The following is a 70,202-nucleotide window of genomic DNA, read 5'->3' as shown; positions in this document are numbered from 1 at the left end:
GGCTCAAGGTCGTTAATGTTGATCTGTAAGGGGCTAGCCTGCTGTCTGGGGTGTCTGAGGTGGCAAGAGACAGGAAGGAGAATTATTGTCACACACTGACAGTGGAATGTAAGAAAGCTCATCCCAGCTTTGTTTATAGTCCATTTAATTCGTATTTGTTCGGCATCCACTCTGCAATAAAATCTGGCACTTGACAATTCAAAAATCATGATATCCAGCATTTCGAGAACTGTGAGAAATACAAAGGAATAGTTCCTGCAGTCAGGAAACTTATGTTCTGATTAAGAAACCAAGATCAACAGCTGGGTGATATTAATAACCATGCAAACTCAGTGACTAAGGACGCACATGTGTCTCCTCAGAAGCATGTGCCTACGTATGTCCTTTCATTGTAAATCGCTACATAAACATGGCCCCAAAGAGTCATTTATTGCATAGGATTATTTATCATAGAAAATTGGCAGTAACCAGATCAAAAGAACCCTGCATTTCTGAACCACTTGCCAAAATTTGGAAGTAGTGTTCTTCAAATCTCATCTTCAAAGTTCAGTATCTATACTGTCATGTCTGTCCCACCCCAATGCTGAATTACATGGAGTTGGGTCTGAGGTTTGAACTGCCTCACCATCCCCTTCCCAACAGCAAGCATTACATATTTTTCACACACAGCCTTTGAAGGGGAAATGTGGCACAGAATGGGGGGCTGGGAACCCTGATGAGCTGAAAAGAGTCATGAACTAGGAAACAGGAGATCCGAGTTCTGGTTGGACCGCTGACCCCGACTTACTGCCCTACTTGGAGCAAGTCACTTAACCTCTCTGTGACCTACTTCTGGGGCATCTATAAACCAAGACGGGTAGGAAAAGATTTAAATTCAACAACATTAATTATGAGCCCCCAAGGAAATGCCCTTAAATGCCTCTATTAACTGTCTGTGAACAAAACTGAAATCCTACCTTGGAATCACAGCCCTCCAGATGGTCTAATAACAGACAGTTCATGGTGAAATGACTGCTCCCCTTTTCCAAGCCCTGGCCATGTATCTGACTAGACAGACCAGGTGCCCCTCTCGGATGCAGTGAAATTCTTTGAAAATAAGCAAAAGGAGATCATTTAGGGGGCTTGATCATGGGTCTGACTGCACTTCAGCTCATCAAAACCCATCCCTTGAAAAGGCATTATGAGGATGTAGTGTGACTGTATGCAAAAGCTCACAGTCCAGTCTGGCCTATGAAGTGTTCCCGCTGCAAGTTGATTGTTGAAAGCTGTGGATGCAGCTTGCCCAGGACAATCTCTCTGCTCTGAAATCCTCCTTCTCCTCTGCCTGTTTATGCTCCAGTTCTGGCGCCTGGGTCTGAGACAAAGAACGGTCAGCTCTGACTCAAAACAGTGCTGTGAATATCTTGACCCTGGTGGGCTGCAGGGCCTGAGATGTTTATTTCATTTCCTTTTCATTCCATACTCAGCTGGACTCTCAGAGAAGGGAAGGGGGGGAAGTAGCCCACACTGACTAATCAGTGCAGAAATATTTACTGAGCACTGCCCATGCATGTGCACTAGAGGAAACAAGGAGCGACTTCTCAACCCCAGGGCTTCAGAGCTGCGCTGGACTTTGTGAGAACCCTACATCCCCGCTGCCTTGGACAAGCCCACCAGCCCTGGGAAAGAACACTTCAGTCTTTGGAGTATGTGGGTTGCGGAGGGGCCTGGGATAGAAGGTTGCTGGAAAGTGCTCCGCCAAGGGACGCATTCACCGTGTCCCTGGGAGGGCTGACCTCTCCGTAAATGTGAATGCTCCGAAGGGTGTGGTGAGCGTCCTGGGGCAGGGCAGCAGAAGTACATGTGCAGGCAGCTGTGTACCCTTTCTGCTCTCCTCCAGGGCGACCCCAAGAGCAAGCCAAAAAGCCCTTACCTTGAAGGGAGGGCGAGAGTCACTGTTTTGCAAGTTTTGGGGAGGACTGGCTGCTTGTGCCCTATTAGAACTCTCAGGGGAGCCAGTTCATAAAGCAAGGGAAGGAAGAATTTGTAAGTCCAGCCTCCTGGGCACAGCACCCAGGGTGCCTTCACGTGGCATTGTGCTGGGGAGCTTTTGGGCCAGTCCAAACCCAAAAACTTAACAGCCGCCACCCATTTCTTTCAAGGGACCAGACACTATGCTAAATGCCTGAGTTGCATTATCTCAGCCCAGCCGCACACCCACCCACCCCCATCTCAGGCAGTGTACTCATGTCTACTCAACAGTGAGGAAAAGAGAGACTCCGAGGGGTAACCCAGCTTCGCTTAGTTCACACAGACAGCAAGGGAGGATGGAAGACGTTCACACAGGTTTACGTGGCTTCAGATTCTGTGCTTCTCTGTACTGGACATTGCTTGCCAGGGAAGAAGTTGGAACATCTCAGAAGAGGGTGGAGATAGGGAGAGGGGGGGTGATAGAAGCGGGGGGAAGATGTGCAGGAGCTGGTGCGCCAGCTCAGCATGGAGGCCGCAGGTCTGGTTTCCCGGAGGCAGCATTCGGGTCATGCTAGCACAGAGTGATAGGGGAACGTCTGTGGACAGAAGTCTCGGGCAGAGATTAACCATTAACCAGGCATGGAGGCCGAACAGGCCCTGAGAGAGCTTGTGCTTTGGAAGGGTCTCCAATTCTAGGCAGAATTGTACACTGGGGCACTGCCACAGGTACCCCTCACCATGGCGAGTGAAGAGGGTACTAAGAGGGACAGCCTTGAGCTGTGGTGCAAGTCAACTATGATGGACTGTTTAACAGCCACAGGCATAGAGGCATGAGGCTGACTTTCCAGTGCCTGCTGCTCTTGGTGTTTCTGGACCCAGCCTTCTCCAAGTTTCTTAGTAAAATTGCAAAGAAGGGGATGAGCATTGGGAGGGGAGCTCTGCCTCCACCCAGTGCCATCTTCAGACATGCCATTAAGAAATGGGACCTTTTATTGTTTTCAGTGTTATCAAGCCTTATTAGGTGGGAGCTCAGCCAAGGCAAAAATCAGTGAAGCCACCACGTTAGTCACCCGCACTGCACTGAGAAGTATGAGACATGGTCTGTGCCTTCTACACATTTGTTTGCTGTTTTCCTTTAACAGCCCCCCCACCTCCAGCCCAAGGTAACCACGAACCTTCTCTCTGTCTCTATAGACTTGCCTACTCAGTACTTCATTCCTTTTTATAGTGAATAACAGCCCATGGCATGGATACTCATGTGCCAGCCATGCCTTGGTACTCATGTGGAAAATCAATTGACCAGTTGTCTTGCCAATGGGTTTCAGCCCCAGGCAAGTTTCACTATGGATTCAGTGGAACCGAGGAATGACAATGGAATGTTCTTGGGGTGAAAGGGTTTAATACCCAGCTTGTTCTCCCAGTGATAGGTCAGGCACTAGAATTACATTTGCATCCAACAGTCTGCAGGCCTGTAATCCTCCTTCCTCTCTGCCTCCACCAAGAGCACTGGGCAGAGCTCTTTATACAGTGACTTAGTCAGTAATAGCTTATTGCCTGCGGGTGTGGAAGCAGTAGCCCAGCAGCAGGCCGGTTACATCATCAAGGAGTTCAGGTTCAGGTGAGGGTCCTGGCCACAGGAACCCCAATTTTCCCCACACCAGTTTACCATCTTGTTTGCAAAGCAGGTTACATAACTGGGAAGGACAAGGTATAAGACATGAGGTAGCCACAGGTATTGCTGATGTTAGATTTAAGGAAAAACACTGGGATGATTAAGTATGTTAGAGACAAATGACCCAGTGGCAAGAATGGCAGAAGGTTTAGAAGCACGTGAACTATATAGCTTACAAAATGCAAGCATAACAATGTAAAGGGTTTTATTGGTCTGTTTTTTAATATAGCTCTAGAACAAAAACTAAGGAAAAGAAGAAAGAGGCTCCCTGTTTAGGAATAATGTTGCATGTGTAGACTTATGGAACACCCCTCTTACGCTCCTATATAATGCAGCTGCTCCCACATGGATGGGGGTGGGCACCTCCTTCTCACTCTGGAGATTCCTCCATAGGGAGAAGTGACAATCCCGGTCTCTCACTCCTTCTCAGTTCCCCAGGGAAAGGCACAATTTAATTAAATTAGTGAATTTAAAGAGAATAAACAGCTTGGCTCATTTCTTTCATTGTTTTCCTCCTGGGAGTGAACTGCCTACAGGGGATTTGCAGTTCTCTTCTGCTCCTAGCTGTGTCCTATGTCATGGAGAGCAAGAAGGGAATGGTGGAGATCTTCATGCAGACTGGCACTCTCTGTGACTGATGGGCTGTGTGCATCTAATTCAGGGAATTAGGACGTCCACTTGCCCACAGATGCAAGCCATGTCTTGTGACTTCACCTTCATCTGCCTCAGAGCTGAGGTGGGAAAAAAGATGCCAGTGATTGGGCCCACTCAGAATTCCCATCATTTTATATGTAGGCCAGAAAATTGAGTTTTCAGACCTAAATAACATATAGGAAGGCTTTTGGTGGGGTAGGGGTTGTGGGCCTTGGGCCTTGGGTATTTATAGAGGTTTTTATTAAACCAATTGGATTTTTACCATGGTATAGTTAGTTGGCTTTTAACCACTGCACCCTGAGCAGGAGCTAATGATGGCTTTGTCCATAGGAGAGTGGCTATATCCACAGTCAAGACTGAATTATGGGCAGCTTCATGCAGAGGTTGCTCAGCCATACCTGCCTTAAGCAAAGGTGTCTGGGCCGTATGGTTGGCAGGGCCACACCCCAGTCTAGCCAGCCAAATGTGGCCATGCCGGCCTCAGCAGAGAAGCAGCAGTTTCCTGTGCAGAAGCAGCTTGGGCTGAGATGGGGTTAGCTCTTTTCCAGCCTGTGGGCAAAACAATATTGATTCCTTTTAAACTGCAAGGCAGCCCTTGTTCTACAGAGGGTCAACAATGCTCTGTCTTTTCATTGCCAGTGCCAGGCCCTGGTTAGTAAGCCACATTTGCCCCAAATTCCTTCTGCATTCAAGGTCAAGGAGGTGCCTTCTGAAGGACTGATTTTGCATTCATGAGGCTTGTCTCCAGGTAAAAGGGGAGAAAATAGTGGAAGCATTAGCAGGTGAGTTTCAAGGTAATACAGTTGTTGTAGGTGGACATTGGGCACTGCCTGGGCCCTGAGGGAATATGCTCAAGATATTTATGGAATTCAGAAGTCAAGAAAATAGTGTCTTGAGAAGTCAAGGTGAAGAATTGGTCCTTTATAGGCTGTTGGGGAAAAAAGTTTAGAAGGCCATGGCAGCTCCTGGCTAGAATTAGCAAAAGGTGATTTTCCAACTGAAACAAATGTAGGCATGAGGTGAAAACTTTCTCTGGAACGTTCTTGGTCCTAAAGCAATTCCAAAACAAGAGGCAGTGGTGGCCTCCTATGTGGTACAGAAGTGAAAATATGAAGAGAGCAGAGGCCATGATAATTCACACAGGGCCAACTCTCAGTGAAACACTGAAATTCCAGGAATTCTGGACTAGAGGGACAATGCTAATGCAAATTTGCAGGCTCTGCGAGAAAGCAACAGTTTCTCTCTGCCCCTTTCAGAGAATGCAGGCAGTATGTGCAGGTGGATTCCCACTCCAGTTTAGGTAAATGCTTAGGGCCACAATTAACCTCCTACTAGGAGTTCTCCTTCAATTGAGATGAAGTTCATAAGCTGAGGGTTCCAAACAACTGATGTCAACTGAGAGGCCTAATGATGAAGCAGAAGCCAAGATTTCCTTGAAACCACATTTCCTGGTAGTTTGAAAACATTATTTTGTTTAGGATAAATTGCAGGAGGTTGGGTGATTTTCTTAACAGGAGATGTTAAAAAAAAGTCATTTATTCTGGTGCTTATTAAAGAATGGAAAGGCAGACTTTATTCAGAAGGCCTAGCAATGTAGAGATTGCTAGTGGGGTTTTGCTGTGTAGGTGAGAGATTGGGCTCTGCTCTGGATACAGCAAGGGAAAGTGAGGATTTGTAGCCAAGACCAGGGTTGAGGTCAGTGGATGGAAAATTGCTAAGTTACTAAGAGGAAACATCAGTAATAAGGAGAGGTTTGGGTTAAATCATCCTAACAGGGTTCTTGCTGAAGGCAGGCCAAGGTGATCAGACATCCCCTGGGCAGTGAAGGAGGATGAAGAACCTGATTAGATATGAGGGTGATCAGATATCAGGGATGGGAGATTCTGGCTAAACTGATTTAGCAGGATTCTTTCTAAAACTGGGCTCTTGAGAAGATGCCCAAGGACCTGGTCTAGTAGAAAAAGAGCTCAGAGAAGCCTGGTGAGATTTTGGTCAAGGAAAGAATCTTTGTCAAAGACATGGGGATATATGATACCTGCACTATGATAATCTAAATGTGCTTTTAACCAACCAAGTTCTTCAAAAGTAAGGTATTTGAGGCTTGGCTTTGGATTAATAAAACTCCTGAGGCCCTGAAGGTGTCACACCATCCAGTGAGAGTCCAGGGTACAGCTGCTGAAGGGTCCTAGTTCAACCAACCATCCGGAAGTTCTTTGTCTGAGTCTAAGCAGAGTAAAAAATTAAAGAGGATGAATTTCAGACTTTAATTTCCTTGAATTTTAACTCATAAAAGCAAGCAAATTTGATTATAGAGATTAGTTTCTTTGAACTTTGGCTTGGTAAAGAAATTTAGTCTTTGAACTTTAAATTCCTCCTAGGAATTCAATCATGAGGGGCCATTTATATTCAAATTTGGGGCATTTCTAAATTGTTGACATTTTATTACTGAATTGTCTTTATATGGTTTATAATCCCAGTGGGTCATTTAATTTCAGTGAAGAACCTCTGATATACTTTGCTGGAAAATGTGCTTAGACATAATTTGGGATGAGACATGGAGTCAGTTTTCAGCCATGGGTATAAAGTCATCTTGGATTTATTTAATGAGTGAACTGTTCTGACCCATTAAAGACTTCAGGGATAAACTCTAAACTAACCTGCAGAGGTTCCCAGGAAGGCACTCAGACAAGCCATTAGGTGGTCCCTGTAAGTGGGGATGGAGTGGGGTGGCACCGCTGTCCTGACTCAAGGCTCATCTCCAGCCCTGAGGGGAGGGCCATATTCTTGGTTGGCTTGTGGCTTAATGGTTAGACCCTGTGGGTTAAACATCTAAGGTTGCTGGGGAGAAATACTTCATTCCCATCCTTGATATTTCCTTCAGTACACCCACAGGAAGTTTTCTTGGTTTATTAAGAAGGATATTTGCCCCCTGAGTCAATCTACGTTTTCCAATCTGGTCTTTGGTAGTAATAAAGGTGGTGTGTTGATTTTTCAACCACATCTATTTTTTCTTTGTCTTTTTCACAATTGGTTGTGAATGCAAAGTAGAAAAGAACGGTGCTATTCAAACCCCCACAAAGAACATCATCTTCAAACTGCATAGTAGTTCACAAGGCTTATGTCGCATATGTACACACACATGTAAGATATGAAATATAGTTTTTATGAATATTATAAGTAAAAATATTTTATGTTGTATAATATACTTCCACATATTATGAAAAATAATTTCAAAAACAATGAAAATACATATCAGTGTATGTATGAAATATATATAAATATATAGTATATGAAAAAATATATACACAGAAAATACATAACATTATATATACACAGTTTTGTTATTAGCCTTATAAATATTTTGACCTTTACCTTGGTTAGTAATATTTGCAAAAATAAAACTGGCCTTGATTCTCAGACTGAAAGTAGTGATTCCCAAATTTGGGTGAGCATCAAAACTACCTGTCGAAACACAGACCAGGGGCCCTGACCCCCGGAGTTTCTGATTCAGTAGGTTGGGTGGGTGCCTCAGAATTTTCATTTGTACCCCATACTTTGAAAATGACTGGACAAATAATAAGAATATATTGATTCCACAGACAACATTTTTCCCTGGATAACACTTTAATTTGCACTTAAAGGATCTCTCTTGCCCTATGGATCTTCATATGTGTTGTAATGTCTGCAACCAAGCTCACTCTAACCAAGCAGTCACTGAAGACCGCTGCTAGTTGACCTCACCTGCACTCTTTGAGAGCACCTGCGGGAGTAACTGTAGCCCATGCCTGAAGCAGACAGTAGCCAGTGAGCCCTTGGGCAGGTACACTTTGAATGGCAGCTTTCATGTACTGCAAAAAACTGCAAAGCTTTCCCAAATAAAAAGGGTTGGGAAGGCTGAGCACAGGGACCACCCATATGTCTCCACCCCTTCAGAGAACCAGCCTGAGTCTCCCCTCCAGGTGTCCTTCAAAGGCTGGATGTAGCGACAAGGAGAAATGACTGCCAATTCCACCACAAGTTTGGACAATATCTTTGTTGATGCATAAGGCATTCTTGTTGTAACAGGCATCATTTAGATTAAAAGCAATCAGTCTTCTCTGGTTCAAGTGACAGGTGGCTGGGGTCATGACTTACTTTCAGCACACACACCAAGGGAGAAATGGAGCTGTCATTTGTACAGGAGGCACCAGGTCTGAAACTGAGATGCAAATGGATAAAACCCAGAAAACAGAAAACCAATATTTAAGAGAATTAAACCCCTATATAGGTAAGGAGATAATTACAGAGTACTCAGACATGCGTAGTGTTTTTAAGAGTGTGTGCCCTTCGGAGAGATTCCTCATGTGTAGGTAAGACTGCTTGTTCCCACATGAAGCCGCAGTCCTGCCGATGGCAGATCAGATTACAGACAGGGCCTGATCCAAATGGCCAGGGCTACACAGGCACCTGGTTCTTGAGAGGGGTGTCTAACGTGATCAGACCTCCTGGGCACTCAGAAGCAGCAAATGCAGCTGACGAAATAGTACAGAAGTGGAGAGACACAGAGAAAAGGCAGCAGGAAGAAACCAAGAAATAAAAAGAAACCGGGGGCAGAAGTGAGAAGACAAAGAATGGAGAGGTGAGAAGGAGGTGGAGTAACAAGAATCCTCAAGTGGCAGTGGGTCCCCAGGGCTGTTCTCCTGCAGCTGTGGGGGTCCCCTCCTTCCCCTCCTCTGCGAGCTTTCACTAGGGGGCTGCTGAAGCTCTTCTTGTCCTTACAATGAGCTGAGATCGCCCAAGCACATTTCTAGTTCTTGCAAACGTATCTTTGTGAATACTAACAGAGACAAGAAGAGATGGTTACAGACTAGAATCTTGAGCCCAAACCAAAACTATGAAAAATAATATGAGTAAATCATGAATTGCAGCATTTCAATTTTCAAAGTTAATCGGGTCTGACTAGGCTGTAGATCATACAGATTAGAGGGGACTTCAATCTATTAGAAGCCATCAATACGGTGCATCTGGTGCAAAAGTCTCAACCTGCCTTAATAGAAGTTCAGTATGGAGAGAGACGGGGAATGGCTGCACTCTGCACTGAGCAGATCCTTGGAGTAGTGGGGTCTCTTCAGTGCCCCACATCATAGAAACCCTAACTAGACAACATGTGGGCATGCAGCAACAAGGATGGTCCGTGGCAGCCCAGACTCAGTGGCCTCCCTGGTATAGTTCCTCCATGTGGCTGTACCTCCTATACAAGAGCCTCTCACAGCACTACATTCTCTATTACTGGTTTCATCTGTTCAGTGACCATATTCTCCACCAGACTGAATGCTTCATAATGACAAGCACATAGATGCCTTGTCCACTGCTGTGTTCCTAGTACAGTGAACAGAATGACTGGTGCTCTTGAAATATTTGTCAAATAAATGAGAAAATCACATTGCATGTGTAATGGCGAAGTAAAATGGGAACATTACATTTGGAAAGGAAGATGGTCACGTGGATGGGACTGTGGTTTTCAAATATCTGTAAGATTTTCAAATATCTGTAAGGTAGAAGAGGAAATAGGCTTATTAGCAGTGTGGTGAGTCTAAGAGAAGCAGACAGTTAGTCAGAGCCCCAGGCTTACTCCCAACTCATGGCAGACTTGTCACTTATACCTGAGCCATCATTTCATTATTTCCAAGCTCTGTTTGACTTCAACATTTAACCATTAAATGATGGGTAGACATTCCTGGGAGAAATTTTTATTTTAATTTCACCAAACTCCCAACATTAACAGATGTCAAAAATAGAGTGGTTTGTCTCATAAAGTAGTGAGCTCTGTGTTAATGTAGTTCGTCAAGCAGAATTAGATCACCACCTGCTATGTATGTGTAGTGAGGATTCCTGTGTTGGGTGAGATGTCGCACAAGATGGCTTTTAGCCCGTCAAATTCTCTGAAGCTCTAATTACAGGCTGAGTGTTTCAACTGAGATGTCAAGATGTGAACCCAAGAAAGAGGTGGCTCTGCCTTATTCTGTGGCCTGTTAAGTATGTGACTTAATTTTACAGAGTACCCATTTTCTCATGGGCTAAGTGGATTAAATAATGCCTGCCCTTCCTACACTAAAAGGTTAGCAAAGATCAAATGAGATAATGTTGGAACTTCAAAAGTACAAAGTGCTCTACAAATATTAAGTGTCTGCTACGGAGGGAGAAAAGAAAATCCTGATAGACCACATCTACTGATGCCCAGGTCAAGATTCCATCAGTCTAACACACCACTGTTTTTGCTCAAATCCCCCCAGACATCTTAGAGATAGTTTGTACCTCTGTCTCTCTCCCAGTCTGGTGATAATAGGGCTGTTAGCTTGTTTTTTCAGTTGCGGTGACTTCACTTGCTACATAAATGTCAAGTTCCACTTGACCAGAAGTTAATATGTAATGTCGTCCCTTTCCCCATGAGTACAATCCTGTCAAATTATCCCTTTATGCGCACATTGGCTTCTTTTTTTTCCGCTCTTCGGTTTTAAATCCTGAAATGGCATAGTCTACCCACCTGCTTTACCGCATGCAAAGCAATGAGAATGGTGCCTGGCATTGTGGGAGTTTAATGCAAATCATAGTGAAGCTGGCTGCATGTCAAGACTGTGATAACACTGCCAAACGGGCATGGATCAAGCACAGCCTGACAATCCCAGGGTCTAAACGACCTTTACTGAGGGGAAAACTAAGGTACAAAACAATTATGTGCCTTTATAAAGTCACTTGGCCCTACTGGTACTGGACCTAAGTTGACAAGTGTGACTTCCTAAAGACACATTATTCTTGCTACTCCATCTTCGGACACCATCAGATGACTCTGCCTTTCCCATGGATTGATTCTACTCCTAATTTGCTCTTCTGTCCCTGACACATAAATCTTCCAAGCACTGGCCAGTCTTGCCAGGAAACTCTGAACTTCACCATGGCACCTTCTCAGACAACCTGAAAGAGGCCCAAGCAAAGAAAGGGCTCTCAGAGCAAGTAACTAAGAGAGCAGGCTTGTCTCTGTTGTGAGATTTCAGTGTCTGGCCCTTAGGGCTTGTTAGAAAACTGGGAAACAAGTATAAACTATGGGCCTAAGGTCTCCATGAGAAGGGAGGAGACCCCCAGCCAAAGGGATGCATCTGGCATGTGTATGAAGTGACTTGTAGATTAAAAGAATTTTCACATTGTCCCCTGATTTGGTCTTGGTGACATCCCAGTTGGATATGACACACTGTGGGGTGGAGGGAGCACTCTCTCCACTTTACAGCTAATCAGCTGATGTTAAATTGCGTCCGTGGTCATGTAGCTAGTGCATGTCAGAGCGACTCACCATCTCTGGTCTTTGGGCAATGCTGGAAGATTTTGTCTTGCCTACAATGGAATCTCAAGCACTGACTCTCATTTACAGGGACATATTTAGGAAAAGATGTCTCCTTTGGTCTCCCAGAAATAATACCAGAAAGGTAATCAGTGTCCACTGTTCTCTGAATAAGGCCTGATGCTACATTATTGCTACTAATAATTGGTTTGCTCACATAGTTCCCCTTCCAGGCCAGGGAGGCCCCTTTCCCTAATCTGGCTCTTCTATGAAAATCCTGAAGACAGGAGCTGGGAAGGGTTATTCCTAGCTTTGAAAACTAGCTCGAGGCCTCCCGGTGCCCAGAGAGAGAGGGACTTTCCCAGAATGTGCTCTTGCATAAGAGCCCCCTCCTACCCTCCCCCCCCCGCCCCCGCATCTCAGTGGAGAGTTCCTCACCTTTCTAACACCTTCATATTACCAGCCAGCCGCCCAGCCGGCCAGCCCATACCTCCTGCCTGCTTAGCAAGCAGCCTTTCCCTCAACACAGGTTAGGACCAGGGGCAGGCCAGCAAAATGCAGGCCTAAGGGGAGGGGAGGTCTAAGCAGCTCCTCTAGGAGACTGTGAGAACCAGCCGAGATGGCTTCAAGAAGCCCCTTCCTGCCCCCACCCCAGCTCTGTGTTCCCCCTGCAGTGGCAGGGAACCTCACAGCGACAAGTTGAAACAGGACTCCCCGCCTCCCCTCAGTGGCTGGGCTTTAAATAGGATTAATGAGAGAGAACATTCTAAACACTGCTCTGAGAGGTTCCAGAACAGACAGCCGGCTACTTCCTCTCCAGATGCCGTTCTGGACGGGTTCCCCTGGCTGCCTCCCCTAACTGGGAGCTAGCTCTTTGCTCTCAGAAGTCTGCTCTCCTGGGAACCTAACCTTGGGACCTCAAGGACAAGATGAAGCCCTGTCGCATCCCAGACGCCTCTCCTGCCCACTGCCAGTTCCAGAAGGTTCACACTTGCCTCATTCATTAAATTATCTTCTTTGATAAAGTACCAAGACCTCAGGAAAGGAGACAGGAGTTGGAGCTGCGGAGCAAGTGACAGTAAGCTGTCGTGTCAAATACACCTTCGTGTGACGTGCTCTGTTTTATAGTGATCACAGTATCCCCAGGAATGGTAGTGGACATTATTTTAATCTGCTCCAGGTTTTTTCTGTGCCCCTCCCTATGAAATTATATTATTAATATCCCTCAAAAGTGCTGCAAACTGAAGATAAGGGGGCAAGAGACTTGGCCAAGGTCACACAGCTAGTAAGAACAAATTTGAACCCAGGTCTCCAGTCCCAGGCTGCGGATGAAGAAGGCTGTTCTTTTTCCACTACACCATAGTGAGTGACTTTAGGCCCCATCATGAGGCTGCTTTTAATCAGGAGATAAAGGAAAGAGCAGACCCTGGGTTTCTAATGGGCAGGGTGTGGTGGGGGTGGCAAAGAGAAGAGCAATAAGGGGCTTTCTTGGGTGACAGATGCTGCGCTGAGCTCTGTGAGGTAGGTCTATACTAGGAAACCATAGGAAAACTGATGCTAGTTCCCATTTTGCCTGGATTGTGTCCTGAAGGCAGAACTCACTGTAGTTTACCAAAGCTTCTTCTAAAGGGGGTGCTCGTCTGGCTGTTGCCATAGGCCTGCTTTGTTGTTCTCAGCAACTTTAGCTAAGGAGAGTTGGAAAATGCTGGAAACGATCACACAGGTTACCCGACAACCACCTGCACTCCTCTGACCCCTTTCCCAGCTCCTCTATTTCTGCAGGTGGTAGGACTGAGGCCTTCTCAGGGAGACCACAGTCAGACTGGGAATAAAGCAAAATAGATGGTCAGCACTCAGAGAATTTGATACACAAAGTAAGGGAGTGGGGTCAGTCCCAGAAGACATGAGTGGAGCTGGGCAGGGGGAGCTGGGAGGTGCAGTGACCTGGAGGTTTCTGTTAGAAGCCAGCAGGAGCCCAAGCCAGAGGGGCAGCCCCTCATCCCAGATGGCCCGTCTTGGATCCCACCAACTCTTAGGGGACACACGGGCCTTTTCTGTAGGGCTCCTAGAGCAGCTTCTTAAGAAATAATGGTGAAGGTGTAAATTAAATCTCGGTACACTGGGGTTCAGATGCCTCCGTTGTTCATACCCACCCTCCCCCTGGGGGAGGAAATGATCTTGCCAACATTCCCCATAGCAGGTCTAAGGGATTTCCCAGAAGTCATGACCTCATGTGCTCCATTTGTTCAAATGAGTTTAGAGCTACAAGCAAATGTGAGCTTGACAGAGGCCATTTGCTGAAGCCCTCCTTGAACTGACAAAGGTCATGCTGGCTTCTTTGTCTATAGGCCATTCCTCAGCTCTGGGGAAAAATAAGCCCAAATTCAATTAATCCATTTAGTCACCATCCATGTGCTCAGCAGCAGGTTGGGTGTTATCAGTGATTCAGAAATATGAGAGATGGTCCCTGCTCTCATTTAGTCATTAAATATTTGTTGAGTGTCAAGCACTGAGCTCAACATTCAAAAATCTAGTAAGAAGTGAGTTTCATTTATGTGAAATGATAGAACACACATTATAAACTACTCAGTGAAGGAAAGACTAGCAGGATAGGGACATGTTATTTGGTGGGGCTGGGCATGTGTGGGGGGATTCCTGAGGGCCAGTCGAAGCTGAGGGGTACCTTCAAAGACACTCCCATCCTGGCCTGAAGGAGGGAAGGGATGCAGAGATGGAAGTGGCCTAATGGTGGTGGGGAGGCCATGTGGGCCTGAGCAGTCAGGATGTTAGGAAAGAGAGGGGAAGGGGGATGGCTAGGTAAGGATGGGACGCTTGTGAAGGTGTGTTAAAAGCTATGCAAGGAATTTAAACACTATGGTCAAGGAGAGAGCTATTTTATCCCTTGTGCTCACATTGCTCCTAGAAGGCTCCAACTTACTTTAGTGGGCTACAGCCTTGGGCAGAGCCGAGATGAGTCAGCTCTGGAGAGAGCCTGAAACAGCGGACGGAGCAAAGGCTTTGGACGAACCTGCATTCCAGTCCTTTTTCCGCCACTGACTAGTAGTTGTATTTGGGGCAAATTATTTAACCACTCTGAGCTGCTATTTCTTCATTTGGAAAATAAAGGTAATGATTTCTACAGTTATTAAATAAGATACTGTAGATTAAGTGCCCAGCAAACATGTGGTATATAACAAGCAAACAATGACCATTTTTTCTGGATGGCATCACTGGTCCCCTCTGAAGACAAAGGTGAGATATACAGGTATGTTCCAATATATATTCTGCCCCCAACCAGTTGCTCCAAGCCAGTCATAGTAATCTCCTTGAGTTTGTCAATGATTGTTAGAGGACATGGCCATGCCTGTCCAGTGTCAGCTGAGAGCTTTCCAGGAAAGATTTTTCTTGACCGAGATGCTCGAACAAAGATCCTTTATTCCTCAGCCCATAGCTGATTCTGAGAGTGACCACTGCTCTGTTAGATCCAGCCTGCAGACTTGATGCACCCAGCCTGAGGACAAACCATACCGAGGCCTGCAGGACAGAGATGGAAAGACCTTATCTCTGATGACATTGTGAAGCCATGAATTAATGACCTCTTAATTTATTAATTCATGAAAAGTTTTTTCCTATTGTTTAAGCCAGTTTGATTCAGCCTTTTTTTTTTTGTTTTATACTTGTAAGTAGGAAGTTCTTTCTGATTCAGAGTTTTAGACAAACTAGTCAAATCCATGGAAGAGAGAGATTCCAGAATGGGTGGTAGGCCAGGACCTTTCAGAGCTGGGATGTTGAATTACAAATAGTTTATGGGGTGCTCACTTCAGCAGCACATATACTAAAATTGGAATGATACAGAGAAGATTAGCATGGCCCCTGCCTGCCCAAGGATGACACGCAAACTCGTGAAGTGTTCCATATTTTCAGCTGGTTATTCGAGAAAATAAACAAAACAGATAAACCCCTAGCCAGACAGACTTACCAAGAAAAAAAGAGAATCTACACACATAAACAGAATCAGAAATGAGAAAGGAAAATTCACTACAGCCACTACAGAAATACAAAGAATTATTAGAGAATACTATGAAAAATTATATGCTAACAAATTAGATAACCTAGAAGAAACGGACAACTTTCTAGAAAAATACAACCTTCCAAAACTGAACCAGGAAGAAACAGAAAATCTGAACAGACCAATTAAAAGCAATGAAATTGGATTGGTAATCAAAAAACTACCTAAGAACAAAACTCCAGGACCAGATGGCTTCATTGTTGAATGTTATCAAACCCATCCTCCTTAAAGTTTTCCAAAAAGTAGAAGAGGAGGGAATACTTCCAAACTCATTCTATTAGGCCAGCCTTGTTCTAATACCAAAACCAGGCAAAGACACCACCAAAAAAGAAAATTACAGACCAATATCCCTGATGAACATAGGTGCAAAAATACTCAACAGAATATTAGCAAACTGAATTAAAAAATACATCAAAAAGATCATCTGTCATGAACAAGTGGTATTTATTCCAGGGATGCAAGGATGGTACAATATTTGAAAATCTATCAACATCATACACCACATTAACACAAAGAAGGACAAAAATCACATGATCATCTCAATAGATGCTGAAAAAGCATCTGACAAAATTCAACATCCATTCATGATAAAAACTCTCCACAAAAGGGGTATAGAGAGCAAGTACCTCCACATAATAAAGGCCATATATGACAAACCCACAGCCAACATTATACTTAACAGCGAGAAGCTGAGAGCTTTTCCTCTAAGATCGGGAACAAGACAAGGATGTCCACTCTCCCCACTTTTATTCAACAAACTACTGGAGGTCCCAGCTATGGCAATCAGACAACACGAAGAAATAAAAGGCATCCAGATTGGTAAGGAAGAAGTTAAACTGTCACTGTTTACAGATGACATGATATTCTACATAAAAAACCCTAAACAATCCACCTTAAAACTACTAGAACTAATATCTGAATTCAGCAAAGTTGTAGGATACAAAATCAACACACAGAAATCTGTTGAATTCCTATATACTAATGATGATCTAGCAGAAAGAGGAATCAGGAAAACAATTCCATTCACAATTGCATCAAAAAGAATAAAATACCTAGGAATAAACCTAACCAAGGAGGTGAAAGACCAATATCCTAAAAACTACAAGACACTCATGAGAGAAATTAAAGAAGACACCAACAAATGGAAATACATCCCATACTCATGGATAGGAAGAATTAATATTGTCAAAATGGCCATCCTGTATAAAGCAATTTACAGATTCAATGCAATCCCTATCAAAATACTGACAGTATTCTTCAACAAACTAGAACAAATAGTCCTAAAATTCATATGGAACCACAAAAGATCCCAAACAGACAAAGCAATCCTATTAATATATGATATATTAATATAACCCAATTAATATATGATAAAGGAACCATGGATATACAATGGGGGAATGACAGCCTCTTTAACACATGGTGTTGGTGAAAGTGGACAGCTGCATGTAAGAGAATGAAACTGGATTATTGTCCAACTCCATATACAAAAGTAAACTTGAAATGGATCAAAGACCTGAATGTAAGTCATGAAACCATAAAACTCTTAGAAAAAAATATAGGCAAAAATCTCTTGGACATAAACATGAGCAACCTCTTCATGAACATATCTCCCTGGGCAAGGGAAACAAAAGCAAAAATGAACAAGTTGGACTATATCAAACTAAAAAGCTTCTGTACAGCAAAGGACACCATCAGTAGAACAAAAAGGCAACCTGTGGTATGGTAGAATATGTTCGTAAATGACATGTCTGATAAGAGGCTGTCATCCAAAATATATAAAAAGCTCACATACCTCAACAACCAAAAAGCAAATAACCTGATTAAAAAATGGGCAGAGGATCTGAACAGACACTTCTCCAAAGAAGAAATTCAGATGGCCAACAGGCACATGAAAAGATGCCCCACATCACTAATTATAAGGGAAATGCAAACTAAAACCACAATGAGATACCACCTCACACCAGTTAGGATGGCCAACATCCAACAGACAAGGAACAACAAATGCTGGAGAGGTTGTGGAGAAAAGGGAACCCTCCTACACTGCTGGTGGGAATGTAAATTAGTTCAACCATTGTGGAAAACAATATGAAGGTTCCTCAAAAAACTATAAATGGAGATTCCATTTGACCCAATAATTTACCCTAGGAATTTACCCAAAGAAAACAAGATCCCTGATTGAAAAAGACATATGTATCCCTATGTTCATTGCAGCACTATTAACAATAGCCAAGATATAGAAGCAACCTAAGTGTCCATCAGTAGATGAATAGATAAAGAAGAAATGGTACATATACAGAAGGGAATATTATTCAGCCATAAGAAGAAAACAAATCCTTCCATTTGCAACAACATGGATGGAGCCAGAGGGTATTATGTTCAGTGAAATAAGCCAGGCAGAGAAAGTCAAGTACCAAATGATTTCACTCATTTGTAGAGTTTAACAACAAAGCAAAACTGAAGGAACAAAACAGCAGCAGACTCATAGACTCCAAGAAGGGACTAGCGGTTACCAAAGGGAAGGGGTTGGGGAGGGAGGGTGGGGAAAGAAGGAAGAGGGGAGAAGGAGAATTATAATGAGCACACATAATATAGGTAGGCCATGGGGAAGGCAGTATAGCACAGAGAAGATAAGTAATGACTCTATAGCATTTTACTATGCTGATGGACAGTGACTGCAATGGGGTGTGTGTGGGGGACTCAATAATATAGGTGAATGTAGTAACCACAATGTTGCTCATGTGAAACCTTCGTAAGATTGTGTATCAATGATGCCTTCATAATAAAAAGGAAGGGAAATGGCTTATGACAGTCTTATTGAACATGGTGTTTGCGTTGGGGGTGGCGTGTCACATGAGAATACTTCCTCCTCATTTCTCTGTAATCTTGCTCAACACTGCATTTATACTGAAGGTTTGCTAAATGATCACCATATGGGCCTTGGCAGCTGGTGGCTGAACAAAGCCTATTCACACTAGAAGCTAGTTCGGGCCGCGTAAACCAAGGTGGCTGGCTGGTCCACTATGCTCTGCTCAGGCCAGGGCTGCCTCCCTTGTATACTCTGCCCAATCAAACCCTATTCAGGCACCATGTCAGTTATGCTTGTGAGGCAGTTATAGGACACATGCCTCAAAATCCCAGGTTCCCATCTCCAGTGAAGCTAAGCAAATTTCTTATCTTGCCCTTTGACTCAGTTTGCCTTTCAGTGAGCGAGTGGGGTGAACACATTTCTTCAGGTAACTTGATCGTGTTCATGCGGCTGAGTTATCCCCAGACAGGAATTCTATCAGCAAGCTCTCTCCACAGCTCTAAGGGTGTCTGTTCCTGCTACTACTTCCCTGGTCTCCTGAATCCAGGCTAAGTACTCAGAATGAAGTTAGAGATAATACAGCTGCTGATGATATTGAAAATGATAAACAATTCCTTGGAGCCACATAGTACTCTCTAGGGAAGGAGAAATACTACTTACATTTTATCTCACTTGGCTTCTTAACACCCAGAAAAGTCAAGGAAGAGATGTTCCTCCTAATGCAAAGGAGAAGTTACTGAAACCCAGAGATAAGAGGTGCAAGATGCCCAGGGACATACAAGTGAGGAATGTAAATTCTGCTTATAAGAGCTGCACATTGAGGGCAACTCCAAGGAAACCCTCCTCTACCCTATCAAGGCAGGGCTCTGGTGGGGCATCCTCTAAGGTCAGAAGGCACTGGGTCAGCCTGCAGGAAAACCAGCCTTCCCGTGGCTTCTGGGGGCATCTGGGAGATGGACAGACAAGTGTCAGTCAGCCTGTTGATCCCTTAAAGCTTTGCTCAGTAATCTCGCATTATAATATTTTCTCACCTGCTTTTGGAGATTACCCAGCCTCAGTTAAACATAGTCAGCCTTCCTTTTCTCCCAACACCAGGACCTGGATTTTTAGAATTGAAATAATACTAAACAATTATTTGACATTTTTACTTTTTTTTTAACCACTTTCAACTTCATTAATTTTCATGTTTGCATCATTGCTGTAAGACAGATAGGGCAGATGCTACTAGCTCCATTTTCCTGTAAGCGTACTAAGTCTTCAAAAGGCTGTGAAAGACACAAGTTTGAAGAAGTGGGAATAGATGTAGAATTTCTTAATTGGGTCCATTCCTTCCTCTGAAACCTTGTCCCATCCATAGAACTCATTTTTTTGAGTGCTTTCCATGTATCAGCAATGTGCTTGGAATTTAATGTTGAATACGAAAGATTGGTCTTTGAATGAGAAACTTAACCAGAGTTAAAGCTGTAAACAAGAAGCCAGGCAGCTATTAAGTCGTGATGGGGATAGCACACCGAGAAAGAAAGAGGCGTTTCTGGTCCCGAGAAGATGCCAGGCTCACTGGCCCATGGGCCTGGTCCTGTGCGGCCAACCTTGCTTCCGAGATATGAAGAACCAGACAAAAAGCCAGAAGAGTAAGACATTCGAATGTCAGGAGCTGAGTAGATGAGGATGACAGCGAAATTGTCTAAAGAATGTGCTTTGTGACCCAGCTTTCTGGACTCAGCTCAGGCCAGGGAGAGCCCGAGCATGCAGAGGTCCAGATGGGACACCTGGGGCCCAGAAATGGTAGTACTGTTTCACTGGAAAAAGGAAGAGACGACACTGAGAATCCCTCCAGTGCGGTGAGGGGCAGACACACCCAGCCATTGCATCAGCATACCCAGCCCCTGAATCAGGGAGTTAATTATGGCTCTGTGCTTCTGCAGACCACATTCCAGAGGCTTTATGAACACACACACACACACACACACACACACACACACACACACACACACATGCTCTACCATCACAGTTCTCCTGTTCCCATTCTGCTTCTTTACTTCACCCCAACTCTTAATGCACCCCATTTCATCTCTGGAGCACCCCTTGCACACGGTGTTTCTGTTTTTCCATACTGCATCCCAGTTCCACACCTCAACACACACATACACACTGCCCTCACCCTCTGCCTGACTCAGTCCTACTATAAGGGCTGTGTGGCATGCCGTTCTACCTAGAATGTCTCTGACAGAGAACCAGGGTATGTCAGAGCTGGACGAGGGCCTTTAGAGACTATCATCCAAACTACCCACTTTGCAGATAAGGAAACTGAGGCCTAGTCCTAGACATGGCTTGTCCAAGAACATTCAAACAGTCAGTGGTAGGGCCAAAACCAGGAGCAAGCCTCCGGGGTCCTTTTGCCCCTTCTATAGAATTCCACATCTTAAGACACAAATTTGAAGTTTGAAACCCACCTGATTCCCTTAGTCTGTCTTTCAAAAATCTGCCCTTTCTTTCAGGTGTTGGGGTATGTGGTCTATACGAGCCCATTCAGCAAATATTCCTGAGAAACTCCCACTTGGGAGGCAGCACATCTGTCTGTAGCACATCTGCAGAGACAGATGTAGAGTTCAGTCCCTGGACTCTTTCCCAGGCTCACAGTCTTAGGAGACACACCTGCAGCCGCAAACACCATGCAAGCAGGCACACGTACGCTGTGCCCATGACGGGGAACGAGCATGGAGCTTCAGAGAAAGGAGCTGGCATTCTGCCGGGGATGGTCGGAACAGGTGTGATTAAGGGTTGCATTGTAGGTCTCCAAGTCTAACAGGTAGAGAAAGACTTTTCAAACACAGAAGAATATACAGAGGTGGGAAAGAACAGGTGATGTTCAAAGAAGGCTGAGTAGCCTTTGGGGTTGATACAGAGAGGTTGTAGTGTTACTTGTAATAGTTACCATGTATATGTACTTACCACATGCCAGGGATTCTTACTGAATCCTCACAACAAACCTACGAACTAGGAATTCATTCATTTAACAAACATGTATTGAGTGCCTACTATGTGACAGGCAAGTTCTGGTGTTGGGGATGTATCTGAACAAAACAGACCTAGTCCCTCCAACATGAACAAAAGAGAACAGGTCCCTTTCATTGGGGAGTTTGCATTCTGGGGTTCTCTCTATTTTATAAATGAAAAAAGAAAAGAAAAGAAAAAGAAACAGATATGAGGAAGTGAAGGCACTGACTCAGGGTCATGCAGATGGTAAGTAGGGGAGCCGGCTTGCTCTGAAGCCCATGCTGTGCTGCATTCCCGGGAGTCTGGAATTGAAAGCTGGAGCCTTCAGGGTGAAGGCCTGGAGGTAGTGAGGATCTCCTACAGGGCTTAAGAGCACAGGGGTGGCAGACGCAAAATGGTGTCACTTCCTTTTCGGTCACCTTCCCCCTCGTATTTATAATCTGGAGTCAGTTACCTCAGTCTCCTCCTCCACACATTCACACCTTTCTGGACTGAGGCCAACGCAAAGTTCTCTGGGTGGAGCCACGCCTGGTTTCAGCGGATCAGCCACAGCACACCCTCAGGACCAGAGCCTCATGCAATACCTGGCACCTCATTCAACCAGCTATGTGCCCCACCAAAGCTTGTGAATGTGGGTCCCTTCCTGGCACAAGTGCTAGAAGTTGAGAGGGTGGTAGACAAAATGATAGTGTTACAAAGTATTGGATGAGATTAATAGCTATAAACTTGAAAGAGGCCTCAGCTTTCACCTGAAACTCCAACCCTGGAGGGGGGTGCTGAAAAAGGCGTGCCTTTGCGATGTCTTGGGGAGCGGGAGTGCTGTGCTCTGAGCTCTGGTCTGTAAATCCTGACGAGGTGCATTGCACCTCACGGGGGTCGTCTTTGAACCTGGAAATTCAGCCTTTTCCCGCGGTTTGGGGTTGGAGTGTGGAGATCTGGAGAAAAGAACCTGGTGAGTAAGAAGGGTTTATAAAGAAGGTGGGAAATAACGAAGAAAGGAGAAAGGCAATGAATAAAGAAACCCAAAAGAGTGAGGACACAAGGAAAAAAAGGAGGGGGTGAGAGCAAGATAGGAACATCGGAGAAAGGAGAAGGTCAAGGGGAAGACAAGGGCGCCGGCAGGGTCCGGTGGAAGTGAGCGCTGAGAGATGGGCCAGGACCCCGCGGGCGGCGGCCCAGAGGTCTCGGGCAGCCCCAGCTGTCAGCCCGGAACAAAGGCGGGGGAGCCGCAAAGACCAGGCTGTTGCCCCGCCCCGGCCTCTCCCGCCCCCGCCCCTCCCACTGCCTTGGTCCCGCCCCTACTCGCCCTGCTGCCCCGCCCCTGGCCGCGCCCCTCAGCTCCTCCCCGCCCACCGCCCTGGCCGCGCCCCTCGGCCCCGCCCCGGCCCCGCCCCGCCCCGCCCGCGCTCGGGGACCCAGCGCAGAGGCCGGCGCGCTGGGAGCTGACGGACAGACCCGCGGGCGGCGGACAGGCGGGAGGCCCAAAGTTTCTCTGCAGCCGGTCCAGTGGGCCGGCTCACGGCGCCCGCCGACAGGCAGCTTTGGGAAGGAACCGGAGGGAACACACCGCAAAACATGCTGGAAAACTGTCCGGTCCGCCCAGCGCGGGGCAGGTAGGGTGCGGGCTCGCGGCCGGCGCCCGCGGAGAGGGCTCCGCTGCCCGGGGCGCCCTCGCCGGGGGCACCTGCGCTCCCCGCGGGCCGTGCGCGGCCCGCCGGCCGGCCTTTGTGTATCTGTGCCGAGCTGCCTAGGTGTCTTTGTCTCTGCACGCAGCTGTCAGGGTCGCCCCCTCCTCAGGGTGGGTGCTGATGCTGGCCCCAGCCTGAGACGAGTCCCGGCCTTCGTCTTTGTCTGCGTGCCCCGCAGCCTGGGCTACCCACGTCCAGCCCCGAATCTGATCTCGATGGACATTAGTGGTTGGTGACATTGACGTGGGGGATGAGGTGTGCATGAGGCGGGAGGCGCCCGGCCCCAGAGGGTCTGACAGCTGCCGCTGGGCTGCTGAACTTCACCGTTTGGAACTTGGGAGATGGGCTGTGTCCACACTGGTGGCAGGACTCGAGGCAGTTGGAGGTTTGGAAGGTTTCGCCAAAGGAAGATGTCACGCGGTGAGGTGTGTGAGTGGCTGAGATGAATGGAGAGGCAGGTGGTTGGTGACTCCGGCTATTTAAGTGGCCCCTGGAGCTTCAAGTCACCAAGTCCGTCCTGGACATGCAATTCAGCCAAAGCAGCGAACACACACACACACACACACACACACACACACACACAGTCTCACACCTACATACACCACATTTTACTTCTTTCTCTCACCCATCACAGGTAGCTAGCCCTGTATTCCCTCCCCACCCCTAAACACACACACACACACACACACACACACACACACACACACACACACACACACACACACACTTAACTCCAGCCTTCAGAGCACGCAGCTCAGCAGCAACATGCACTGCAACACTGAGGCCCGGTGATCTTTCTCCTTCCTGCTCCAAGGGGAAGAACTGAACTGTGAAGCAAATGATGTTCCACTCGTCTACCAGTGTGTCAGGCCTTGGAAAGTGCACCAGACTTGCTTACTTCAGAGCCCTCAATTTCCCAGGAAAAGGACCATCCACAGTTCCTGGGTGCTTCCCCTTTTGTTCCATCCCACCTCCTGCTGCCAACAGCCCCTCTGCTCGCGCCTTGGGTGTCAGCAAGCCACTGAGAGGCACTAAGGTCTGGAGCACTCTGGGCCAGAACTGTGCCAGAAAAGGGTCTTATACTCTGCGGGAAGTAGAGCCTAATTCTAACTGGGGGAGCCAAGGAGCCCGGCCACACAGATGAGCCATCCGCCTGGCAGCTAGTGGCAGGAATCTTTGTAGCCTGAGCTTCCTAAAAGTTCAGAAACAATTTTCCGTGGGCATACTGTTGAAAATGTATGGTGTGGGAAGTATGTATGTGCCAACATGCAAATGGGTATTAGAGATGGCGTTTACAAGTGGGAAGGGGGTTTGTGTTTAAGGGTGGGGAACAGCAGTCTGTAGGTGGAAGTCCGTGGGCAGGTGCATGCACACTAATCAGGTATGGCCTTCATACCTTGTGTTTATCTGGTGCCTCCTTCGGAGGTGCTTTTTATACATCACAGACATTATCTCACTTGCTATCTCCTTTATCCTCACAACCTAACTATCAGGTCGGCATGAAGCCGGTTAACTCTCTGTCCTACAAAGGAATGGAGGTAACAGAGAGACAGGGCTTTCCCTAAGGTCCACAGTTAATGGTGCAAAGTCAGGCTTAGCAAGAGGGAGTCCAAGTACGAGGTCTCATCAGTGTAGAGGTGAGTGAGTGTGGGGCACTCACTGTGCTTGAGGTGAGAAGATCCTCCAGTGGAGAAAGGCATCTTTCTAAGGCATCTGTATATGAGCAAGAGAGAGAATGGGACATTTGGGATGGTTGTTATTGAACATTTGGCAGCCTCTGTGTGCTTCGGGAAGTAAGACCTGTTCTGACAATTCAGCCTGTGCATCTGTGTTTCTGTAAAGGAGCCCGTGTGTCTGTGCATGCCCCCAATAAGTGGCTGCCATCAAAGGTGTGCCGCCGGGGAGTGTGTGAGGGAGAGATCTGCCATGCAGTTTTGAGAAGCCATGTGTCTGCCTATATGGGTGAAGAGGAGGTGGGCTCCAGCCATACAAAAATGGCTTTCTATTCCTGAAAACTTATTTACATGCCTTTGTACTTATTCAGTGTTCATTTAATACATATTCATTGGGTGCCTGCAATGCAAGGCTTTGAGCCAGGCAATGAGCTTACAAAGGTGGACAAGGTAATGCGGGCAAACATATGGTCCAGCAGCTCATAGACTCGTGCAATAGGTGGTATTCAACATTTGACACCATGGCTGGTACACCGTGTGCCCAGCACTTTTCACTCATGATCTGATGTAATCCTCAGCACAGCCCTGCAGTGTGTGTATGACAGTCCAACAAGGAGAGTCAAGCAATTAGCTGGGGTAGAAATTGGAGCAGCAAGGGTTTAAACTCAGCTGGGCACAGGCCCTGGCCCTTCCCATGTTCTTCTGCTACCTTTGAACACACAAATGCATGTTTCTTCTGTGTAAAATGTTCTCATCCTGTCCCTCCACCTCCACCTAACTAGTTTCTGCTCACACTTCTGGTTTTAACCATGAAGATCAACTCCTCCAAGAAACCTTTCTCTCAAGTTTCCTTAAGGCTGGTCGTATGCCTTCCTTTGAGTTCCTCCCATCATTCTGTGCCATCTGAGTATTTATCCACTGGATCACTAAGAGCCCACAAAGTTCTTAGAGTCAGAGATTGCATTTTTGAATGCCCAGCTCAGGATAAACGTTTGGCTACTGTGAGTGGGCCCTTAGGAAGTGGGAGTTCAGTAAAGTAATGGGAGAGAGAAGAGTTGTCAGAGATGAGTGGCGGGGAACGTGCTTCTGCGTGGACACACTTTGCTGGTGTGGCCGTCACTTTCCTGCCTCTGTCATTGGGCCAGCTCCTTAGTGGCCTCTGCTTAACAGGGCTTCTCCATCCTAGGTCCTTTCTCCAACAGTTTGGGAGCCTAAGGAAAACCTCGCCCCCACCCACCCTGTCAACCTGTACCCTCTATCTTCAGGTGAATCACCCAACAGTACATATGGTTCTGTAAGTGAAAGAGGTTCAGCATGATCTAAACTTGGGGTTTTTAAATGTACATTTGGAGCCCCGGGGGCAGTGGTTCCAGGGCAATAATGAGGTGTTTCTGGGGCTTTGCCAGCAAAGGAGTATCCAACTGCCAGGGGAGCCTTTAGGCAAAGTACCTGGTAGGTCTTTGAATTTGCTTTTGAATAGATCTTTGTGCTGCTAGTTTGAAAACTACTGATCTAAAATGGACACTTTTCCACCACTGTTGGGAGTTTGAATTGCTACCGTGTTTGAAAACATGGGGTGGTAATCTGGCCATGATTTGCCCAAGGTCACTTGGCCACAGTCCGGTGCCTCCTTTCCCGTGCCATTTGCACCACTGCGTTATTTCTCATATCAGGCTCACCATGTGCCTTCTAGGAGGTCCATGATGACTCTGTTTTTCCCTTTGAAGATCATCACTCAAGTACAAAAAACTGCACTTCACTATTTATTTAAGGTTTTCTCCATGCCGTGTGCCAGGGAGGTGGGGGATTTAAAAAACAATTGGCTGAATAACAATTGAGTGACTGATAATGGGGACTAAAATTTCTGCTGAGAATTGGGGAGAGGAACCACTGCACAAGACTCAATGACAAAGCACACTGAAAATTGGATTGTGCTAACTGTACACAGCAGCTGCTCAGCATGAGGGAGGGGAGAGCTGCAAGACCCCGGGGAGGAGATGGTCATGAACTGAAGCTTGAAGGTGATCCTCAGGAACGTACAGAGAAAATAGATGTGGCAGCGGCAGGGTCATAGTCCCAAGATGTGGCTGAGAGCTGAGGAGATGGGGCTTTCTCCTCCAACAGGAGCCACTCAGGAAGCCCACTACCTCCTTCCCCAGCACGGAAGACCAGACAGAGTCAGGTCATGAAGGGTGAGAGGCAACTCAGATGAGTATGTAGCTCGGCCTCGGGTCTCCTCCTCCAAGGTTTAGAGAAGTGTTGAGGATGTGTCACTCAAGCTTAGGGCTCACTAGCATTTGGCAAAGCTGCCTGTGTGTCCTCGGTCTCCATCCTGCTTCTCTCTTGCTTCCTGCCAGACACCAGATTCCACCAGACAGCCTAACACCAACGCTAGGCTTCCTAAAAGGTTTTAATAGCCCCTTTTATTTGTAAAGGGCTTTACATTTTAAAAGGGATATTATTATTGTTATTTCTGTGAGATTTTCTCCACACTTTGAAAGATGAGGAAACTGAGTGGGCCTGTCAGAGGTGAAGGCATTCATCCAAGATCTGCAGTGGCATGATGGGATTTGAACCCAGCCCTCCTGACTCCCAGTCCAGAACTGTAATCACTCAGCCATCAGGCCTCATAATCAAACAGATTTAAGTTCAGAAAAAAGAGAGAGATTTAAAATGATAAAAACTTGGTTACTGTCAAAATTGTAATTCAAGCATGATGAGAATCTTACAGAATTTTACTTATTCTGTGCCCTCCTTATCCCTAAGCACTCATATGCATATATGTGAAGCCCAATAAACAATAACCTAAGAAGTATGAGGCCCAATGGAATGCCTACTTGAGACTTTCTTTGAGGAAAAAAATGTATCCTATGTAGTTTCTTTCTTTATAGCTAGTCAGTTCATAAGGCTTAGTCTACCCCATACTGACATTACAGCAAATTTTGCCTTAAGAGAATCTGAATTAATGGCATTTCACTGGAGTACAAAACCTTATTCCATAATTTATTTCAGTGTTTCCACCTTATCCATAATAAAAAATGTTCTAAACTGACCCGGGATAGCAGTCTTTTCAGTGGTCACCTAAGTAGTGTGAGGAAACCAGAATTCAGAGAGGTGATCACATGTGGGGACTGCCTCCCAGATGGACAGAGTGGGGGATGGCAGAGACAGAGGACAGACTGTGTGTGCGTGTGTGTGCATGCATGTGTGTGACAGAGTGTGCATGCACGTTAGCTAATAGCTAAAACTAATTGTTCTAATCAATTCTGCAGAGAGCTGGTTTTTCTTACTAAGTGACAGGCCAAATTGGTGGATGAACAGATGTGCTGTGAGTTCCATGCAGTACCTGAACAAAGGCAGTAAAGAGCTGCCCTGTCCAAATCACCCACAGATTTGCTTCCATGTCAGTTAATCACTGTGGAAGAAGGTAGCTGCCTTCAGGATGGCTGCCAGTCGACACACCCACACCCCACGTCCATTCATCCAGTCTTGTCAGCTCTCCCTCTGAGACGTGCTCTCCTCTGATGCACCCTCAGAGACTTCCAGAGGGCAGGACCTGGAATACCCACTCCTGCCTACCTGGGTTGGCCTCCCTGCAGTATGACCTGAAGTGTGCTTAGCAGCCCCTTTCCCTGATGCCACCAAATCTCATTATCAGCCATGCCCAGAGCGGTCCTTTGGGTTGCTATCAGTTGTAGAATGCAGAGCAACAGATGCTGCCAGGCCACAGCATCCACCAGAAGAAGGATCATCCTAGGTGCAGCTCCCAGCCCAAGGAGTGTACCAGGACCCAGGCCCCTCAGGGTGTCAAAGGTGGAGCTAAGATCGGGGGTAGGGGGGGAGGTACTTATCTGAAAATCAGTTAGTGTCTAAATGTCAAGCCCGGCCCCTCACAATGATCTGACCTCAGTGCCGAGCCTGCCAGGCAGCTGGGGCGATCCCCACCCGAGGCACCAGGGCAGGGCCGTGCACTTGGCTCACTGTCTTTTGGCTTTGGGGACATCTTTACCCTCCTTGCTGCTGCAAAGCCATTTGCTGCTAAATCACCCTCCTCCTGGCACCCTGGACTGCTAAATTGGTCTCAACTTGCTGTACTTCCACCCACCACCTTAGTCATTATTCGCTGGCAGCATTCAGAGAGTGGGTGTAAAGCAGCCGAACATTATATTCCTGCTGAAAAGAGAGAGAATGGAGTTTAGGCATGCAAGGGAAGGAGGTAAGAGGAAAGGAAGGAGGCAGGGAAACAAAGCTTGGGATTGCCAGCACCTTTCCCATGACTCCAGTAATGCTGGGCACGGGGTGGTGGGCCGCAGGTGCGTGCATCCTGGCTCCACAGGAGACACAGATGTTCCCGAGTGAGAGAGTCATGCTCACCACTGAGGGGCTATGCCTGCCTGGTCTGAAGGGAGGAAAGGACATGAGTTGTGGGGAGAAAAAGACTCCCCATCCACCAGCTCCCTGATCCTGAAATTGTCCACAGGCTCTGTCACGCCCATTGAGCATCTGCCCATGTATTAGTGTTCAGCTTCTCTCTACTCATCCTCCCTGTCTAGATTAGAAACCCCTTGAAAGAGAAAGCGTGTCATGCCTCAGGTATAGAGCACCAGGCCTGGGACAGTCAGACGGCAGCCTCAGTGGTGGAGATTGATGGTGGCGAGGCCTATGGTAGCCTTTCCTCCCCCGCCATCTCAGGGCTCCCTGTGCCACCCTGCACCTCCTTGCATCTGGAAGCCCAGTCAGGACGAGCAGGAGTAACAGGGGGCTTCAGGATTTCTCTGTCAGCTCTCGAGGTAGCTGCAGGGCGGAGAAGCGTTATGCTACAGGTAGCACAGCTCAAGCAGCACACGGGTCGACTCTGTCCTGCTGCAGAGCCCCCTGTGTTGCCCTGCCAGCAGGTGGGGCCCTCTGGAGAGCAAATCCAGCACTGTGGGCCCATAGCTGGCAGGAGGCGGAGGGCAGAGCCGCTTCTCAAATCAGACAGCAGAGACCACATGGAGCGGAGCACAGTAACCTTGACGGGAGGTTCTCTGGGTCACTGATAATGTCTCCAGGTTTGATCTCCAGGGGGAAGCTGGGAGGGCATGCAGCCCCAGTGTGAGCTGGCTAGGAACCCAGCAGGCTCCCCAACCCAGGTTCTCTCCTTCCCACCCTCTTCTCAAGGAAGATAATGGGAAAACTCTGAGAACAGAAGCACCCCCAGTGAGGGAGGCAGGAACACCGGCAAACTCACTGAGATACTAAAGGGTAGGAGTCTGGGGTAATGAGCGCTAAGGCCGATCCTGACCTTCAGCCAGTTCCTAAGGGGAAGCCGGTCCAGTACCTGGAGGATGCCTGTGCTGGGTCTGCCCCACCACCTCGGAGGCAAGGTCAGGGGCAGCAGGGCTTCAGGACGCTGTAAGCGCTGAGAGCACCTCCCTTATTTACTGTAACCTTTAGACCCCCCAGCTCCAGCCCCTCTGCCCCTTCCCGTGGAAGGACATCTCAGCAGCACGCTTGGAGGAGGGAGAGAAGGATTAGGCTGTTCACGTCTAGAGGAGACAACCTCCCACTTCTTGCTGATCGAATTCCCAGCCCCAAGCCACAGCGGCGCCAGCAGACAAACCGCACTGCAGGCAGGTGCAGAAACAGGAGCCGCCAGGCAGACCCCCAGCCTCCACCTGCACTAGAAAGGGTCACTCCCCTGAAGGGGCCCAGGAAGGATTCCCAGCTGCCTGCTCCTCCCCCTGGGGTCCTGCAGCTGCCCCTGTCAAAGGCTCTGCCTCGGCTGGGGGTGGGCACGGGCAGGGTGCTTGGCTTCCCATCTACCGGGTGACTAGGAGCATCAGACTGCCAGCTTCCCTGGGCCTCCTGGCCGTGCCTCAGCACCTGTTGACTTATGAACTTCTCTTGATGTTGAACTTACTTCTATGCTAAAGCTATAGACAGGACCTCCAAGCCCAGGGTTCCAAGATTTATCAGGAAACTAAAAGAAATGTCTGGTACTCTGCAGAGAAATATAAAATCTCAGGGTTGAAAGGATTATTCAACTCCATTCTACCCCCAAACCTCCAAAAATCTTCCCAACTTATTGTCCTTCCTCTACCCACCTCCAAAAGCACCTGCTCTGGACTCCAGGAGCCCCGTCTTTCTATTTGTGTTCCATTCTTTTAAAGTTGTAGGATGCTAGGCTCACGTCAGGCCCTTGGCCAGACTCTGGAAGCACAAAGACAAGAGCAGCAGAAACCCTGCCTCGAGGCTCACTGGCCTAGTGTTGGGGGAGGAGACAGATTCATTAAAAACACTGTACAAAGCTAAGTCCATCTAAAATGTCCTATTGGAAGATAGAGAATTTGAAAAGGACCCAGAGGGCTGGATATGATTTTAAGAAATGGAGGGAGAGGCTGGTAAGGATAGAAGGCAGTAAGTGCCTGGGAAACAAAGGAAAATTGAGTCAAACTGAGGAAGGCCTTGTGTACCCAGCTCAGAGTTTGTGTGTTGTTGGTCAGCAGTGGGGGGCGTTGGAGTAATAAGCAGCGGAGTAACATATGGCGGACCCGGGGTTAGGAGGTTAATCTAGCAGTGGAGTATAGGGTGGATTTCAGGGCGCAGAGACTTCTTCCTAGAAATATCATTATTCACGAGAACTCCTTCCTATCCTCCTCCCTACGTCCTACCTGAGAGCACATGTTCTCAGGGCCCTCACACAGCTGGAAATGGAGGGTAGATGAAGCTTCAAGGAGAAAGAAGGTCCCCATCCAGGATCAAAGGTCAGGGGTCAGTGTGCTGGGTCTAGGACATAGTTGTAACAGCATACATGGGGAACACCTTGCTTTGGACTGCTTTGGACCTGGAAGGAATCACAGTGGGCCTTTTCTTTTTCTTTTTTGAACTGAAGAAGACGGAGGCTCGGATTGGGGAGGGACTTGCTCAAGGTCCCAAGCTGGCTAGGGGCGGAACCAGGAAGGAGGCTGCCACGACAGACTCTTCCCACCGCCCCGCTGCTGACTGTGGTCAAGGGCCTAAAGGGCCAGCAGAATGCATCAGATTCTCAAACGTGAGTGTTAGGCAGGGTTGCCCCCAGGAACATGGGAGTTCTCATCAAGAGTGGGTGTTCAGTCTTGCGGATTTCGCCTGACTGGAGTCAAGGGAGTCCCTAGGCTCCAGTAGCAGCTGACACCATGGCCTCCATTATTCTCTGTTGTCTTTTTTCTTGTTTTTCTGAGTGCTTCAGATGTTTTATTTCCTTTTTTTTTCCTCTGCATTTTCCTCTGTTCTGAGAGTTCTAAGAAGCTCCTAGCTAATGTGACAGTGAAGATTTACAATGCCAGTCACCATTGCTACCAGTTGGCACCTTTTAAAAATGAAAAGCAAGTTCTCTTTCTCTGTTTTACATGTGCTCAGTTTAAACCAAATCTGAACACAACAGGAAGATTGTGGGTGCCAGTCAGCCATGCTAACCACCCAGAGCATAGCTGCCGCATTGGGAGAGGTGTGCATCCCAATGCCAGGAGACACAGGTCTCGTCAAGCAGTTATCTCTTCCAGTCTCAGAAGACTGGGGTGTTGGGGTCCTCCTGCCCACAGACATGAAGCTCCCAGAACACCAGTCCCCATCTCCCTCTGGTAGCTCCTCAGCTTGGCGCCTGCCCAAGTGTCCATCCTACCTGCACGGCAACCTATAGCCCCTGTAGAGAGAGCAGGTGAATCCTCAAGGTCAGGTGTGGGCTTCTTCATGCTTGCCAATGCTGTGGGCAAGTTTGGGAGTGGACAGTGAAAAGAATATGGTTTTTGGAATCAGACAGACCAGTTGCTTAGATCCCAGCTCTGCCACCTAACAGCCCTGTGGCATCGTACAAGTCACTTAGCCTCTCTGAGCCTCAGCTTTCTCATCTGTAAAATGTATTGTGGTCACATGTAGAATTTTCATGAAAATCACTCAAGACAATACAAGTAAAAGCATCTGAAACATAGTAGGAGCTCAATTTTGTTAGCTCATCCCCTTCCCATCAGCAACTGTAACAAGAAGGAAAGCAGGCCTGAGACTGTGTGTGTGTGGGCCGGTTATGGGACCTTGGACTAGGCGCATGTCCAGGGGACTGGGGAGGGCGGGAGAGCAACTTTGAGGTCCGACGTGCTTCTCTGCTTACTCTGGTGGGGAACATACTTGTAACTGAAAACAGTATAGGAGGAAATCATTTGCACCCTTATCACTCTGGACCCCCATCTACACCGTCAAAGTGGCTAAATCAAACGACTTAAGAAATGTTGGAGAACAGCGAGTAGGTGGGAACGGCACTGAAAGGGGGTCTCTTGCTGACACTGGCTTATGCCAAATGTGTGTGAGGGAGAGGAGATCAGGAAGCGGGGGGCTCAGAGGCTCTGCAGGTCAGCTGGGTTTTCTGTCTGCCCTCAGGAGGACTGCACAACGTCGCCCCAAGGATGTGTGGGACAGAGTTTAGGGGACGAAGATTTCTTCCCGGCACAAAATGTTGGGATCCAGGGGGTTCGCACTATGCCTCTCTCTTCCCCCTCCCTCCTGCTTCAAAGCAATGTCTTTCCTATCTGGGTCATGTTCTGGATTATGTAGCACATAAGGCCAGGAAATGGGGAGAAAGAAAAACAAATAAAGTTCAACTTCTCTCTGCATTCAGTTTGCAGAAGATGTGCAGATGTGAGGGGCCTTGTCTGGCTGAGTCTCACACAGGAGAAGGCACAGACGGCGGAGTGTGAGTCCGCGCTCAAAACCAGAGACACGTTTATTCTGCCTAAAGGGCATTGAACGCGATGGGGGCAGGCGGCCTGCATGGGCCAAGGAGAAACGGCTCCTGTTCCGACACACATTCTCTCCCAGGGACTAACCGTCCCAGGGAAACATGCCTTCTTTTCCTCCATGTTCTTTCTTTAATGGACAAAACCTTTCCACTTTAATGGTGTGGCCCAGAGTTGCGGTGATTGCTTCCATAACATTTGACTCACGGCTGATAGGTCTCTGATGTTCAAACCCGCATATGTCTTCAGAGTCCAACAATTTCTCCTTTCTAGCATGTTGGTATCTACTGGGGAGAAAGCAGGCAGTGCCTCTACCCACACAGGGCTCATGGCTTTGAGGACCATCTGGGAGAGGGGATGTTAGTTCAGTTGCAAGGCTATCTTGTTCCAGGCCTCAGAGAAAGTGAAGCAATCTCAGGTTGCTGTCCAGGAACAACAGGGGCCATGGGACGTGCCTGCTGGCAGCCTCTGCCAACGCCTTGAAAGCAGGTGGCATGGAGTTCAAAGAACAGCCCTCCACACAGTCCCTGGGGCCACAGCTATAAACTCCCAATTGACCAGGTTTCATGGACTCAGAGGCTAACGGAGACATGGAGCCTGTTAAAGAAACACAAGGACACCCAGAATTAGGTCTTACTGTTACTGACATCAAGCAATTTTAGGTGAGCCTAGAGTCAGAGCCATGGGGCTGTGCTGAGGTCCCTGCTACAATGTCTGTGCCCAATGGGGCCCTGGGAAAGTGTGCTCCAGGACAGAAAAACAGATGAAGAGATGGGAGCACAAATCCACACCTCCTTCCTCTTTCTCCCTTCCACCTTTTCTGCCAGCAGTGGAGGACTGTGCCCCATCGCCTGACCTCAGAGCAGCTGAGGGACAGGGCCCAGGAGGCCGGTGGGGGTTTCTGGGAGCTGCCAGTTGCAGATGGGTCCAGTGGCGGTGCTGTCTCCCTGCCTTGCCCAGACCCGTGCTGGCTCAGCACTGACGAGGCAGCCAGGGTGGGAGGCCACAGGGCAGGGTGGCAGGAGGACCCCAGTGACCAGTGCTTCCCCTGCGGACCAGAGGGGCCTTAGGATCTCAGTCTGCAGGCAGATATGTCCCCCCACTGAGTCATGGACAGGCACCACAGAAGGTGGTCTGTTTCCTGAGTGCTGACTGTGAAGGCCTCTTTGCCAGAACACCACCGGGTGTTGAGTATTCTGGGACCCATGTAAGACTGAGCATCGCGCATGCGCACAGCCCCTGTGTGGCTTCCTGCCCTCCACCTGCCCTGAGCAGCTGAATTGAGGTGATACCCTGATTCCCCACCCTGTTCTTCCCTCTCCTCTCCCTGGGCTCAGGTGAAAACAACTCCCACAAGCCTCCTTCTTAGTTTTCCTCAAGGAGGTGGGGGCAGAAAGTGTGGGCTGCACAGTAGACAAGAGACAGTAGGAGGCCAGCATCCTGTGCTGCAGCCCAGGGTCACCAAGGTCAGACCCACAGCAAAGGCCCTGCAGAGGCGTCGGTACTCACCACACCCTGGGGCTGGGCTGCTGTGCCTCACACACAGGCAGGGGAATGGGGAGGTGGCTGTAGCCAAAACCACCCCAGCCTCAACCCTCTGTACCACCGGGATGCGAGGCTGGGACTGCTCCCTTCTGCATCCGTGAGCTTCTACGGCTGCTATCCTTGAATGTACTGAGCTCTTCCTGCCTGGCAGCCTCCATGCTGGGCCCAGAGATGCATGGGATCTGCCTGGAGCTTACTACCAGCTTGTCAGATCAGTGATTTCTAAGCACTTGAGACATTTCTAAGCACAAGAGCAATTCCAACAGACAACTGATAGATGATTAGTCATCTTTTAAAAAATCTAATCTCTAAAGGCTCCAAATGGAAATTGCCCCAGTCTTTAGCTAATGAAGTAAAAGAAATAGAGCCCAATGACCTGCAAGGCTGGAGAAAACTGTATCAAGAGTTTAGTGTGTGTTGCTAGAGCCCCATTGACCTCAGCTACTTGCCATGTATCAAACCAGAAGCATCACCTTTGACATATCTCAGGTGGGCATAATAACAGGGCCCATTCTCAGGGCTGGAGGGCAGCCTGTTCCAGATCATGTGTGTATAGTGTTTACTCCCAACCTAAGGAAACCCTTGGCAGATAAGAGTTTAAGAGGAAGAGCTGTTCCCTGCTTGACACTCAAGGGACTAGATTCTGTCAGTTCAGCCTGGTCCTCCGCCTCCCGCCAGGGGTGATGGCAGGGGAGGCAAGCAGTCTCCCCATAGCCTTTCCTGAGCAGCAGAAGCTGGCCATGAGCCTCTTCAGAGGAGGTTCCTGACAGCGTGCAGGTCCTGGTTCCTCAGCAAGGTGGAGAGCTCAGAGCACCAGCTGTTGCAGGGAGGGAGGGAGCCATGGGAGCAAGCCCTGCTCAGCCATTCAGCAGCTTCACCCCCTCTTCTCTCTGGGAGGAAGAGAGCTGCAAGGCTGGGACAGAACCCAAGGGGTCAGGAGCTGTGGGACAGGGCGAGGTGGGGGTGAGCGGACAGTGCAGGCTAGCGGGGTTCACCGGGAACACCCTGAGATGGCACAGTGCAGGTGGCCGCAGAAGGGGAAGGGGCCAGGGCAGCTCTCTCTCTCCGCTGCCCTCAGTCCCCACTCGCCTCTGGGAGCACCTATGCCCCTGCCAGGGAGGGGGACAAAGAGTATAGACTTAGCTCCTGGCCTTCTCTTTCTTACTGTGTGACTTAGTCAGCTTGGGCTGCTATAACAAACACCCTAGACTGGGGGCTTATACAGCAAGCATTCATATCTCACAGTCTGAGAGCAGGGTGCTGGCAGACCAGGGTGCTCTCACCTGTGTCTGGTGAGAGCCCGCTTTCTGGTTTGCAAATGGCCCTGCCTTCTTGATGTAGAGAAAGAGGGTTCTGGTCCCTTCCCCTTTTTAGGGCACTGGCAGGGGAGCCATCCTCATGACCTCATCTAATCCTATTACCTCCCAAATGCCCCACTTCTACCATCAAATTGGGGGCTGGCACTTCAACCTATGGATTCAGAGGGACACGCACCTCCATTCCATAGCGCTCAGCCCTGCTGGGAGACTGTGCAGCCCTGGGCCAGGAGCGTGCAGCCCCTGAGGCAGGCGCCCGGGTGAGGAGCTGAGCTGCCTGAGCGGGAGCAGGCAGCACTGGGCACGAAGTCAGGAGGCCGTGTCGAGGACGCTCACAGGTGGGTCTGGGTCCTGCTCTGCCTCAAATTCCCATGTGACGTCAGACCCATCCCTTGCTCCCTCCCAGCCTTGTTTTCTCAGTGGCAAATTGGGAGGAAAGAACCACCTTGTGGGATTATTGTGAAAGAAGTTTTCATGAGAATTTTATTGAAGTATAATGTACCAACAGAAATGTGCTCAAATCATGGATGAACAAAGAGCTAGATGGATTTTCAAAGTGTTCCTATAAATAAAATTCAAGGCAAAAGATAGAGCCTTTGAAGTACCCCCAGAAGCTCCTGTAGTCCCCTTACTAGTCACTTCCAGCCCTTACCCTGACACCATAATTTTTACCTTTTGATCGATCTTACTGATAGAACCATGCAGCTGCATGCCTTTATGAGAGACTGGTCCATGCTGTTGTAGGGGCCGTTGTGCCATCATTCTCATTGCTCCAGAACATTCTGTGTATGAATATACCAGGGCTCATTTATTCTACAATCCTAAATGAGAAGATTTAGATTTCTAGGCATTTCCAGTTGGGATGCTTATACCCAATGCTGCTAGGTCTTCTAGGGAGCACATGTGAGTGTTTGTACTGGGAGTGTGTCTGTGAGTGGAGTTGCTGGGTCATAAGGCGGGCATATGTCCAGCTTGAACAGATTCCACCAAACACTGCCCAGCGTGGTTGAACATGTTTGCATTCCCACCAGTGGTGCATGAGAGCTACACCTGCTTTACTTCCTCAACAGCACTTGATGTTGTCCAGCTTCTTTTTCCCATGATAGTTGTTTCGTGGTACTTAGTTATGGTTTTAATTGGTGTTTTCTTGACAAGTGATCATGATGAACGCCATATGCATTTTTGGCCATTTACATATCCTATTTATGAAGTTTCTAATTCAAGTCTTTTGTTCATTTGTCATTTGGTTTCTGCCTTCTTATTAGAGATTTGTCGAGAGTTGTTTTTTGTATTGTGATGGGAATCCTTTGACAAATATGTGTATTGTAAATAACTTCTTCCGCTCTCCGGCTTGTCTTTGAGACCTTTGATGACAAGAAAACTTATCAATATTTTCCCTTTATGCTTAGTGTTTTTTGTGTTGTGGTTAAGAAAGTTTTGCCTATCCAAAGGCCAAGAAGTTAACTGTTCTTGTTTTCTTCTAGAAGCTTTAGTGTTTTACCTTTTACATTCATACTGACAATTCACCTGGAATTGTTTGTGTGTGGTGAAGGAGCTGAGCTGCACTTTTTTATGAATGGGTACTTGTTGACCCAGCAACAACTAATAAAAAGAACTTTATTTTCCCACTGTTCTGCACTTTCCATTTTGTCATAAATCAAGTGACCCTGTATGTGCAGGACTGTTCCTGGATTCTATTCTATTCCATTGGTCAGTTTTTCTCCTGTTATGTCAGTGCCTCATTATCTTAATTACTGTTACTTTGTAAATCTTGAAATCTGGTAACATATACCCTCCAGCTTTTTTCTTTTTCAAGATGGCCTTGGTTATTGTTGCCCCTTTGCATTTTCATATATAAATTGCTGGAATTTTGATTGGGATTGTATTGACTCTATAGATACATTTGGAAAGAATTAAAGTCTTTGGAATATTGACTCTTCTAATCCATGAGCTTGATATACATCTGAATTTATTAGATTTTCTTTAATTTATCACAATATTCCCAGTTTTCAGTAGTGGTCATATATAACTTCAATTATTCCCAGACATATATGTTTTTTAAATTGTATGTTTAAAATTTTTCTTTTTCTATTAATTTGTTGGTAGTATTTAGACATGCAATTGGTTTTTTTATACTGACATTGTGTCAAGACTTTGCTAAATGCATTGTAAAGATTGGGCAAGGTCATGGTAAACCCCAAGCACGTTATGGGGGCTCACTAACATTTTATGCAGAAGAACTGAGGCAAGTCATGGACCTTCAGAGGTTCAAGAGACCTAAGCAGATTGCAATGCTTGTACTGCACTTCATAGTTGGTAAAGCTCTTCATATCCACCATCATTGATCTTCACCTATGATGTCACCACACGTGAGGTCCTTAGGCCATTTTTAGAGATAAGGAAAGAGGCTCAGAGAATTAAGAGGCTTAGCAAAATTCTCTGCGTGAGGAAGTCAGTGGTCAGATAGGTTTGATTTCACCACTTAATGGGGAGGTTTTCTACACTAGCAGATGCTAGTATTGGTCTCGATGTAGGACAGGCCATATGTTATCAGGAAGATAAGCCATGTAGTGTTGAAATCTGTGCTTAGAAGACCTTTGTGCAGCAGGTTAAGGACAAGAGCGGTGACAGGTCATCTGGAAGGTCACGGCCACATGCCAGGCATGAGATGATGCAGGCTCTGGAGAGAGAGGAGAGAGTGAATGCAAATGAAGGACTGTAGTGGCCAGGTGTCCACTGGGTTAGGCCCACAGTTCCCGACTCACAATAGTGCAGGCAAAAATACTCCTTTGTGGCTTTTGGATCTCAGCTCCCCATTTAAAAAAAGAATAAAACATGCATGTCTTTTACCCTTTCTCAGGTAATCTCATGATTGAAGCCAAAACTGAACCAAAGCAAACAATAAACCCTTCCCTATCCTCTGCTGCGCAGGAACCCCACTCCCAGCTCCCATCACACGCTGACCCCATCGGTCAGCTCTCCAGAGGGCAGCTCTGCTCCAGCCCCTGTCTCTTCCACCTCATCCTGCTCACTTGGTCCTTTCATCTGATGACTCCCTTTTCGATGGCTCTGGCCTGTGTTCCCTAGGCAGCAGGCTACACTTGGTGGTGGGCGTGCACCAACAATCCTTTCTCTCTTCTCAACGTACGTTTGGTCACCATCTCACCAGAGTCTCTCAAAGTGTCTGTATCAGAGCAAACAGTTACCCTGCTGCCCGAGAACAAGTGATGAAGGGGAGCCAGAGAGAGCTCACTCAGGACCACACAGCTGGTCAATGGCCAGACCAGCATGTTCAAACGCCTGTCCATTCTCATTTCTACTCTACTGTAAACAAACAAACAAACAAAAACAAGAGTCGGGGTGTCTGTAGCTCGGACAACCCTGACATTCCCCGTAATGACTCAGCTTTGCCTCTCACAGAAGCCTGCTGCAGACTTGGAAGATTTCCATGGACCCTAGGCCTGAAGGACATACACCGTAGAAGCCTCTCCCCTTCCCCTGGCTTCCTGCCCGAGAGGAGAGGCCTGACACTGGCAGGCAGAATGCAGGGTAGGCAGGCAGTCTGTCGTCTGGGACCTGCATACTCTGCGGCCCTCCCTCATGTGCCCAGATAAGCCAGCATCTCGGCAGCGGAGCATCTTCCACACACTCTTCTTGCTGCTACAAGCTGCTTCTCTCCCTAAGTGGTGGTCCCTTATCAGGAATGGGCCATATGTCTCCCCAGAACAGCCAGGTGGGGAGGAATTGATTCAGAAATGTAAATGCGCTGCCTGCTTTGAAAAGGTTCTTCAAGGAAACGCTGACCCCTCATCCCTCTCTGGGCCTCCAGCTACACCATCCCTTTCCCATCAGACACTTTTGAGATAACACCTGACCATCCATGAATGTCTCCCTGAGACCAGCAGAGCCACTGGTGAGCTCACTGAGCTCAGACACCTCTACAGTCTCTTCTCTGGAGTCATCCCCACCCCAGCCCCCTGCTGAGGCCCCAGGGACACTCCATGGGGAGCAAGCATGGAATGGATCCTGCCAAATTCTACTTAGAATATCCAATGGGGACTAACATTTACTGAGCATATATATATATATGCTGGTTTGTGTCACCTACTTTACATATGCTACCACATCATCTAATCTTTAGGACAACCCCGGGGTGCATATATCAGTGGTTTTCAGCTGGGAATAATTTTGCCCCCCATTCAGCAAAATCTAAAACATTTTTAATCATCATATTCAGCAAAGTTCTAAAATATTTTTAATCATCACAACTGGGCGGGTAGAAGAGGTGGACAGTGGCTGCACTTGGCATCTAGTATATAGAGGCCAGTGGTGCTGCTAAACTTCCTACAGTAAAGGATGGCCTCTTACCATAAACAGTTATCTAGCCCCATTTATCAATAATGCCCAGGCTGAGAAGCCCAACTGCAATTTACAAAAGCAAACAGAAAACTGGGGTTCAAAGCAGGGAAGTAGCTTCCCCAAAGCCTTACAGCTGGCTAGTCAGTGGCTGAGCAACGTGGCAGTCCACGTCTGTCTGACATGAAAGCTTGTGCCCTTTTGGTTACAAAATGCCACCATACAAGAGCAACTGCCCACCTGGTCCTACCAGTCCTGGGAGAGAACAAATGTCATTGTTTCCCACTCGGCAACCAAACGCCAATCTGCACTGGCCACCAGAAGCCCCGTGGGCTCCGGGAGCAGCTGTCGAAGTGCAGACTTTTCCCTTGGGTGCTCTGAATGAGCGGCTGCCTCTTCCGTCCAGGTCTTGGATCTCAGCTGAGGAGTCATGATCTGTGCACATGCAGGGGCCTCCGAGTGCTTGGTGAGGGCATCAGGAAGGCTGAAGGTGCTGCCAAAGTAGAGCAGGAGAGGCAGGTCCAAAGAAGGTCCTAGAAGGCCTGGTGGTAGGATTTCAGCCCTCAGAGGAGACCCGGGGTCCTAATGTCAGGAAGAAATGGCCTGATTCTGGGGAGGAGGACCGAGGTGGCGCTGGGCTGGTGGGCGGTGGCAGAATAGACTGAATGAAAGCCCCGCCATGCCCCTGACTCTTCTCTCTTGGGCCTCCTTTTTCACGTTCTTTCACTCTGCTTCCTCCAGTGAAACTTCACAGTCCTAACAGTCTTGTTAACCATTACCTTAAAAATGTTGAAGACACTGTTTTTGCTGAGTCACGGAGGGAGGATGGCTGAGGCTGTTCTTACTGCCATTGTCACTGCCTGGCCTCTGAGCAAAGCCTCGAGACAATAGGGCAGCAAAGCATCAGCAAAGGTTCACGGGAGCAGGTGGAGTGCGGTCCAGGGAGCAAGGAGGGAGCAGGTAAGCCTGGGGAAGGAACTGAGAGTGGCATCCTGGAGAGCCGCGAGCATCGGGCCAAGGGCAGCCGAGAGGAAGGCAGAGATTGGATCTCCAGATCTAGTGGGTCAGTTTCTTCGGTTCCGGTTCCGGAGTGATGACAGGGAGGAAGCAGTATCTGTCTGGAGTGATGTAGCTGACATGTTTCAGAAGAGGGCGCTGCCAGGAACGCCCCACCCCTACATCACTGCCCACCCTGCAGAGGCCGCCAGTTCTGCTTCAGCAGACTCGCCAGCTCTGGGGTGTTGGGGGGCAGCGCTGCTCTTTATTTCAAGTGTCCTCACTGCTAATGGGACGTGGGAACTGAACACATGTGCACGTGCCTCCGTGCATGTGGCACTGGGAGGAATTATCCCAATGAATGTCAGTGAATAGGTGGGGACAATGGAGTACAGTGAATGGGTGAGCTGTAAGGGGCCTTTCATGATGTCTGAATGACAGCTGAACTCCCGAGGAAGGGTGCCCACTGGAACAGTACCCACATAGGGAAAATGAGACAGGGCTTTATGCAGACAGCAGGCTGCAGAAGGAGCCCACCTCCCTGCAATTAGGGCTATTACTGCACAGATTAGGCAGGAGGGAGGGCAGGCCCTTCTGGGGTGTGCTCTCAGATCAGGGCCAGTGCTTCCAAAGAACTGAGAAAAGGAGGGAAAGCCAACCTCACCTTCTCCAGAGATGCGGGGCTGTGGCGTGCCTCAGGGGATGAGGGTGGGGTCGCTTCCGCCCTTGGTCAGGCCATGAAGGGCAGGTCCCCAGTACTCTTGCAGCCCACTGGCAATTCTGCTTCTTGGGAAGGCAGCTGAATGGCAGAAGGAAATTCAGTGCTGATTACAGCAATTTCTGAGGCAAATAGGTAGATGTCGGCCATTGTTTATTTTCCCAACACCATCCCACTAGCATTTCTTCCTCCAACCTCTTTGAGCCACTCTGGCCTCCCTCTCTTCCTCCCTCCCTCCTTCCTGAACAGTCGGTTAACTGAGTATGTGGAGAAGAATAAGAGTGAGTCTTCAGGAGGCCCAGAGACCAGTGCAGGGTGATGGGCAGGTAAAGAGCAAGCAACCGGACACAGGAAGAATCAGTGCTAGAGTAGCGTCCTGCCTGGTTGGGAAGCAACAGAGAGGCATGCAAGGCAGTGTGGGAAGGCTTGCTGGAGGAACTGGACCTTGGAGAGTGGTTATCACAGGCTGAAGGCTGTGACCAGGGGCAAGTTGTGCAAGAGATTCTAGGTTAGACCAACAGCCTGAGCAAGGCTATGGGGCTGCTGCGTACTGAGTGGCATTTGAAGGAAATGGGGAGGAGCTAGTGGGGGCTGAGTGGAGACAGACTGGGAAGGGGCTGGGTTGCAGGTCTTGTAGAAGAGTTGCGAATGCCCTGGGAGTGTGGGTCTCTGAGAAGGAAATCAAGAGAGTATTCCTAAGGGGTGAAGCTGTAAAGGGCCTCCACAGGAACTACCAGGCCTGGTTTAGAAAGGTTCCTTCCAGCTACTGTGCTGTGGAGGATCTATTTAATCCAGGAGCAACCCAAGGAGGGAAATTTTCTCTCTCTCTTTTATGTCATTCACTCAGTGAACATTCACTGAGCTCCAACTGTACGCCAGACACTGTGTTAAATGATACGGAGGTGAGACACTCCAAGCAATAGCCAGTTGGTGGGGCTTCTTCTCCACTGCTTTCCCAAGGCCCAGAAGGCACCCCTGGTGGCAGGGAGGGGCTCTCACACACAGTCCCCTCCTTTCAGCTTCCCCCAGACACAATTCCTCAACTCTGCACCAAGCCAGAATTGGCAATAGACAGATAGATAGTCCCTCTGGGAAATTTCCAAGATGCCGACAAATCCTGTTGTTTCAAGTCTTGCACTGAGATGTTTGGCTCTGCAGTGGATAGAAACAGAGGAAAGGGTGCTTGTCAGGTTGCCCACACGGGGCTACTGGGCTCTTCTAGCCCTCTCCCCTTACCTCTCCAACCCAGAAAGTAACTTCCAGGTTGAAAATCCCCAGGGAAAAGCCCAGTTCTTAAACTACTTTATCTTAATTTTTTCCTGTTAAAATTAATACCAGCTTTATATACTTCCCTTCAATCCTGATATCCAATATTAGGAATAGCTTTAATAGCTGTTCACCCTTTAAGTCATTGTATGTTAACATGAAACAGAGCAAATCAACCCCAGGATTATACCATTTCTTGATAACCTACAGGCCTCTTACCCTTTTTTTTTTTGATGGTAATGGTGGTAAGGAACGAGGGGTAGGTGGCTACCAGCTTGACAATCTTCTCTTTCTATTAAAACATACTCTGCTCCCTGAAAGCTGCCTTCATTTCTGCAGGCTACATGACTTCTTCCATTCCAGGATGCATGGACCATACACCTCCTTACTAATAAGCCCTGACTTCTTTTAGTGAATAACAGCTCACCGGGCATGCGACATCCACACAAAAGAGATCAGACCTCCAAAACCAGCAGCTAAGATACAGTGTCTGCATGCACTTCCACTGCGGCTTTGCAGAGAACCCCCTTCCCTCCTCAGCCCCTCAGTCTCTGCATTCACATCACATGAAGGCCCCTCTTGCCCTGTCCCAGTCTGCTCCTCCCTCTGCTGTCAGACTGGACCAATGCACATGTCCCAACTGCCCCTGGACTCTCCTCCCGGACCCCCAGTTGCCCCTCCCCAATCCTCTTAGATCTCCTCAGGCCCTTCCCTGCTCCCTGCTCACCCCTCTCTTGGCCCTGCAGGAATGCTTGGGTTGGGGCGGGGGTTGAGGTTGGCCATACACTCAATCCTTCCTTTTCTCCCCCTCCGTCATGATTCCACACTGTAACTCCAGGAAATGGGGAGATGGGGGGAATATTTTCCCAACCCAGAGCAAATTACCTTTGAAACTGAAATCAGTCAAAGGGAGAAATAAAGTGGGAGAAACCCATTTATTGCTAACAAGAAGTCGTCCACTTCTGCTGACCCGTGTGTCTCACAACCGGCTGCAAAAAAGAGGGACTCCACCCAGCCTCTCAGGTCCAGTCATGCCCTGGCTCCCCCTTGTAATCACCTACTGAGATGGGGATGGACTACTTCTCTCCACCCCCTTGGAAACACCTAATGATATGGAGATGCACTAAGGCCAGGAGAGAGATTCTGGAAATATTGCGATTTCACCCACACCCACCATCTCCACACATACTCTGCCTCCTCCCCTACCCCATGGCCCTGCAGACACTGCCCTCCAGGAGCCAAGCTCCCCCCTCTGAGACACACACAGAGCCAATCTGTCTTTGTTTTCTATCACATCCCCCCAGGGACCCACCCATTGAGGGGCCAAGGGTCAGGTCAGGTGTCACTGAGGACTAATTCAATTTTCTTCTGTACTAAGCAAACTTCCTGACTAGATAAGGCCAGTAACTCACTCAGGTTTTACTGGGACTTTCTCTATTTTAGCACTAAAGCCTTGTATCCCAGGGATCTCCACAGTCCCAGGCAAATTAGGACAGTCGGTCACTCATAAGCCCCAATTTTCTACACAGAATGGAGCTCAGAGTGCAGATGCCATAGAAAAACATGTGCCAGTACAGGTGCTGCACCCCCAGCCAGTTAGGCACTGTGCTCTTCTCACAGAAGGAAGGCTTAATGTGCAGGCCTACGTGCTCTAGCACACCCACAGCCCTGGGCCAGACCCTCAGACTGGGGGCCACCAGGGCACAAGTGCCATGGACAAGCTTCCTCTGGAGCATGGCAGGTACAGAAAGCCACGGCTGTGCTCCATGGTACCATATGCCTTCTAAAGAGCCCCTGGCCTGGGCTTAGGGATAAAAATGTTTATAAACATCCACTGTGTAGTGTTTATAGTGTTATGGCTAGGAAAGGGCAGCTTATGGAACCACAGAATAGAATACGAATCTGATTTTTAAACATGACTATCCATTCATTCAGCAAACATGTATTGAGCTCTGGGCCAGGTACTAGACTAGAAGGCAGGTGTGTAGTGTTGAATAAAGCATGGTCTTATAATCTGCTGAGAAAGAGCTGTGAACAAAGACAGCCTGCATTATGGGGTGATAAGTGCCATTATAAGAACAAGCAGAGGCCACACTGAAGACATGCAGGCGTCCCAGTGGAAGCCCTGTCTCAGCAAATTCCCAGGGACTTAGGCATGGGGGGCAGCATGGGAAAGCCTGTGAGCGGGTCAGCAAAAGGGTACTACAGTTTGCAGAACTGAAGTCTGGAGAAGCTGGGGAGTGGGTGAGGGGAGGGGCGGGGGGGTCATGTGAGATAAAGATAGAAATATGCGTAGTCCTAATCACGAAGGCCTTCCCTGCCTTGTCAGGAATTTGGACTTTATTTAACATTCCAAGGGAAATATCACAGAGACTTAAACTAAGACGTTAGAGTGGAGGGAAATGCTGGTTTTGAGGAAAATCACTAACGAGACAGGACTTAGTGGTTGATCGGATAGAGAGTCGAGGACAAAGAAGGAATCAAGGGTTCCTGGCTTGGTCAGGGGTCTTCGAATCAGATTCTGGCTTGATCACAGTGGTGCTATTCTCCAAGGGTAGGAACTCAGAAAGGTCATGTTGGAGGAAATGGGTACTGGCAGGGAAGAGAGAAAGGCGAATTCCATTTGGGCATGTTGAGTTTGGAATGTGGTAGCCCATCCCAGGGAAGAGGGCCAGCAGACGGCTGAACGTTCAGGGCAGGAGCTCAGGAAAGAGGTCTGGGCTACAGACATGGATCCAAAAATCATCAGCATGTGGATGTAGCCAAAGTCGTGGGAAAGGATGGGCCAAGCAGGAGCAGGTGACCTGGTCCAAGATGGGGCCCTGAGGAGTACCAGCAATTCAGGGTAAAAGGAAAAGGTAGTAGCAGGAGGGGCCTTGGGGGTAGGAGGAAAGCCATGAGATCATAGTATCGTGTAAGCCAAGGAAAGAATGTTTCAAAAAGGATGGACTGGAAAAAGAATATGGAATGGCTGGGAGGTCAAGTTAGACGGCTATTGAAAAGTATTGGCTGGATGTAGGAATATCCCTGGAGAGCGTTTCTAGTGGCCTGGCAGGGCCAGAAGCCAGCCTGCTGTGGACTGAGCACATGCGGGAGATGAGCAAGTGCAGTAGTGAGCGTGGCCATGTCTCTGTCGGAAGCCTGGCAGTGGACAGGAGGGAAGATGCTGGGTCCTGGAGGGGAACATGGAGGGCAGGAGCTAGGATGCTGCTTGTCAGTTGCATGTGCTTAAATGCTCATTGGAAAGAATAATAGAAAGCAATAAATTGAAGGTATAGAAGAAAGAGAACATAATTCTTAGAGCCGGACACCTCAGAATCCTGGAGCTGATGGAATCATAGCACAGCGGGAAGGACTGGCCTGATGTGACGACCGTCCACTGTGACAAGCACCAAGGAGGCAGGAATCACTTCAACTGCAGGAAGTTTATGCACTCAGGGACCTGAGGGGGTTTCCTCCCAGTGCTCCTGGCTATCTCTGCATTGTAGAGATGAAGGTGCCTGCGGGAGTAGGGTGCAGAGCTTACAGAATGGAGGTTTACCAGATATGACCTGAGAAATAAAATGGCAGAAGTAAAAACCCAGGCTCACTAGGACATCTGGATTCTTTGGTGTGCCCATCAAATCGGCTCCAAAGGAGTTTACTACCTAGTTAACAAAAGCACTAGTCAGCAGTACAAAGTCTACTGAGCTGAGCAGGAGAGGGGCTGAGCCTCAGATGGGGGAGAAACGGCGTGAACAAAGGCATGGAGGATGGGAAGGGCTGGAAGGGCCCTTGGGGGCGGTCAAGGGCACTGGCAAGGAGGTCACTCCATCAGGGAGATGTCAGGTGCACCCACGAGTGTCCAGAACTTTGTGTCCTGGGGCAAGGTGGGAAGCGCTCTGAATTGGTGTAGCTTATGGTTAATGGGAGGTGAAGAGGGAAAGCAGGTTGGGGTTAGACTGTGCAGGGCCATGAGCTCAAGCTGGATTTGTCATTTTCTGGCATGACTTACAGGCCTATCAGGGCAGAGTGTGTTGTGGTCAGCGCTATATCCGTAGATCCCTGCAGTGACAGCACAGAGTTGGTGTTGTCCAAGTACCTGTGAAGGACCCACAAGGGCAGATGCTTCCAGCAGCTCACCCTACAGTGACAGCCTCTCTGCCTGCCAAAGTGACTGCTGGCCCTTGTCCTCGTAGGCGACATGCAGCTAGACACCCAACCAGGCATTTCAGTCCTGCTTCCACCCTGCTGGCCCACGACCAGGCTGTGTGAGGTGATGAACATGCTCTGACCTATGAACCAGAAGTCCTGGGTTCTAGAATCAGCCCTTCCGGCTGTGACTGCAGGGCCTCTGCTTATACCTGCCCAGGGTTGTTGGCAGGACCGGTGAGATAAGGATCCAATGCAAAGCTGCTTGAAGGTATGCGGCACCCAACATCCCTGTAGGCAAAGCATCTGGTACGTGGTCGATTTGGCTGGACTCAGTGCTTTCCACCTCTATCCCTGTGGTCAACAGACACTAAGTAGCTAAGGGGAAGGAATGGGGGCCAGGAGATGCCAAACATCCCTTCCCAGCATCCTCACCCTGGCCCTCATGGGAACAAAGATGGCTGGTACCAGGGGTGACTACTCCCCGTGTGTGTCTGCTGTCCTGGTGTAGTTAATACTGGTGTCCCCTTCACTCTTGAAAGTGTCGGGTTTATATGGTCACCCTGCTGATAGCCTATGCTGAGTCACAGCTTCTGGGTTCCTGGGAAAGTTTCTTTGCAAACCAGTGGCTGTAGTTGGATGCAGAGAGAACCAAGTCTGGCTGGCAAGTTGGTTCAATAACATGGTTAGCCACAATCACCTGTGTCTTCCAGTTATGCTGCCCACAGGGCTGGGGGACCCCACAGCCAGGGCAGTGGGGATGGGATGGGAGGTATTAGAGGCAGCGACCACCCTCTTCTCTCCCCCACCTGGCTATATTGCAGCAAATACAGTAAACGGACTGCTCAGGGTGTCCTTGAAGAAATCTGTGTGCAGGGGGATTCAGGCCAGTCTCCCTTGCCCTGTTATTGCATTTTAAGAGGACAGCTTAGCCCAAGAAGCACCTAGAAGGTTTCTGAAGTCTGTGCAACATTACTGGGCAGGGATAATATCTTATACCCCGATCCTTATTTACTCTCTATCTGGAACTTCCTGGCACTCTAGAAGTGTCCTCTACCCTTCCTGGACACCCACTGTCAATTTCATGAGTCCTGAGTGGCTCCCTGGGAAGATGGGAGGGAGGGAGAGGAGTTTTGCTCTCTTACTTACTGAGAGCAGGTAAAAATTTTCCCCAGGGCCTTGGGTGGATGAGGAAGTTGAGGGGATGGGGGCATGGGAGAGAAATGGGAGGTTAGGAATCATTCAGATGAAATCTAATTAAAATGCTCGTTCAACTCAAATTTACAAGCACTTACCCAGCATTTGCTCAGACTAGGTCCCTACCCTCTAGGAGCTTATAATGATAATTCGGGCCGGTCTATGATCAGTACAATAACAGAACACAAAAATTATTCCAAAACAGTAGCTCTCAAACATTAGCTTCCTCTGAGGGGCCCTGAATACACAGATTGTTGAGCCCTAGCAATCTGGGGTGGGGGGTCTGAGAATGTGCAGATGCATTCCAGTCAGAGATCCTGAAGGAATTTGAGACATCTCCTATCCAATTCAAGATGCTGGGTTGTCTGATTGGCTGAAGGCTAACCAGGTACCAATTGGTACCTGGACCAGGTTGCAAGAGCATGTCACTGCTCCCCTTTCCCAAGACTGCATTGCTAATTTATCACACTTTTTTACATACCGAACCCAAGCTTGACCTCACCTTAGAATACATTAGGCAGAGCCTGTTTCAGTTCCGGTCCAGGACCCTGCTGGTTGTGACAACCAGTCACTGGCCCTGCAGACTATTATCTTCAGTTCCCCCTTCCAGAATGCACTCAGCACAGTCTGCACTCTGGGGAGTCAGGGTTTGGCAGACAGGGAGCCATCTGCCCTCTGCATTGTGACCTCCAAAGTCCCGACTAGACCTAGGTTCCCACTGTCTGACCAGTAACACGGGAAGGAGTCTAGTGAGATGCCCAGCCCTCATCCGGGTGTCTCACCGTCTCACCCACTCCCCAGTTTAAGTCTGAGTTCTCAGATGGTTCTTTAGACAATGGCCCCTTTGTGGGGGGTGAAGCGGCTCCCTTCCCTGGGTGCTGCCCCGCTCCTGTGGGCCCTGGCGCCCAAAGGCACCTGAGTCACAGATGCAGGTGAGGTGCACCTTCTGCTCTCTCACATGGCCCCAGTGCTAACAGCAGGGGCTGAAATCTGCATGAGCTTTGCATGTAACTGTGGCTGTATTTTTGGAAAGGGGAAGGGCAAGCTGGGATTGGCAGCTAAGCGTGTTCCTCAGGAGAAGCGTCCATCAGCTGAGACACAAGCTGCCCACCAGGAAGGAGGGAGGCTCTGCCAACAGCTGAACGCCGCAAACCTGCACACAAAAGGCTGCCGGGTGGAATGGCTTGTGATTCCTCCCAAGCAGTGGGAAGCAGAATTGCTTCCGATTGTTCACCTGATAGAATGACTCAGCCCGCCTGCCAGCGAATTCCCTTCCACTTTCTGCCTTTCCAGGAGCCCAAGTGCACTTAATTAAGAGTGCGTGGGCCCCTGCTTCCAGCCCACTGAGAGCCTGCTCCCCCTCAGCACCCCAGCTCCTCTTCATGCTGCCCACGCTCCCTCACCCCCTTCCTCCTGCTTCTTGCCTTTTTTCCATTCATCCATTCACTCGGAAAATATGTACTGATCTTTGCACATGGAGCCCCGGGGTGTTGAGATGCTCTCACAAATGGAGCACTGGGAGGCTTGCAGACTGGGCTGAGATTAACAGGCTCACAGGCTCATCGCTGCCCCAGCCCTGGCCCCGGCCCTGGCCTGACCCTCCATCTCAGACCTGCAAGTGGGAGGAGAGGTCAAGGACAGAAACACAAAACACTGGAATTCCAGATAAGAAAAGCTGCGTCAGGAAGGGTACTGGGGGTGGGACCCAAGATCAGGGAGAGTCATCTCGAAGGGGGAGTCGATTAACCGGGGGCACGTGCCCCATTCAGCCCCAGAGAGGCCTCTGCAGGGAGCTGGCTGGGGACCCGCCCACCAGCCTGGTGCAGCCACGGCCCCCCCAGGCCCCAGCTGGCAGACGCTGCGGACTGCTCTCACATCTCTGCCAGCCCCAGCTGCCTTCCTGGAGGCAGAGAGGCTGGCCGGCTGCTGCAAGTCACAGTGAACTGGCCTAGGCTGCGCAGGTGGGGACAGGGGGTGGAATCCTTCCCTAAAGACCAGCTCTTTTAACTTCTAAATATGAGGATCTAGTCCTTGCATCTTTCCAATTTCACAATCACTTTGGTTTAAATTCAGGCAGTGTGTACCATTCCTCTTATCGTGGTTAGGCATTTTCATATACATGATTTTGTTTAATCCTGTGTGTACCTGCTCTGTGGGTGTCAGCTGTGCTCATGAAGACATAAGAAAACAGAGATGCTAGAGGTTAAGTCTTATGCCAGATGACAGAACAGATCCATCCATCTGTGATCCTTTGCTGAGGACCAAATGGGGAGGACAAGCCCCAGGGTGATGGCTGGAGCCTGGTGCTTCTCTCCAGGGGAACCACAACCATGCAGGCACAGGCCCTGCCCTCAGGGAGTTTGCCTGAAGGGGCAAAGATGTCACAGCTGGCGGGGCCAGAAAGTGAGTGGCTTGTTACTTTCCAGGCTGGGGCGACACAGACCCAAAGGAGGAGCAGGGGGTCCCATGCAGATGGCCTAACTAGTGGTCAGGAAATTCCACACTGATTGCCTTAAAATTCCACCCCTGGGAGAGGCTAGCACTGCACTTCAGCTGGGCATTCAGCCCCAGTTTGGTGACGTGGCCTAGGAGAAGTGACCCCATGTTGGGCCTGTGTTTTCCTTTTTAACAAAAGCCAGTGTGAGAAGCAGGGTGACTCAGCCCAGCCACGGTGTGTGGCGTGAGGGAAGGGGCAGTGTCCCTGTCGCCTGGGGCAGCCAGAACAAAGGACCACAGACGGGGGGGCTTCAAATGCAGACGTTTATTTCTTACAGTGCAGGATCAAGGCACCAGCAGATTCGGATGCTGGTGAGACCTGGCTTCCTGGCTGCAGACAGCTCCCCTCCTGCTTTGTCCCCACACGGCAGGGACAGAGACACAGGGAGAGACAGGGTGAGAGGGAGAGATGGGGAGACTGGGAGCAAGCACTCTCCGGCGTCTTCTAAGGACTCTTATCCCGTCATGAGGGCCTTGCCCCCATGCCCGCATCTAAACCTAATTACCTCCTAGCACCACCATACTGGGGGTTAGGGCTTTAACATATGGATTCAGGGAGGCACAAACCTTAGTCCATAACAGGCAGACAAGAGAATGAGAACTCTTACCTCACTGGTACAGGCAAGAACATGAGACAAACCTCCATGCTAGGGGCAGAGAGAGCAGAGCTGCCCTCACCCGCCACCACTGCTGGCCTGCCCTGCTTCTGCTGCGGCTTTTTAAGTGCTTCTTATTTAGCACCTGTCTCATATCAACCAGGTCCTACAAAGCAGAGACTCTGCCTTTTATTTCTGTCTTGGCCAAAGTCTTTGAATAGGCCCGGGACGTGAAGGAGGGAGTAAATTTACTTCACCCCCAGGTGATCAGTTAACTCAAATGAAGTCTAAGTAAGAGACAGAGGTTTAGGCTGAACCAGATTTGGATTCTGGTGTTGTAGACGCTAGTTTTGAGTCCAGAACTGGGCAAGTCCCTTCCTGTGTGGGCCTCCACGAGCCTCTGCCCAGCTCAGCATTTGCAGAAAGCTGACCATGGAAGGGGCTGCCCTCCATATCCAGCTGCCTTGGAGCCGGGAGGCCCTCCATCACCTGCACCAGGAGGCCCTTTCTGGGTGGCCCAAGCCCCTGGACCCCGACCCACCTCAGGACCCTCCCTCCCACCTCCACTCTGCCAAGGGCACCCTCTTAATAACAGCAGCTCTCCCAGCCCAGGCAGGATGGGGGAGTATGAACTGGGGTCTCTGTCCTGCTCTTGCTGCCCTCCTTTGATGTACTGACCAAAAGGGTCCCTCCCACAGGCCAGCCCTCCTCAGGGGTATTGATTTAAGGGAAAGGGCTTTAAAAACTAGACCTCCTCCAAGACTCTAAGAAAATCAATCTTGGAAAAGTGTCCACACATGAGGAGGAGAGATCATAACAAGAGGGCTTTAGGAACACACCGGAAGCAACTCAGCAGGGAATGGTCTGGGAAACACATCACCACATCATGGCAGGTGAAAGAAGGGACAGGCGTGGTTCCCAAATATAAACTGTTGAGTCAAACAATCAAGGTTGCCAAGTGACACATTCCACATGCTACTCAGAGCAATACATATAGTATTCTTAGGTGTTAAAGATGATAAAGATTTAAAAAAACGCACCTGCAGAGTTCATGGCGGGACTCCCCCTGGGGATAGGAGGAAGGCATAGGGAATGGGGATTTCAACTGAGATGTTTCATTTCTTCAACAAATATGACAACTCTGTAACAATTGAATCGGCAATTACTTGTTATTTTTACAGTATTTCTGTATTTTAAAAATTGATTAAGGTTAAAGTTAAACAGAAGCAGGAAGCTCTAATAGTGGCATGTCAGGGACTGGGGAGCACTGGAGAGGTGCCTTGCCCCAGGCAGCCATGCTCATCATGATCTGGGGAGTCCCCTGACGACCCTGAGCTTTCCCTCATGACCCCTTTGAACCAGATCCCAAATCTATGCACATCTTGGGACCTAGAGCTGCGGGGTCCTGAAGTCTGAGAATGGGTGGTGCTGCACTGGGGTCATACAGCACCCCAAGTTTCACTTCCTCTTCTTGCTCCCACCCCCAGTCCCTGAGGAGAAGCAGGAGCCATTATTAAGTCAGTGATCTAAGACCAGCTTATACATTTCTCCTGGAGCCCCAAAGCTCATGTTTCATTCCCAGCATAGGATATGTTGATCTTTGTAATCTGGGCTAGTCAAGGGGCATTCAGGGTCAAGGAACCCTAAGAAGTCATAGTTGAAATGTTGGAGGGGAGGTGTATTTGTGAGGAGGGGTTTGATAGCTCTCATGAAATCTTCAAGAGGTCTCAGAGGAGCACTGGAAAACAATCCAGCCACTCATGTCGTGGCTGGTCACTGAGCCCACAGTGGGCTCCAGGCTCCGAACCAAGGAGAGGGAAGTCACATTGTGCACTCCGGTCCCTGCTGCTCTCAAGGTCAGGGTTGTCCTGGGGGCATGCGGCAATGCTGAGATCTCTGAGGTCAGGCCAGTTTCTGTTCTGGGAGTGCAGCCCAGGGGTGCTTCTCAAATAAACTACCTAGCCTGTAACTGAGTATCTTGGGGAACTCCCCTGGAGAGTAATGAGAGATCATACAGCACCCAGCACTGGTGATGTTTCCCAGTACTTCCTAAGCTCTCACTCCCATGTTCATAACAAAATCCTTGGCAAGGCAGACATGGTTACCCCCATTGTAGCAGTTGGGAAACAGAGGCACAGAGAACTTAAGTCACCTACTCAAGGTCACAATGAGTCAATGGAAGAACTGAGGTCCTAAATTCATAGTTTCTTCTGTTTCTTAAAAACTGGTTTCTCACCCTAGGTACTTGACAGCTTGGGTCAGATAATTCTTCATGGTGGGAGCTGTCCTGTGCTCCATCCCCTGGATGGTAGTAGCTCCTCCAGATGATGGTCAAAAATGTCTTGTCTTCAGATGTTGCCAAGTCACCCCCACTTGAGACCCACTGATTTAAAACAGAGCCTTTGCCTGTGCTACCAAAAAAACTTCATTGGCTGCCTCTGAATGCTGCCTTCTCAGGCTTCCAGGCCACTACAACTGAAGTAGTAGATGCATGCATGCATGAGCACAGAGATGCACACACACACACACACACACAGACACACACACACACACACACACACACACACACACACACCCGTGCCCCCCACCCCCATCTCTGGCTTTTCTTTTTTCCCTCCTATGCACTAACTACTCAGATGCTGAATAAATATTTGTCGAATAAATGACCAGGTGAGCCCCCCCCCCACTGCAGTCCTGTAGCCAGGCTCAGCCTACCAGCTGCCTTGAGGCAGTTAGGACACACCTGCTGGGTGCTGGGGGAGCCGGCGGGCAGTGGTCTCTGTGGGTACATGCTGCATGGGGTGCCTCAGAAAGAGGGTGCCAGGCGGAGCAGAGATGCTGGGGATGCCTGGCCTGCCCTCCCACCAGGATGCCAAGAGATGGGGAGGGATCAGAGGAGGGAGAGAAGGCCGGAAGCAGAGGGTAATGACCCAGGCTGAGGAGGAAGGTTTGAGAAGGAGTGGGTGGCTGGAGGCTGCATTCTAATCTTGTGGGTGACCTCTCCAGACTGGGTGTGGGGAGAGGCAGGGGGCTGTATGGAACCTCACTCTCCCCAGGCCAGAAGTCTGGACTGGTGTGTGCAAGGCCGGAGCTGCTTCTCCCCAGGGTTCAGGACGGTAGGGAGAGTAGTGTTACTTCTTCCTGAGCCCAGACAGACCCCCTTTCAACTCCCCCATCTCTGTATTCTAGAAAGGGACCCTCAGGGGAGGGCATCCCTCTGGCCTGGGCCCTGGTTTCCTTTGGGAAGGACAGGGCAGGTGGTGTGGGGGAGGGGCGGCTGTGGTGGGGCTAGAAGCGGCTCAGAGCTGAGGGCTTCCCAGGTCCCAGTTACTGCCTGTCCTGGTGCAGCGGCCACACCTGGCTGAGGGGTCTCATAGGACAGAGGAAGGGTTGGTGCAGTCCTGGGGGCAAAGCCTCCTGAATCCCCTGGGGCCAGAGGCTGAGAAGTCTAGGCAGGCCCCCGGGGGCCCTCTTCCCAGCTGTTTCTGGCTCTTCTCTTTAGACCCAAAGCCTAATTCCTGCTGATTCTTTTGTGAACCAGCAGGAGGTCATGCAGAAGGTCACTGTGGCACACTCCATACAAGGTTCTGTGGCTCCTTTCCTCTTTCCTCTCCAGTCCTTCCCTCTTCCTTTCTCCTTCGGGACTCTCCAAGATCTCTGGGATTGTTTATTTTCACCCCAGTACTCCTGGGCAGTAGAGATTTGTTTCCCAGGAATGAAAATGCACCCCTTCCCCTTGTTCCTCCCGAAGGCAGAGAGGCCTGGCAGGGCTGGATGGGTAGGAAGGCCTTGAATTTGGGAGGAGGATGGATCACAGCCAAGCATCTGTGATGCTCTCTCCAAACTGAACACAAGCAAGTCTAGACATTTAAAAAGAACTAGTTTAGCTTCAAGTGCATCTGGGGATAATCTTGAACTTCAAAGCTCTTCTGTATATGCCTGGGTGGGGAGCAGGGGATCCGGGTCCATGACCAGAAATGTACCCAGAGGACTGGGGCCACCACCCTTGCTCACCCTGTCCTCTGCCCCTGCATCAGCTCCTCCCCTTCCGTCCCCTCAGTCCCCAGGGCTGAGCACAGTGCTTGTGCATCAACAGGCCCTCCAGGTGGCTGCTGCGGGGAGCAAAGGACCTGAAACCTTGTTGTTGTCAACTGCCTGCAGGGAAGAGGAGACAAGGACCTGATTTCTCTAGGCTTCTCTCCCCCGGTCCTGGGCATTCACTTTACCCTCCAGGGCAGGGCCCGTGCACCTTCCCGCCTCACCCACCGTGTGCTGCAACATGCAAATCATAGAGTTTGGGTCGAGGTCCAAATCCCACCTTGGTTACTGGGCAGTTGAATGACAAAAGCCACGTCTTCCAACCTCCTTGAGTCAATTCCTCATTTTCCTCCTTTTGTTCCAGGAGATGTAGATACAGTCTTTGCTCTCACTGAGCTTATATTCTGGTGGAAACATATACAGTCAATGAATTAAAAATAAGATTATGATGCATTAAAGCATGTCTCAGAAAATAAATAGACTGGAATAACAGAGTAATGAAAGAGATGGACTTCTCCAAAATAACCAGAGAAAGCCATCTTGTGGAGGTGATCTTTGAATTAAGAGCTGAAGGACAAGAAAGTGTGATCTGTGGGAAAAGCTAAGGGAAGGGAATTGTCAGCAGTGGCAGCAGCAGGTGAGAAAGGCTCGGTGTGTTCAACCAGGAGAGGCGAGTGTGGCGCGGTCGTGGATGTAAGGAAAGAATGGAGTGAGATGGGCTCAGAGCAGCAGGCCGGAGCCAGGGCCTGCTGGAGCCTCAGTCAAGGACAAAGAGAAGCCTTGAGGGGTTTTCTTCAGGGAGCATGACAACTGAGACCCTCAGATGCTTAGGATGAACAGATTGGGGTAGGCCACATTTGGAGGCTGCGTACAGGTCCAGGTGAGAGATGATGGTGATAGAGCAGGAGAGGTGCAAACAGATTCATGTAGCACGTCTCCCTGACATTGTCCCCCAACCGTGGTGTATGCACCTTGAGGGCAGCACCCTCGTCTTGTCCTGGTATTGTTCACCCACACATCTGCGGAGCACCTGTGTACCCAGCGTTACCCTTGATTTCTGTTAGTGTGCTCCGTCTTCATTCTGGTCCCATGAAATAGTTACTATTTCCATTTTGTATGCAAAGAAACCCAGAGAGATTCCTTTTCAAATCTGTCTGATGCCCCAGCCACCTGTCTTACCTCTGTACCACTGTATGTATAGATGCTGATAACTGTGAATCAGTGGGCTAAGGCTAAGTCCCCGGATGTCCAAGAGGTACAATGTGCAAGTACAGGAGAGTCTTTGGGCCAAAAATAGCTTCTTTCATACAGACACCAGTTGAATGTTCTGCCCCATTGGACCTGAAGGCCTCAGATAAGAGATGAATGACCTGGGAATGAAAAACACATTTTGCTCTAGTCAGCTGTTAGATCAGCAGAGGAACGCACGCTCCTGGGCGGTGTGCCACTGGGGAGTGGGAGGTAAGAAAGTTGCATTTGGGAGGGTGAGGAAAACGAGGGGAGGTGGGGAAGAGAGTATGGGGGTGATGAGTGCTGGAGAGAACTAGGAGGGTGGTGCAAGTAACAGATACCAGCGAGGGTACCTGCCCGCCCCGTGGCAGGCGTTGAATACCTGTGCCAGACTCCTTAGCTTATGGAGGTGTCTTGTAGGCTTCTCCTACTGATCCTATGAGGTGGGCCTGACTGTTTCCTTGATTCTAGGGGGTCATCAATCTAATAAAAGCTTTTCATAGAAAAACAGACATTACACTTTCACAGTGATGTTTGTTACACTTTTATTACTGGAAGATAGAATGTATTTTTGCATAATGTAAGCACTTCCCTCTTCAGGATAACAATGCAGGCTTGAATCAAAGCCTTAGAGGCGGAGGAGGCTTCCAGCCGGCTTCAGCTGTGCCCCCGCAGCTCTCTGTAACCCACCCAGGACTTCCTCCACACGCTTAGGGTTGACAGTGTAATTTAGGGCACAATTAAGAATGCAGGGTTCCTTCTGCATTTCCTACTTTATTAAACTTGTAGTTTTTTTCCCCATCTTTTGACTGACTGACACTCAGTGCTTGACAACCGCACAGCCTTCCCTAGCTTTGAGCCATTCTGCTTAGATTTGCCTAAATCTGCAGTGTACCTGCACTGACAGCCTCGTGTATTCTGTCTGGTGACTGGCGAGGTCATGGTTCTTGTTTTCAGCATTGGTTCTGAGATTCATTCCTATTGTTAAAAAAAAGTTCAAGTGTGTCTTAGAATTAGTTTGTGAAGCTGAGAGTGAAGTTGCTGAAGAGGTTACATCACCTGTCCCAACTGCCAGGTGGCATCACTGGGAACCCAAAGCGAGCCTGTCACGTACTCCTCACCGTTCAGGGCACAATTATTCCCCTCCTCCTTCTCTTGAACCCTCTCCAAGCAGGCCTCCTTGCACCACGCCACCCGACCTGCTCTTGTCAAGGTCACAGATGACCGCCCTCCACATGGCCCGTTCTCAGTCACCAACGGTCCTTCCTAAGGACACCTGCCCTCTCTTGGCTTTCCTGGGTCCCCTGCATCCGCCAGAGCCAGCTCAGTTCCTCTCCCCTACTCCTTGCCCACCTGCCCTTCATGAGCTTGTCCCCAGACTCCTCCTGTCTTCTTGTCTTCGCTTCCTCAGTGACCAGCTGGCTTTCAGACACAAATGACGCTCACGTGGAGACCTGCTCCCCCCTCTACTGCCTACACGCAGCACTCCTGGGCTGCTAATAAGCTTTGCAAACTCAAAGTCTTAACCCACACTGCAGTTTTCCCCTCCTGCCTCATCCTACACTGGCTCCTTTGTGATTTTTTGCATCTCAATAAAGGGTGACTTACTTCTAGTTGCACAGATAAAAATATTGGCATCATCCTTGACTCTTTTCTCTCTCACTCCTGTGTGCAATCCTTTAGCAAATTATCTGCTTGACCTTAAAATGACATCTAAAATTTAGTCCACAGCTACCACCCTGGCCCAGCCATGTTAGCCACTCACCTAATGTAACTGACCCACCTCTTTCTCCCAGGCCCTTCAACAGCCGCTTCCCCACCCAGCAGCCAGACTGACACTCCAGAGCCTAAGTCAGATCAAGTTGTCAGCTGCTTAAAGCCATCCAGGGGCTCCATACCTCAGAGAGGCCAAGCCCTTATGGGCAGCCGGGCCTACTGTCACCTGGTGCCCACTAGATCTCTGACCTCTGCTTCTCCTGTGTTCCCGGGTGCTGACACTCTCCAGCCACCCGGGAGCCCCTGCTGTTCCCAGGTATGCCGTGAGCATCCACTGCAGGTGCTCAGGGCTTTGCGCCGGGGGCTTCCTCTGAGCTGCTCTCTTTTCCAGACTCCTACATGGCTTGCTCCCTCACTTCCTTGAGTTTTCTGCAAGCGATACCCCCAAGAGAGGCCTCCCTTGTACTGCCTGGATAAAAACACCTCCCCGAATTCTATCCCACTCAGTCTGCTTGACCTGCCCCACAGTGCACACATCCCTTGGGACGGCAGACGCTGCCTCGTCCAGGGCCCGTGCATGCCGCACTGACCCAAGCCCCGTGGGAGCAGGGACACAACCACTCAGTCACCACTGTGTCTTAGCACAGCCCATCCCAAAGCAGCTCTCTGAGAACGACTGCTGAGTTAGCAGACAAAGGAGGAATGAGTGGAGAGCCCAGTACCGGAGGTAAGGCTGAGCTGTCAGGGAAACAGGCGCCCCTACTGCCCAGACCCAGGAGTCGGAACATCCCCCCTAAGGCACACCTGGAACGGTCAGCAATGACAGCCCCAGGCTGACGTACTGGCCTCATATCCCCACAGGTCTGCGGCTCTCGTGGGCACGGTGAGGCTCTTGCTATGACCGCAGTCTCTTTGAGGAGCCAGGACCGTCCCTTGCCACAGCAGCCGCGCCTCCCTCCCACTCCGCCCTGCCCGCCCTCGGCCCCGAGCCACCATGGGCAGCGTCAGCAGCCTCATCTCAGGCCACAGCTTCCACAGCAAGCACTGCCGGGCTTCGCAGTACAAGCTGCGCAAGTCCTCCCACCTCAAGAAGCTCAATCGGTATTCAGATGGGCTGCTGAGGTTCGGCTTCTCCCAGGACTCGGGTCGTGGCAAGTCCAGTTCCAAAATGGGAAAAAGTGAAGACTTCTTCTACATCAAGGTCAGCCAGAAGGCCCGGGGCTCCCACCATCCAGACTACACTGCACTGTCCAGCGGGGACATAGGGAGCCCAGCGGGGGTGGACTTTGGCCCTCCCACCCCACCCAAGCTCATGCCCTTCTCCAATCAGCTAGAAATGGTAAGCAGGGGTCTCAGGCAAGAGTGGGTGGGTTGGAAAGGCAGGAGAGAGCAAAATGGGGCTGGAGAGCGTGGGAGGCATGTGGTGTGATCTAAACTTTAGATCTCCAAGAAGCCAGAGCAGCGGCGGTGGGGGTGGAAGTACCCAGCCACTCCACAGAGGTCAAAGGTTAGAGGAGGAAATGGATACATTGACCATTCCCTAATCCACACGTGCTGGACAAGCCCTTAAGCAAAGAGCAAAGAGGAAATTGAAGCCTTTGAGAACCCCCCTGGGATGTAACCGGGTGGTCAGAGCAGGACCAGCAGCATCTCAGGTGCATGGGAAGGAGAGGGAGCTCTATCGCCGTCTGGAAGAGCACCGGGGATCCCACTGGGAGAAAGCTAGCAGCTTCCCTCACTGGCAGATGCTTGGAGGTGGGCCTCCCCCTCACATACTGGCCTGGTGGTGCGGCAGCCCCTCGCTCAGGCCGGGCGTGCAAGCAACTTTGGCCTGACGGGCTTTGAGTTGGTTGCCATCCTTAATTTAGCAGAGATGAGGGCGTAAGAGTCCTGCGTACTCAGGAACACAGCCCGTGTGCCAGCTCAAGCTCTCAGGTATCCCACCCGGGGACACTGGAAAAAATTTCATATTCAGTCCCCTGCCCTGTCAGGGAAATGGACCCATGACTTTGATAGAGTAGGAAGCGGTCTCTGTATGTCTGCTTAGAGCTTTAAGCTTCCAAGTGAAATGGCTTGTAAATTGTAAAGTCCTCTACCAATAAAAATGGCAATTTTGAGAAAAGGATTCTCATTTCAAGGGATCCTCCCAACCCTTCAAGGAGGCCATGGTGAGTATTCTTGCTCCTGGCTGACTGGAAGGACAGTGCAGGAGAAGAGGGGTAGGCTTCTTCAGGGGCACACTCATCCAGCCTCATATCCTCGGTGATGCCGTGCAGACCCAGAGCAGAGCCCTGGCCCAGAAATCACAGCCCATGCACCTAAAATCACAGTTCATCATCTTAGGAGAACTGGGACTGCCTATTGACTGCACAGCAGTTCATAACAGAAAGGGCCTCATGATCATTAAGGACATCCCCCAGCACAGGGGAATTTCTCCTACTTAATAGGGATCTAGCTCATCCATCTATGGCCACAGACCAAGAAGGGCAACACAAGTCTACCTGATTCCCTGGGTAAGGGAGGGAAGGATGGGGGGAATGCGGACAGGGACATGGGGTGAGTGTGGTCATCTTCCTCCTCAGGGCTCAGAGAAGGGTGCAGCGAGGCCCACAGCATTCAAGCCGGTGCTGCCACGCTCAGGAGCCATCCTCCACTCCTCTCCGGAGAGCGCTGGCCACCAGCTGCACCCTGCCCCGCCAGACAAGCCCAGGGAGCAGGAGCTGAAGCCCAGCCTGTGCTCTGGGGCCCTGTCGGACTCCGGCCGGAACTCCATGTCCAGCCTGCCCACGCACAGCACCACCAGCAGCTACCAGCTCGACCCACTGGTCACACCCATGGGGCCCACCAGCCGTTTCGGGGGCTCAGCCCACAACATCACCCAGGGCCTCATCCCCCAGGACAGCAACATGATGAGCCTGAAGGCCCTGTCCTTCTCGGACGGGGGCAGCAAACTGGCCCACTCCAGCCAGGCAGACAAAGGCCCCTCGTGCGTCCGCTCCCCGATCTCCACGGACGAGTGCTCCATCCAGGAGTTGGAGCAACAGCTGCTGGCGAGGGAGGGCGAGCTGCAGAAGCTGCGGCGCAGCTTTGAGGAGAAGGAGCTGCCTCCCAGCCAGGCCCACGAGGGGCCGTGGCGCGGCAAGGAGGAGCCGGAGGGCCCGGAGCTCAAGGGTGGCGGCAAGCTGAAGCCGGCCTCGCAGAAGGGCCAGCGCCCACAGCAGCTGCTGCACCTGCAAGTGCTGCAGCTCCAGCAGGAGAAGCGGCAGCTCCGGCAGGAGCTTGAGAGCCTCATGAAGGAGCAGGACCTGCTGGAGACCAAGCTCAGGTCCTATGAGAAGGAAAAGACCAGTTTTGCCCCTGCACTGGAGGAGACCCAGTGGGAGGTAAGGCTGGTGGTGTGGGTGTATGTGGGCTCAGGCGTGTGGCCCTGGTGTCCCTCTCCTCCTCCAGGTCTGGTCCACACACTGCACCAGGAGCTGGGCCAGCGTGCCAGCTCTGGGACCTCAGGAGGGGTCTCCCTGGTAAGCCCTGTTGGGGTGCACTCAGTCTGGTCTTCCTGCTGCCTCCCCACCTCAGTGTGCGGCCCCCAGAATTGAATTCACCAGCCAAGTTGCTGACGGGAATCTGGAACCCAGAGAACCAGGCCTGGCTGGCCTATCACAGGGCCAGCCCACTTCTTTGCTCACAGGAGGCTCAAGTGATGCATAAGCCACACCTGAGTTCGTGGTGGGCCGGGAGCCTGCCTGAGAGTCCAGAATCAATCTGTCACTTTTGAGGGAAGGGACACCACCACTAGTAGGAGTGACTCCATGGGTGACAGATTTTGGGGGCTGAATGGGCCACTCCTCACAGAAATGTCAGTGGGGCTTCTGTTTGTGGGGCTGAGATGGAAATGTGGGAGACGAAGAAAAGGACACTCACATGCACACACACTCAGACTCACCTGGGAAGGGGGCTCTGGACCTGGCCTTGCTTGAGAACCAGCCTCACTCCCATATGCTACTTGCTGGAAAGTAGCTTTTCTCACCTGAGAGGCCCCAGAGGTGGTGCTGGGGTAGACACGGTGAGCTGAGAAGGGGTCAAGGGGTTCCTGTGCCCTGTTCGATCAGTGTCACCCAGGTGGGGGTGACACCCCAGCCGTGTGCGTGCTCGGGAGCTTCCTGCGCTCATCCTGGAGTCGAGGGTGACAGTGCTGTCGGGAGCAGAGGGAAGGACTCCCTCTCCAGGACTGTACAGGTGAGAAAGGAGTCGTCACGTGGGTGCGGCTCCCGAAGGGGAAGGGACGTGGCCAGTTGCCCTTCGCATCTGTATGGGCACGGCAGCTGGCACCCCTGCTCTGTTTCTCTTCCAGGGCTTGGAGCCACTGGGCATCCTACAGATATAAACAGGTGCTGGCATTAGGTACCCCTCCTTGTTTGTCCAGTCAGAACTAAGCAAGACTCTCCTGTGACCATGTCCCAGGCTGCCAGTCAGGCTGTATATTAAAACAAAAAAATAAAATAAATGTTTATAGTAACACATAAATATACTACAACATATCCATGAGAATAACAATAATTTGTTGCCTGTTTATTAAGGGCTGGGCTCTAGGTTCTTCCATCAGGTCTTCACACCTCTCTGAAGCACATGTGGTTACTAACCCTCAGCGGACAGGGACTAAGGCACAGAGAAGTTATAATCACGAACAGCTAGTTAAATGGCTGGCCCACGTCACCCCACAGTAAGTGTCAGAGCCAGGATTTGAGCCTAACAGTTTGGCTGTACAGTTTACATTTTGAATCCCCACCCCACACTGCTACTCTGCGAATGCAGCCAGGCTCACGTGGGCCCCGGGGGCAGGGCCAGGACTCAAAGCCAGCCGCGGGCTCCAGTCGTGACTCTGTGACACAGACACAGACTTAGCTTTGGGAAATCCTAACCGTGCCCTGAGGGAGGGGCTGAGCAGCGTTCATAGGTGAGCCCAGAGGTGCTAGAGGGAGAGGAGGGGACCAGGGAGGGTGCCTCCAGGTCTCATTTTCCCAGGCCCTATTCAGTCGAGGCCTAGGCCTGGCTTCATTCTGGCCAGTTTTCCCACAGGACAGCAGGAAACGCTGTGATGGGCCTTGGTCTTCTTTTGAGCCACCCACAACTCCAAACAGCCAAGCCCTGGGGACCATGGTTCTGAGTGAGTGCCTTTGGTGACAGGGCCCGCGAGTGGAAGCAGGGAGCACAAAACACCAGCTGGTGCAATCAGTGAGCCAGACGCTGAGGAGCAGCCAGGAGTGTGTGGAGAGAGCCTTCACCCAGGAGGGGAGGAGAGCTGAGTGCATGCAGGGAGAGGTCACAGGGTCTGGGCATAAGCATGGGTGTTGCAATGGACACGGATATTGGTGTCACTGATGTTAAACTGGATGATGGCACTACCAGCAGCGGGCAGATTAAACCACTGACCAATTCACACCTTGAATTTGGATAAGGCACAGCCGTGGGTCTGGGTAGCTTGAGATTCAGACCCTGAATGAGGCCTGAGGCGGGCATGTGGACAGTCCCAGCCAGGCTGCACAAGGAGAGGAGCCACAGAGGGACTTGGCCTTCCCGGGCCAGGCAGGCACCGTGGCAGGAAGTGGGCCAGGAGCTCTCACCTCTCGGCTCTCTCTTTTCCCACCTGCCCTCTGCAGGTGTGCCAGAAGTCGGGTGAGATCTCTCTCCTGAAGCAGCAGCTCAAGGAGGCCCAGACGGAGATCAACGCCAAGGCCAGTGAGATCCTGAGCCTGAAGGCGCAGCTGAAGGACGCTCGTGGCAGGCTGGAGGGCGCGGAGCTCAGGACGCGGGACCTGGAGGGCGCTCTGCGCACCAAGGGCCTGGAGCTGGAGGTCTGTGAGAACGAGCTGCAGCGCAAGAAGAATGAGTCGGAGCTCCTGCGCGAGAAGGTGAACCTGCTGGAGCAGGAGCTGCGCGAGCTGCGGGCTCTGCGGGCCCAGGCCGCCCTGCAGCGGGACGGGCTGGCCCTGGGGCCTGGCCTCGCAGAGGACATCCCCGTGCTGCAGCGGGAGCTGGAGCGGCTGCGCGCTGAGCTGCACGAGGAGCGGCAGGGCCACGACCAGATGTCCTCAGGCTTCCAGCACGAGAGGCTGGTGTGGAAGGAGGAGAAGGAGAAGGTGATCCAGTACCAGAAGCAGCTGCAACAGAGCTACCTGGCCATGTTCCAGCGGAACCAGCGCCTGGAGAAGGCCCTGCAGCAGCTGGCCCGGGGGGAGGGCGCCGCGGAGCCCTTAGAGGTGGACCTGCAGGGGGCCGACATCCCCTACGAGGACATCATAGCCACTGAAATCTGAGGGGCCCGCGGCGAGCGGGAGAGCAGAGACCTGGTGTTGGAAGTCGGGGGGCTGAGCCCCTCCATAGCCCCTGCTTAGCACCAACCTGGGGCCATGCAGGAGGGGCAGCTCCCTGGCTTCCCTCCCCTGCCCACCTCCCAGAGCTTCCCCCATCACTGGAGCCTGCTAGACCTCTAGCCTTCCTGAGAACTGGGTCCAGGACCTCCATCGTCTGGCTAAGGGCTCCCTAAACTTTGGCCTGTGTTCAGAATACTTAGAGACCCTCTCCCAGGGATGATGGGCGACTGCTGTGAAGGCTGAGGCCACTCCAGAAGCTGCTTTCCGCCTCTCCCCTTGGCCCCTTTCCTCCCCCAGGCACACTGGGATGCCTTGGGAATAGAAAGAAGCCACTTGTGACCACAAGTCCTGGAAATGGACCCTGTCCTGACCTGAGCTGCTTTCCTCTGGCCACGGAGTTCCAGGGCTGAGTTGGGGGTGGAGAGTCTGCCTTGGCAGCATCAGAGCCCCCCCAACCCAACCTGGGCAAACCACAGAAGTGGGGGATGGCCAGGGCTGCCCAGAGTGACTAGCCTCAGCGGGACCCAGAGGGTGCAGGGGAGAGAACCTGCGTCCTCCTGGCCACACTCTGCTGGGCCCCGCTGGCCAGACGTGAGCAGTCTCTGGGTGGCTGGTGGCCTCTGACCTCAGCAACCACTCCTAAGACCATAGACATGGGGCCCTGGGCTGGTGCCAGGGAGAGAAGATTGGAGGCCCCCTGATAGTGAGGGCGTGGCTTTCCAGCTGTCCCAGGGAGAGCCTCAGGGGCTTTTTTCTTTCCTTGGGGACCTCCAGGTTTGGTTTTCCCCATCTGGTTCAAGTTGGCTAGCAGCTTCTCTGAGCTTCTTTCCTTCCCAAGAGGCAAGCCCTTGCTGCATGCAGAAGAGCCCACACCCACTGAGACAGTGCAGAGGTGATGGGCGTGTAGATCAGTTCAGGTCCCATGCCCGATTCCAGTGGAAGTCCTTAGAGGTTGGCAGGGTCTGCAGGGGACCCATGGGCCAGAGCCCCAGGCAGGAGAGTGAGCCCCAGGGCTGCCACGTGCCTCCAGCTATAAAGAATCCAAGATCCAGGGAGCTGCAGCTCTTGGGGACTGGGCCAGCGCCCTGGGGGAGGCTGGGCTTCTCTCTCCAGGATGTGCAGAGCTGGGGGAGTAGAGAAACGGCGGAGTGTCCCAGTTGCTTGGTTCAAGAAATTTACTTTTTTTCTTCTTTCATCTTTTTTTCCTTGTCTTTTCAGAAGCAAGCCAGATCTAGCAGGCAGCCAGGCTGTTGCATGTTCTATTTCTGCCTCTAGCCACAGCTGCTGTTCTTAGGACAGCCAGCCCTCACTGGGCTCCTGAGCCCCGTGCCTGCCTGCTGAGCGGGTTCAAGGAGGTGGGAGAAAATAGAACATAGAACGTCTGTGTCCCTCACAGCCTGAGACCAATGTCCCAGCCCAGTTCTGCCTCCCTGGCAGCCAGCCCCGGTAGTGCCCGAGGTGCAAGTGGGGGGCTGTTTCTCTTCTTGTGGCCCCGCCTCCCCCCTAGGGTCTGCCACATGCCCTCCGGTAGCCTGGGCTGAGGGCAGGCCCTTCCCTGCAGGGGGTTCTGCCTTCCAGTGCCCAGGGTCATGCTGTGTCTGCCCTGCTGCCTCCACCTGAGAAGGGCTTTTCTGGAATGTCTCTTAGTCATGAGCCAGATTTACCCTGGAATCTGGGCCAAGGGACCCTCACCAGGTACAGCACATACCCTCAAGTCAAAGATGCCCCGTTCTTTGTGCCACAGCCCTCAGCCCCTCCATTTCCGCCAGCCTGTGCCTTGTCTGAGTCCTTCCCAGTGGCACTTCTCCCCAGGCTGGAGATAACCCCCACCCTCAAAGAGCAGCCCAAACCCCAGTGCTCTGCCCTCAAGTCCTCACCTGAGAAGAGGGGGTGCTAAGCCCTGGGGAGGGGGCGCAGGGGCAAGACCTGGGTTACCTCGGTGTGAGCATGACCGGGCCCTACAGCCTGCACCCCTACCCCAGGCCAAGTTGTAGATTCCGTCGGAGCTGCTGCAGGCCATGACCCCAGGGCGGCCACGGCGGTGCCAGAAAGCAGTGGTGTCCTGTAGCATAGTGACCTTGCTGCCAGGCGGCTTTCTTCCCTTCCTGTGGGGAAACGTCCTTAACTATTCCTGGACTGTGCCAAACCCAGACTCCCCGGAGGGAGGCTCTGAAGAGCAGAGGCTGTGCAGGGACTGGGGAGGTGGTGACACTGGCCTTGGACAGCAGCCTGGCCCAGGTCCAGCACAAGCTGCTGCCCTTCCTGCTGACACTCCCGCTGCCATGCCTGCTCGCTCCATCAGACTGACGGGCTCTGCTCCCCAGAGGATGCCTGGCCTGAAAACGCTCTGGCCACCTGCAGACAGGGCAGCATGCTGCACTGCCTCACCAGGGAGGGGACTCTGCCTCTGGGCCTTACACTGAGCAGACTCTCACAGGGCACCCGCCGTGGCTGTGTCCTCATTCAGGGAACTCCTGCCAGGTGCGCTCAGCCGCCGGGGCACTGGGCTCTATGGGTGCTGCCCCTCTCCTGAGACGTGCACACTGAGCCTCTGCCCCTGGGTCCTGCTCTTGTCCCAGCCCAGCCTGGGCCACGTTTGGGGTGAGAGGGATGCCCAGGGGCAAGCCAGCCGGTGCTCTTGGAGCAGCAGGAGGGAGGGGGCTCCCCCTGCGGACCCAGAGTTCTCCTGAGCCAAGCCGCCCCAGCAGGAGGCCCCGCATCCTGTCCAAACCCACAGTCCCTCGCCTCTTGTGTGCTCCGTCTTGAGCTGCATCTGCTGGCAGAGCTGGAGCCCCAGCTGAGGCTGCCTTCGGATGGACTGGCATTAGGTAGAATGTGTACATAGTTATTTTTCTCTTGGTTGTTCCTTGTTTTTTTGGTTTGCTTTGCTTTTGACAGCTTCATTTTATTTTATTTTTGATGCCCCTTTTTAGCCATGTAAACTATTTCTGGTAATTTTATGATTTTATTTATGAATAAAGAATGCCATTTCTCATGCCCTCCACAGCCACTTTTGTCTACCCGAGCTATGCCTTCCCCTCCCATGGCGTGGCGACTCCTGGGGCCTCTCCACTGGGAACAAGAACCAGCAGGGGTGGTGGGGGCCTTGAGGAGGGCGGCAGGGCTGCTGGGAAAGCATGGGCCTTGGCATCAGCTAGGCTTCCAGCAGGCCCCTGCCACTCAGCCAGCCTGTGACCTGATCTGTGAGTGGCCCTGGGCTGACCCTGAGGAGGGGAAGTGAGCCCCGGGGACATGGTCCTCTGCAAAAGGGGAGGGTCATCTCCAAAGGAGAGTGCCCCCTGCCCCAACCTCCAGCGCTACCAGCCACTCCTCTAGCTGCTCACTTAACCGACCAACTCCTGGCTCATCGAATAGGGCCTCTTTGGCAGGAAACCAGAGTGGCTATTGTTGCCAGGGCCTTCCAGCTGGCAAGGTGCAGTCACCAGAGTGGCCATCTGTGCCACCTTCTCGGTGCCAGCCTGGCACGTTCACCTAGACAAGCATTTCCTACTGCTCTGGGCTCAGACCCCCCAGGCTCCGGTGGCAGGAGACAGAGGGCTCGGTAAGGAGAGAACTGAGAACATGAGGCAGGGGCCTATGGGACACGGGACGTGACAAGGCCTCTGGGCTGGGAAAGCTCAGGGCACCCCGGAAGGGGGCAGGCTGCAAGAGTGGGACAGGAGCGGGAGGAGGAAAGATAAGAACCGAGTCCCAGGTCAGGTGTCCCACCAGCCCAGGACCCCTGCCTGTCTGGGAGGGGACAGGAGCAGCACCAGAGGCCAGAGAGGCCGAAGGGCCAGGGCACGGGCGCATCCGCAGGCTAAGAAAGACCAGGCAGCGAAGAAGTGAGCAAGGCCCCAGCACCGGGGCAGAGGGGCGTGTCAAGCCTGGGGCAACCCTCCCTGTTCTTTCTTCTGGGCCTTGCCCAGGGGTGCGAGGCCATTGCGCTGGTGATGCCACTGAACTATGGCCCCACTCATGGAGTCCGGGCAGGCCCTGGGGCTCCCTTCAATCAAAGTCGGCAGGACTGATGCTCCCCCAGTTCCAGCCTAAGCTCAGGGGCAGCCCAAGTTTGACAGCTTCCACTTCTATACTCCCGGGGGCCCTGAGTGGCATGTACAAAGCCCCTTTCGTCTTCTGGGGAGACCCCACGGAGCAGGTTGTCCCAGCGGCGCTCCCGCTCTTGCAGCCCAGGTGGGGACCAGGATCCAGCTATTCCTGCATTCTGTCCTTCCAGAATCCTGACCTCAGAATCATGGGCAGTTAAGTGGCAGTGTTTTTAAGCCACTAAATTCAGGGTGACTTATTATGTGGTGTAAAAATAGGTAACCGAAACGCCCTTCAGCAATCACGACACCTGCCTGTCCAATGAGCCTCTCTCCATCCAAGGGGCTAGGAACAAGAGGAAAGCAGGGCCCCTGGAAAGAGAGGGGGGCATGGAAAAGACCATCCCAGCTGCAGTAGGGCAGCGAAGGGGCCGCACAGCTCATCCCCACCCCACTTTCTCTGGAGCACCGATGAGGACAAGAGCCTTCCTTGAACTCCAAAACCTACTTACTATTTTAGAGAGCAAAATAGGAAGAACAAAAAGCAAACAAGTCGGATGAGCAAGAGGAGAGAGAAAAGGGCTCCTCCTTCCCGAGGACAAGCAGCTGGAGC

At 50.5% G+C, this 70,202-nt stretch overlaps 1 protein-coding gene, 2 long non-coding RNA genes and 1 other non-coding gene across 8 annotated transcripts; 2 read left to right on the top strand and 2 right to left on the bottom strand.

Moving 5' to 3' along the window:
* Nucleotides 1-14,863: 14,863 nt before the first annotated feature.
* LOC140848249 (uncharacterized) lies at nt 14,864-22,663 on the bottom strand. Of its 2 annotated transcripts, none has more exons than XR_012128819.1 (5): nt 22,213-22,663; nt 20,920-21,054; nt 19,498-19,564; nt 19,127-19,182; nt 14,864-15,122 (listed from the first exon to the last, which is right to left on the bottom strand). It is a non-coding gene; the product is annotated as an uncharacterized lncRNA (long non-coding RNA). The 2 variants fall into 2 exon arrangements; XR_012128820.1 differs by lacking the exon at nt 22,213-22,663 and adding an exon at nt 21,918-22,111.
* On the top strand, nt 15,400-15,510 carry LOC118973602 (U6 spliceosomal RNA). The gene has a single exon (XR_005063045.1). It is a non-coding gene; the product is annotated as a U6 spliceosomal RNA (small nuclear RNA).
* Nucleotides 22,664-22,866: 203 nt separating the features above from the next.
* On the top strand, nt 22,867-68,538 carry LZTS1 (leucine zipper tumor suppressor 1). Of its 4 annotated transcripts, XM_073232640.1 has the most exons (5): nt 22,867-23,076; nt 59,701-59,899; nt 60,034-60,511; nt 61,755-62,555; nt 64,830-68,538. In XM_073232640.1, exons 3-5 carry the CDS (start codon nt 60,167-60,169, stop codon nt 65,484-65,486), a joined length of 1,803 nt encoding a protein of 600 aa, XP_073088741.1. In that variant the 5' UTR covers nt 22,867-23,076; nt 59,701-59,899; nt 60,034-60,166; the 3' UTR covers nt 65,487-68,538. The 4 variants fall into 4 exon arrangements, with proteins under 4 accessions (XP_073088741.1, XP_073088743.1, XP_073088739.1 ...); XM_073232642.1 differs by lacking the exon at nt 59,701-59,899 and having other exon boundaries at nt 60,034-60,373; XM_073232638.1 differs by lacking the exon at nt 59,701-59,899.
* On the bottom strand, nt 55,776-57,531 carry LOC118973584 (uncharacterized). The gene is made up of 3 exons (XR_005063003.2): nt 57,406-57,531; nt 56,507-56,630; nt 55,776-56,048 (listed from the first exon to the last, which is right to left on the bottom strand). It is a non-coding gene; the product is annotated as an uncharacterized lncRNA (long non-coding RNA).
* Nucleotides 68,539-70,202: the final 1,664 nt, after the last annotated feature.

Source organism: Manis javanica, chromosome 3 (assembly GCF_040802235.1).
Source record: "Manis javanica isolate MJ-LG chromosome 3, MJ_LKY, whole genome shotgun sequence".
NCBI lineage: Eukaryota > Metazoa > Chordata > Mammalia > Pholidota > Manidae > Manis > Manis javanica.
This window is presented reverse-complemented; position numbering and strand designations above follow the sequence as displayed.

Bases quoted from the DNA above. Each gene is read 5' to 3' on its own strand.
- LZTS1 (XM_073232638.1), top strand. From the start codon at position 60,167: ATGGGCAGCGTCAGCAGCCTCATCTCAGGCCACAGCTTCCACAGCAAG. The intron at 60,512-61,754 runs GTAAGCAGGGGT...CTTCCTCCTCAG, and splicing joins TCTCCAATCAGCTAGAAATG to GGCTCAGAGAAGGGTGCAGC. The intron at 62,556-64,829 runs GTAAGGCTGGTG...TGCCCTCTGCAG, and splicing joins TGGAGGAGACCCAGTGGGAG to GTGTGCCAGAAGTCGGGTGA.